Source organism: Phyllobates terribilis, unplaced genomic scaffold, assembly GCF_046119375.1.
Source record: "Phyllobates terribilis strain yellow unplaced genomic scaffold, ASM4611937v1 Scaffold_86__1_contigs__length_6382490, whole genome shotgun sequence".
Lineage (NCBI taxonomy): Eukaryota > Metazoa > Chordata > Amphibia > Anura > Dendrobatidae > Phyllobates > Phyllobates terribilis.
In genome coordinates this window covers 250,122-322,210 of record NW_027362846.1, presented here as the reverse complement: position 1 = coordinate 322,210, position 72,089 = coordinate 250,122, and the positions used below count along the sequence as shown (strand labels likewise).

Below are 72,089 nucleotides of genomic sequence, written 5' to 3'. Positions count from 1 at the left end.
TAATTCAGATGAAACCCCTGCGGGATCCATTCACTGTAATGAGGCAGCAGAGTTACTCTGGACTCCGTCTGGCCTCTGTTTAGCGGTGTCCTTTGTTTCAGAAGTGCACAAAACTGTGGCCAACCGCACTTTTATGCACGCCTAAAACAAATGACACCGTGGGATCCCAGGCCAGACGGCATCCACAGTGGCCTATATCTGCTCCATTACAGGTAATCTTCAGTCATGGGTTCCGGCTGAATCACATATATCAGAGATTTACACGGAAACTCTGGGGTAAGTGCTCAGCGCAGAATAAATGTAAGGCTCTGCGCCTTACTGCGATCTTTGGGAGACATAATAAACTAATCAGTAGCAGGTGAAGAATTGGTTTTATTTATTTTTTACGCCGTTCCTACAGTGATATAACTGATTAGATTACTTTATTCTTCGGGTCGGTGCGATTACAGAGATACCAGATTTATATCGGGTTTTTATGACTGACAGCTGTCACACACTAAGACGCTTTTTTTTGCAAAATCTAGTTTTTGCATCGCCATATTTTGAGAGCTATAATTTTTTCAGATTTTGGCCGACAGAGTCATGTGATGGCTTGTTTTTTGCGGGACGAGTTGACCTTTTTATTGGTACCATTTTTGGGTACATGACATTTTTTGATCACTTTCTATTTCGTTTTTTGGGAGGTAAAATTAACAAAAACCAACAATTCAGAAATTGTTTTTTGAGGTTTTTTTTATGCCGTTCTGCGTGTGGTAAAAGTGATCAGGCAGCGTTATTCTTCGGGTCAGTACGTTTACAGCGATACTACACTTACTGTATATTTTTTTATGTTTTGGCACTTTTACACAATAAAACCATTTTATAGAAAAAATATTTTTTTGCATTGCTTTATTCTGAGAGGTATAACTTTTTTATTTTTCGGCTGATGGAGCTGTATGGCAGCTTGTTTTTTGCGGAACAAGATGACGTTTTCAGCGGTACCATTTTTATTTCCATTTTGCTTTTTGTTCGCATTTTTTTCACTTTTTGTTTGGCAATATGATGAAAAAGCATATTTTTTGCTCCGTTTTTTATTTATTTTTATTACGGTGTGCACAGAAGGAGTTAATTAGTGTGACAGTTTTATAGATCGGGTTGTTTCGGACGCGGCGATACCAAATATGTGTACTTTTTTTGGTTTTGCATAAATATAAGGATTTATTGGTTTAATATTTTATTTATTTATTTTTATTTATTTTGTGATTTTTTTTTTTTAACAGTTTAAAAACATTTTTTTTTACATTTTTACTTAGTCCGTGTATGGGACATTCATTTTTATTTTTCTGATCACTGATCTCATGTAATGTAATAGACATGTATTACATTACATGAGATCTTCGCTGACGGTTTCACAGTCAGAGTCTCCTGCCAGGCTTCAGCTGCAGGCTGAGCCAGGCAGGACACCATATATGGCAGATCTGGAGGCGGTCATGTGACCTCCAGCTGCCATAGCAACGTCAGGTCTTGGGAGGTATAAGGGGGCCGTCGGAGAGGTAAGTGGACGACCCCCTCTCCTCCTGCTGTCTTCTATATGCCGCGATCACTATAGATCGCAGCATATAGAAGACAGCAAAGGGTTAACATCATTTGGACCTAATCCAATTAGGTCCCGATGATGTCCCCTGTCAGAGCTAACGCTCTGCACCGGAATGGCAGCGCTTGCAGGACCCTGGGGGTCCTGAGCGCTGCGAGACCACCCACCGTTTTTAAACGTCGGCACTGCACAGAGCCCAGCAAGCGCCGACGTTTATCTACAGTGGGCGGTCGGGAACCGGTTAATAAATAACATTTCCCTCATGTCTGCCTTACATCAGCACCATTTGTAAAGCATTGTTTTATTTTGTTAGCGTTTTAGAAGGTTTAAAAATGTAGCAGTAATTTTTCATTTTTTTCAAGGAAATTCAAAAAAAATTTTGTTTATAGGAACCTGTCCAGTTTTGAAGTGACTTTGGGGGTCCTATATGTTGGAAACCACCCAAAAGTGATACCATTTTAAAAACTGCACCCCTCAACATATTTAAAATTGCTTTCAGGTAGTTCATTAACCCTTCTGGTTCTTTTCAGGAAGTAATAGAAAGTGGCATGACAAGAATGAAAAAGTTTATTTTTACCACCTATATTTTGATAACTTCTGAACAGGCTGCTATAGCTGGCTGACTCTAAGGCCGTTATTTGACCGTTACCTGCCATGGCAAACATCAGGACCACACAATCAAGATCTCAGGGTGTTGATGAGGTTAAAGAGGGAGCCCAACCACTCTGTTAACTATTTAGATTCTGTAGTCACTATTGACAGCAGAATCTAAGGAGTTAAACGTCCATGGTCGGTGCTAACACTGATCTAGGCTGATGCAGCAAGTTGTCAGCTATAGTGTACAGGTGACCGTTACAGGATTGTCACCTGTCAGGGAACGCTAGTCTCTTACATCGCAGGTCAGTAAAAAGATGTCTTATGGTCACTAAGGGGTTGTAGCGTCGTCGTCTCTGTCTCCTGCTCGGCAGAGACGCCGATCCCCTTACCGCAGAAGCCCCAGAACGGCTTCCACTGCTCCTCCTCCTGGCTCCCATGCTGTGATGGCCCAGGTTGCGCGCACCACACGCAGATTCCCGGACACTGTGCTTAGGGCGTGCACTCCCTGCTTCTTAAAGGGGCTGCGCGCACCGTCTTAAAATGTCCCCGGCCAATGGCCGGAGGACATCTGTTGTTTAAGGCACCTCCTCCAAAATGGAGGTGCCTGTGCAATGCTGAAGTTTGTTTGCTAAAACACTCTCTCCAGCCCTCAGGTCCTTGTGCTGTTCACCAGCCTGTCTATCAGCCATGTCCACCAGCCGAACTACCAGCTGTGTCCGCCTGTCCGCCTACCAGCCGTGCCCGCCTTCCATCCGTGCTTAGCTACCGTGCCAGTTGGCGACCTGTCATCAGTCCTGTGGAACCCTGGGTCTTTTGAGAGGAGGACACGGGCTGCTTGGAATGGTGGAGGCCCTCATCCCCTCTTTTAGTCTCCCCTGATGAATCTTTTTTAGGAGGAAACGCGTTGGGAGCAGGATACCTCCAATATGTTTTGGTCATGAATAATAGGATGACATTACACCAGGATGAATCAAGCCATGATGCACTTTAGGATTGGGTGAGATTGTTTCATTTTGCTTGGTATAACCCGAAGGATTCTTTCAGTGAGGCTTTGTTGATTTTCCCTGACATAGTCCACCGTACCTTTTTGAATAGAGGTCAAGTGGGATTTTACTGTATAGTCCATGGTACCCCTTTTTTTTTGCTTAAGGGCATGTGGGATTTCATTGTATACCTTATTATCTGAGCGCATGCATGGTATCTCTATATGATTGTTATTAAGAAATGTCAACCAATACTAGTAAGGGTAATATTTAATTGTATGATCCTCAATGCTCTGGATGAATTGAGGTTATCTTTTCTAAACCCTACATACTTGGTATTTGGCATTTTGAGGTGTGGTTTGCATGTATACACAATTCTAAATTATCTATGGTAATTCAGAAGACCCAGGATTCATAATTTGGCCCATCAGGGTTTTTTTTTTTTAAATCAAATATTTTTTATTGTTAAAACTTTTTTTGTAACACAACAGTAAAACAAATAAAACAACCCAACCAAAGAAGGGACCCAGTCCCTATTCTGTCCCTCCCCCCACAACACATCGCCCTTTCAAACAAAACATTTTGAGTTAAATGTTCCACAGTTCTGTCCACAGCAAATTAACAATCTTACAGTATGAATAGTCACAATTGTATTAAGGGGTATCTAACTCTTGCTTTGGATCAGTTATATACGTGCCTAAAGCAGTCCAATGTAGGATTTTGCACCTGTCAAGTAATCTATACACCAATCATAGCAGACCAAGTCGAAATCTATGCAGTTCTCTGGATGCAAGGCCGGAGCCGTCAATCCATGGAGCCCATATTTTTTCAAATTTAGAGATGGCCTTCCTTTTCAGATATATACTTTTTTCCAGATTTAATAACCAATTAATCTTATTTATAAATTCCGTCACCGTGGGCGCCTGCTCTGATAACCAATGTTGGGCTATTAGTTTCCTAGCTACAGTGCCTACAAGTAGTATTCAACCCCCTGCAGATTTATCTGGTTTGATAAGATGCAAATAAGTTAGAGCCTTCAAACTGCAAACGAGAGTAGGATTTATGAACAGAAGCATAAATCTTACAAACCAAAAAGTTATGTTGCTCAGTTGAATTTTATTAAATTTTAAACATAAAAGTGTGGGTCAATTATTATACAACCCCTATGTTTAATATTTTGTGGAATAACCCTTGTTTGCAATTACAGCTAATAATCGTCTTTTATAAGACCTGATCAGGCCGGCACAGGTCTGTGGAGTTATCTTGGCCCACTCCTCCATGCAGATCTTCTCCAAGTTATCTAGGTTCTTTGGGTGTCTCATGTGGACTTTATTCTTGAGCTCCTTCCACAAGTTTTCAATTGGGTTAAGGTCAGGAGACTGACTAGGCCACTCCAACACCTTGACTTTTTCCCTCTTGAACCAGGCCTTGGTTTTCTTGGCTGTGTGCTTTGGGTCGTTGTCTTGTTGGAAGATGAAATTACGACCCATCTTAAGATCCTTGATGGAGGAGCGGAGGTTCTTGGCCAAAATCTCCAGGTAGGCCGTGCTATCCATCTTCCCATGGATGCGGACCAGATGGCCAGGCCCCTTGGCAGAGAAACAGCCCCACAGCATGATGCTGCCACCACCATGCTTGACTGTAGGGATGGTATTCTTGGGGTCGTATGCAGTGCCATCCAGTCTCCAAACGTCACGTGTGTGGTTGGCACCAAAGATCTCGATCTTGGTCTCATCAGACCATAGAACCTTGAACCAGTCTGTCTCAGAGTCCTCCAAGTGATCATGAGCAAACTGTAGACGAGCCTTGACATGACGCTTTGAAAGTAAAGGTACCTTACGGGCTCGTCTGGAACGGAGACCATTGCGGTGGAGTACGTTACTTATGGTATTGACTGAAACCAATGTCCCCACTGCCATGAGATCTTCCCGGAGCTCCTTCCTTGTTGTCCTTGGGTTAGCCTTGACTCTTCGGACAAGCCTGGCCTCGGCACGGGAGGACACTTTCAAAGGCTGTCCTGGACTTTCAAAGGCTAACAGTAGTTCCATAAGCCTTCCACTTACGGATGATGCTCCCAACAGTGGAGACAGGTAGGCCCAACTCCTTGGAAAGGGTTTTGTACCCCTTGCCAGCCTTGTGACCCTCCACGATCTTGTCTCTGATGGCCTTGGAATGCTCCTTTGTCTTTCCCATGTTGACCATGTCTGAGTGCTGTTCACAAGTTTGGGGAGGGTCTTAAATAGTCAGAAAAGGCTGGCAAAAGAGATCTTTAATCCACACATGTGAAGCTCATTATTCTTGGTGCCTGAACTACTTCTTAATACTTTTGGGGTACCAAACAGAATTCTTGTGGTTTGAGGGGTTGAATAATAAATGATACTCTGAATTAACTTTTAACGTTTTAAAAAAAAAAAAAAAAAAAAAATATTTGCTGCAGTGCATTTCCCACTTCCAGGCTGATCTACAGTACAAATGTCACAATGCCAAGTTAATTCCGCATGTGTCAACCAGCTAAATCTGCAGGGGGTTGAATACTACTTGTAGGCACTGTATGTATAACATATGTGCCACCGCTATTTTGCCATGTTCGTCAGTGCTCAGATCTTCTATATATCCCAGTATACATACTAATGGTGAGGGATCTGAATCAACTGAGTATGTTCTATCAATGATCGCTATTACATCCCTCCAGAAGTTTTCCAGAGCAGGGCAGGTCCACATCATATGAAGCATGTTAGCCGGGGATGTTTTACATCTAGCACATAGGGAGTCTGGTCGAAGCCCTATATCGTGGAGAAATTGGGGTGTTCTATATGACTGGTGCAGCACCTATAAGTGGGAGAATCTATGGGACTCACTCAGAGATAACTGGGGAACTCTTTCCAGTATTTCAGACCACAGCCCCTCTTCAATAGGGCCTATCAAGTCCTCCCATTTTTCTTTTGATCTTATGGGGTGTTTTGCTAATACCAGGTCCAGCAGACCCCTATAAAGCAATGAGAATTATGTGAGCTAGCCATTCTCTGTATTATAGCATTTTGAGGAACTCCGTTACTTAGGACAAGACTCTCTGCCTGATATGCATGTCGTAACTGAAGGTACTTATAAACTTCGGTGTTGGGCAGTCCATATTCATTTTGTATCTGTGAAAACTCCTCGAGTGAATCTCTCGCTAAAACATGAGTGAATATTTCTAGTCCTTTTAGACTCCAATTTTTAAACCCTTCCAATTTATATAGGTTAGGGAGCCATGGCGTTTCCCACAGTGATGTAAATTGTGAGATCCCTTGTATCCCCTGTAATTTCCTCACTGCCCACCAAAGTTTGTGTATTAACAGCGTAGTTGGGGTTCTACAAGAGGGTGTCTTAAATTTGTGAGCCTCCAATGCTTCATAGAGTCTGAGTGATTTAAAATGTGATTGGAGTAGAAGACATTGAGCCCCCCCTCCCCCTCCAGGGTCGTCCCACCCACGAATATGCTGGAGCTGAGCTGCCATATAATAAACCCACGGATTTGGGACAGGAAGGCCACCCATTGTTTTATCTCTTTGCAAAGTTTCCAGTTTAATTTTTGGAGCTTGTTTTCCCCAGATTAAGTCCCTAAACATGCTGTTTGCTTTAAGGAAATATCTCTGGGGAATCCATATTGGAGAATTATGCAATACATATAGCAATTGTGGCATCCAGATCATCTTGACCAAGTTAGTGTGGCCCACCACTGACAGTGGCAATTTAGACCACGTGTCAAGTTTACACTTGAATCTGGCCAGTATTGGGTTGAGGTTTAGTTTCTCATAGTCAGTGACTTTAGATGTTACATTAATACCCAAATATTTAAATTCATTGACCACTTGTAAGCCCGAGTCAGTATAGCGAGGTGCATTAATGTTCCCATTATCTATTGGAAGCAGTACTGACTTAGTCCAATTAATCGCCAAACCCGAAAATTTCCCAAACTTCTCGATTGTCTCCATAGCTACAGCTAATGTTTTGGAGGCTTCCGTTAAAAATAGTAGTGCATCGTCAGCATAAAGCGCAATTTTCTCCTCTATATTCCCTCTGCGAAATCCCATTATGCCAAGGTGCATCCTGATAGCCGCAGCTAGTGGTTCAATGGCCAGTGCGAACAGTAAAGGGGACAATGGGCAGCCCTGCCGGGTACCCCTCCCCAGTTCAAAGGCTGAAGTAAGACGCCCATTTACCCTTAATCGTGCCAATGGCCTCTCATATAGTAGCTTGATCCATGAAATAAATCCAGCAACCATACCAAATTTCTCCAAAACTACCCATAGATATTCCCATTCAGCAGAGTCAAATGCTTTAGCAGCGTCTAGCGAGCAAATAACCCTGTCTCCTGCATTGTCCACTGGCAGCTGAAGATTAAGAAATAGTCTACGGATATTAACGGCTGTAGACCTAGCTGGCATAAAGCCCGATTGATCACTATGTATAACATTAGATATTATGTTATTTAACCTGGAGGCCAGAACTTTTGCTATAATTTTAATGTCCGTAGGTAGCAGGGATATAGACCTATAGGATTCGGGAAGCAATGGATCCTAACCCGGTTTGGGTATCACTACGATAACTGCTTCTCTCACTGAGAGGGGCAGAATGCCTTCCATTGCTGCCTCCTGGAAGGTGCACAGCAATTGAGGTAGTAATATATCCCCAAATTTTTTGTATATTTCCATAGGGAACCCGTCCAACCCTGGTGATTTATTATTGGCCATTGAAGCTGTGGCCATTTGTAACTCCTCTAATTGCAGGGGACTATTTAAGTATTTTTTATCTGCTTCAGAGATAGCTGGAAGATCAATCCCCTCCAAATAAGTCAGGATTTGTTCTCTGCTAAATCGTGTTTTGGTTCTGTATAAGTCCTGATAAAATTCTCTGAAAGTATTTGACATTTGATCTGGCTGATTAACCATTGCACCTTCCTTATTTTTTAAAGCGCCTATAAAGGATGTCCCTATTTGAGCCCTTGCAATCATAGCCAGTAAATGCCATGCCTTTTTTCCTTCTTCATAAAAATGTGTTTGGGAAAATAGTCGCTTATTCTTGGCCTTCTCCCTAATGTGTGTGGAGTATGCCTCCGGATATTATTATAGGGAGGGGGAATGTAGACTGCCACTAGTAATAATTCTTTGGTGAATATTCTACAATGAATCCAATGAATCTGCCCTCCTCATCCACCTTAGTGGATATCAATTCAAAAGTGATAGATCTATGTACTAAAATACTGACACCCCTCGAGTAACTTGAAAAGGTAGAATGAAAACTATGGCTAATCCATGAACGCTTCAAGGTCGCTATATTACTTTTTTCTAGATGTGTTTCCTGCAGACATACCACTGCTGGTGAATTTCCCCATATATATTCAATGACAGCCGTCCTCTTTAAGGGGTCTCCCAACCCTCTCACGTTCCAAGAAAGGAATTTTACTTGGTTAGCCATTAGGATATAACGCATAGGGGATGGACAGGATATACATGACAAGCGTTAACATAACTCCGGTTCCCAAATACAAGGCTATGATAATACCCTCTTTTCCATACAAGATCACTGTAATCCATATGGGTGGCAGAACTGCGCAGCACAATCTATAAACATACAACTTACAAAAACATACAAACAGAAAAATACCGATCCATCCAGAAAAAACAGATGGATGGGGGTACCAGTCCAACTTGCACCCGCACATGAAGCAAGCGAGCAACCTACAAAAAGAGAAAAATAAACGTTTCTTGGGAGCCTGCCATTTTAGGATAATAGACAAAATATCCATTTTCCACTGGGCCATGGGTTACTTGGTAAGAATTATGACTCCAACAGTCAATCAGATATCTTCTGATGGCACATGACTTAAGTTATACGTCTTCATTCAACGTTGTGGGTTCTGGCGAAGTTGCTGTTCATTTAGATCAAGCCAGCGGAGTGCTTCCTTAGGATTTTCAAAAAAGGAGGTCCCTCCCAGGGCGGCCACTCTGAGTTTTGCTGGGTAAAGCATGGAGTATGGTATTTGTAGCTGGCTTAGCCGGCGTTTCACATCCACAAATTGTGCCCTGCGTTTTGACACTTCAATGGAGTAGTCAGGGAAAAAGGACACCTTTTGGCCATTGACGGAGATGTCCCCTTTATCACGAGCTGCCTTAAGGATGTTGTCACGGTCCTTATAGTGAAGCAGCTTCATTAGGACTGGCCGCGGCGGGGCGCCGGGTATCAGCCGAGTAGGAACTCTGTGCGCCCTTTCCACAGCAAATAGAGGGGTCAGGTGTTCTACCCCAAACAGGGAGAGCAGCCATTTCTCAAAATACTCAGTAGGGTTATTGCTCTCGTTTTTTTCAGGGATGCCAATTACCCTTATATTATTCCGCCTGAGTCTGTTCTCCAGATCGTCAATTTTAGCCAGCAATGCCAGGATCTGTTGGTCATGTCTGCGATTGTCACTGATAATTTGGGGCTGTTTATCCTCCAAATCACTAATTCTCCCCTCAGCTACTGTGGTCCGATCTGTTACTTTCTGCAGCCCCTGTCTCATATAGGAAAGTTCTTCCTTAATCTCACCCATTTGATTATTAAGTGAGGACAGGACAGATCCATACTGTGTAACAGCCATGAAAATATCCTTAATTGTAGGGTCTTCTGTCTGCTGGGTTGAGAGAGTGCTGAAGGGGTTAACCTCTGGCTGTCATTGTTATCTGCATTGTTACATTCTCCTGGGAGAGCAGAGAAGCAATTAGCCATCTCCCTCATCTGTGCTTGCACTGTATTACTCAAGGGGGCTGCTCTGTTTGTCCTAGCATAACTATCTAGTTTAACTGCAGCGTTCATGGGAGTAGACTTGCCTGGTGCATCTAGAGATGTGGAAAGCTTCGGTTTCTCGGCGCCATCTAGAGATTGTCTGTCTGCTCCTGCAGTCACCTCATGGAGCCTTCTGCCTGCTTTCCCAGCCATAAAAAACTCCTCTGTTGTGCAACGATGGTTACAGGAGCTCAGAGGGAGATATTATCTCTGGTTTTATTACTATTTAGGGCCCAGGCTGTTGCTCCCAGAGCTGATCTGTCCTGCGACCGCTCACATGTCCAGCCAAGCCACGCCCCAAGTGCCCAATATTTACATTGGCTCGAGGTACGGATTCGGGATTGCCCACGACTTTGGCTTCATATGGGCCCTGAGGCGCTACAAGACAGCCAGTGGAGCTCCAATCCGGAATGCAGCAGTAGTGAGAAGTCTGCTAGAAGCTCTGAAGTTACCTAGGCAAGTGGCTATGATCAAAATTAAGGCTCATGGGAAGCTGAATTCAGAGGAAGCCAAGGGCTGACATTACAGCAAAAGCAGCAGCTATGGAACCAATATTTCCAGAGGAAGCAGAGCTGTCGGGGGGTACAGAGGTGTTTGTGCTCACCAGATTCGGAGACAACGAGGAGATGAGGAAGAAACGGGAATGAGAAATTTGGGGTTGGAAGATGAAGAGGAGCAAAGACTGGAAGAGAATCCGACACACAGGACTTAAGTGGACCGTCAGAATGCGGTAACGGAAGGAAAACAAGGATTGAAAACAAGAAGTGATTGAAAGTGATCAAGGACCCGTCTTCACTGCAGAAGTTACCAAATCAATCTGGGAGATGATTGGGGCGGATGTGGGCCTGCATACTCCTTATCATCCTCAAAGTAATGGCAAAGTTGAAAGGATGAATGGCACTTTAAAAAACAAAATTCTTAAAGCCAGTAAAGAATTGTCACTTCCTCGGCCGGAAGTGCTGCCTATTGCCCTATACTCAATCCGAAATACCCTGAGACAACCCACAGGGCTCACACCATATGAGATCTTGTTTGGGGGGGCCACCTAGAATGGGTCGATATTACCCAGAGCAGCTTAGTTCAGGGAATGATAAGCTTGTGAATTTTGTTGTCGGACTTGCTAAAGAGTTAAAACTAACACATGCTACAGTGTACTCTTCTATTCCAGACTCAGATCTAGAACCAGGTACTCACAGCATCCAACCTGGAGATTTTGTCTGGATAAAGAACCCACAACCCTGATGTTCCTTTGTCTGATGACAGTAGCTGAGGGGAGTCTTTGTTACGGTAACACGTGCATTCCAAGCAATTATTACTAAAGAGAATGATATTCCAGTTTTCTGGTACAACACTTCCTTGAATGTGGTGACATGAAGATTAGGATTAGATTGGAGGGCAAATAGACTGGGGAATGTGCCTTAACTAAAGCAATAATGTCTGTTTACCTTATATCTGAGTCCCATGAATCCAAAGAGGAAATAAAGGCTGCGTTTACAGGCACATACAGGGCCAAGAGAGAAGTTAACCCCAAAGGCAGTTTTGACCCACATATATATATTGATGTTCTCGGAGTGCTTAGGGGGGCGCCAGACGAATTCAAGGCCTGAGACCAAGTGAAGGCGGGATTTCAGTCCATAATACCCATAATAACCGTTAACAAGAACGTAGATTGGATAAATTACATATATTATAACCAACAAAGATTTGTCAATTACACCAAAGATGCCTTACAAAGGATAGCTGACCAACTAGCACCCACATCTACCTTGGCTTTCCAAAACAGAATAGCTCTGGATATGTTACTAGCAGAGAAAGGAGGGGTATGCAAAATGATAGGTGAGCATTGTTGTACGTATATCCCAGACAATACCGGTCCCACAGGGAAAGTTACTAAGGCTCTCAAAATCTATGAACAAACAGTTCCCCTTAGAACAAAAGTGTTGTACCAGAGAGATTCCCGGAAGTAAATGAGTTTGTAAAGTTAATATCCATATTTCTGTGTTAGGGGTGGCCCTCGATTACTCAGTCACTAGATCTTTTAGGGTCTCCACCCCTTTCCTGTAGGTCTTCGTACGAGTTATATTTAGGAACGTCGGTGGGTCCGTCTAAAAGGGACGGGGCGCCCGTCACATCGTAGGGTTCCAGATTAGCTTTAACATAGGGTCAATCTCTTCTCCCCCTCTGATTTTTAGCATATAGATATTAAAAGCAAATAATTGATTTTAGGGGGAGTTTGTCAAGGTAAAATATATATTATAGAAAATCAATTAGTGTCTTTTAATAGATTACCTATTCAGTGTGAATCAATATAGCGATGATGGAATAATCTATGTGTATGTATGCAAATGTGTATATGCACATGGATTATGTTAATAGTTAATGAATATATAACTAACAGCTTCTGTTCTAATTTATAGACACGAACAACTAAGTGATTTCCTGGGAATGAAGTATGCATGTGCACGGCTGATAACAGAGAGATTCATGTCGAGTTGGCAAAGATGGCGCTGAGGGGCGAACTCACCCCCTCCATCGGAATTCCTAAGGCGTTACTCAAACGAAGAGATACATAGATGGACAAATTATAGCGTGCCGAGTTATCAGAAAAGAGCAATAAATTTTACTAATCCCACCTAGAAGGAGAATGCCCCACGTCTACGTAATAAAGTATGCCATTGTGCCATTTTGGGTGGTTCAGTTTCTGAGTGAGGTTTATCAATCAGATTAGCAGATTTGGTTAATTAGCTTCTCTGCATGCACTCAGACATCTTTAATTTGGAGGAGAGCAGTTACCTAGTGTATCTTATATTGTGTGCAATATAATATGCACACAAGTATATGTAGATGGACATATATACCCACACGTGTAGTGTGCATTTACTTATATGAGACATATGTACAGTGAGATCTCTCTATATCACATATCTATACTAATCTATATATACTATGAAATATATCATAAAGAGCAAAAGATAAAAGCTTTATTACCATGGCTGTACCGTCCTTGGTGCTGGAGCTTGTGACACTAATGTGATGTCTCCTCAGCCATAGGTGCTTGTGTCACAATAAGATGCTACAGATTGAAGATAGAGGAGGGTGGGTGTGCTAGGTACTGGCTTACAGGCCAGTGCAATGCATGATGGAACTTGTAGTATTAAAACACAGGAAGTCAGGAGACAGGAAGTTGTTGATTAACCCCATTAGAGCTGGAGCCAGCACTTCTTTAAAATCAGAAGGAATCTCCAGTTCTCGAGGAGGCACATCTTCTGGTATCCCTCGCAATTTTACAATGTTTCCTCGAAATCCACTAGTTTAGTTTATATTGCTTACAATTCATCTGGGAGTTCATAATGTGCAGCTATCAGCTTGTTGTGTGATTTTGCAAAGGCTCCCATTTTATTTTCCATGTGAGATACTCTTATCTAGTCCCTTAGTTACTGTTAGAACCCTCCTGTTTGTTTTTTCTATCTTGTGTTTTGCGGTCACGTGACCATCTGCCTTTATATTCCAGCTCCGCCCTTGTGGTTGTGCTGGACTTCAGTGTTTTACTGTTTCTCTAGCCTGGTGCTTCTGTGCCTTTCCCTGTCAAGTTCGCTTGGTCCTCTGGGACCTCTAGTACTTCTTGTCAGTTTGTCTTTTTGTGTTCTGCAACAACTTCTGTTTAGGAGGTGTCCCATTTTTGTCCCAGTCCTTAGTTCTTTTAGGGACCTCTCCCTTAATTCTATAGGTCTTCATTCAGACTAGCCTAGGACTAAGGCGGGTCTGTTCACTAGGAACAGGCAGCCCGCTACATTGTAGGGATTCAGCTTAGTCTTACTGTAGGGACAGCCTTCCCCTATCTTTCCTTAGTACTTGTTGCAGATCATAACAGTTACAGTTTGTATAGTCAATAATAAAGTGGCAAAGTCCTTCTACATAGAACTGCTGCCACCAGCATATCTCTAAGTAAGTTGCCTGATGCTGGTTCATCTTATGTGGTGAACTGTGCCAGTGCTATTGAAGAACTAGATATAGCAGAGCTGGATGTCTCCCCTGCTGACACTTGCAGCTCCTCCTCCAGCCTCTGTCTGTGTGAAGCTGGATTAACTGTGGGAGAGAAAATATCCCTACATCAAACTGTTTGACAGCTTTAATACATGTGAGGAATGCTTGTTTCTTTCGCATTCCTCACATGTATTAAAGCTGTCAAACAGTCGCAAATCATGTTCACGGGAGTGATTCAAACATATCACCGAGTACGCTGAAGATACTCAGTACTCGCCTGAGAATACTCGCCGAAAGGGTTAACCGAACATGCTTGCTCATCACTATGTGCGACATATCTCTCTGATTTAAGGACATGATAATTCAAAGTTTGAAAATTGCTATATTTTCTAAATTTTCGCCAAATTTCCGATTTTTTAACAAAGTAACGCAACTGATATTGAAGAAATTTTTACCACTATCATGAAGCACAATATGTCACGAAAAAACAGTCCCAGAATCAGTGGGATCCGTTGAAGCGTTCCAGAATTATTACCTCAAAGTGACAGTGGTCAGAATTTTAAAAACTGGCCTGGTCTTTAACGTGCAAACCACCTTTGGGGGTAAAGGGGTTAAGGCAAATAAGTGGAATGTTCTGTAATGGCCACGTCATTCACCAGATCTCAACCCGATCGAGATGCATTTCACAGGCCGTAGACTAAACTTAAGGCAGAAAGACTCACAAACTAGCATGAACTGAAGTTAATTGCAGTGAAGGCGGCAAAGCCTCACAAAGGAGTAAACCCAGCCTTTGGTGATGTCCATGGCTTCCAGACTTCAGGCCATCATTGCTGCAAAGGATTTTATTCCTGCCATTTCTTTGAGCTGGACAATATATTCATGTAGTTTCCCATGGCTGGGTGTCCATTAGCCGGGTCTCAGTACTTCTTAGCCCTTATCCACATGGACTCTACTTGACAAATGGTAAGGTTTTAGGACGTTAGGACCGTCCCGAATAGGGTCACCGAGGCGTGTTGGGATGGCTTTTACTATTTTTTGATCAAAATTATGTTAACTAAGCACCTTATATTATTTTCATGCACTCACTGTTGTTGTTCATTTACTGCAAGAGTATTTACTTACTATGTTTTTATCTTGGGTCTTTTAAAGTATTAAACATGAACATTGTATTTATGGTAAAGTTAATTTGTCCGATTACTTTTGAGCCGCTGAAATGAGGAGGGTTTGTGGAAAAATGATTGCAATTCCTAAACGTTTCACAGGATATTTTTGTTCAACTCTTTTAATTAAACCTGAAAGTCTCCACTTCTATTGTATCTCAGTTGTTTCATTTAAAATCAAAATTCATGGCCTGCAGAGCTGAAATCACGAAGATTCAATCACTGTCCAAATATTTCTGGACCTAACTGTATTCATATATTTACACTATTTGGACAAATATTGCATCTCTTGCCCCCAAAACAAAACTCAAAATGTTCTCCTGTCCCTTTTTCTAACTCCCAATCCCAAAATCGAAAAAGACATTCGGAGTTGCCAATCCTCCCTCTTTTGTAGACTTCTGGAAATAAAGCATTTTCTGCCTCGGCTCTTTACTTCCTACAAAACAACATGGTGGGAAAACTAACCACTCAGTTATACTCAATAACTAATCAGTTATTTTTTATTACAGGTTTTGTTTTTTTTAAAGGGAAATTACAATAAAATGTCACCAATCCCTTTTTCTCCGTCTCCCAATCCATAATGCTGGGGTAAGATTATCTCTACAGAGACCCCTGTACAGGAATATTAGGGCTCCAGCGACATCACATCTATTATACAGAGAATAGCGCTATCTCCATAGCTCTGTACACAAGGACATAGAGATCAGACAAGGTCCTCATATTCAGGCAGCTTCTATTTTACTCCAACCCTCTTTATAAGAACAAGATCAGAGTCTCATTATACCGAGTAGAGAAGCTCCAGGGACAAAGACCCCGTCTGGTCCTAACACGCTGGGGGCCCGGATTATCCAGCCACGGGGCCCGGATTCTCTCATTTGTGGCCCCAGCGTCTCTTGTAGAATAAATCCCTTTCTCATCCAGCCCTGTAGTAATGACTTTGTTATCAGGTTTTGTAGGAGGGTTCGTCTGACTCCATCTTATGTTATCAATATCTGTGCGAGAAACAAGAGACGTCCCAGCACAGTTTTACCGAGTGTCCAGTGTCAGTTCTTTTACAGTCTGATACACCTGATACACCTCGTACATACGCGGCTCCGCTCCGTACACCTCGTACACACGCGGCTCCGCTCCGTACACCTCGTACACACGCGGCTCCGCTCCGTACGCCTCGTACACAAGCGGCTCCGCTCCGTACGCCTCGTACACGCGCGGCTCCGCTCCGTACACCTCGTACACACGCGGCTCCGCTCCGTACACCTCGTACACACGCGGCTCCGCTCCGTACACCTCGTACACATGCGGCTCCGCTCCGTACACCTCGTACACACGCGGCTCCGCTCCGTACACCTCGTACACTCGCGGCTCCGCTCCGTACACCTCGTACACTCGCGGCTCCGCTCCGTACACCTCGTACACACGCGGCTCTGCTCCGTACGCCTCGTACACACGTGGCTCCGCTCCGTACACCTCGTACACGCGCGGCTCTGCTCCGTACACCTCGTACACACACGGCTCTGCTACATCCACACTGTAAACCCCTCCTGACCCCACACATAAACTTCAGCTCATCCAGCACCATGACAACCAGCACAGCAGAGTCCTGCATCCACTGAGGCCCCTGATCATGTGACCCCTGACTCCTCCCCTCCTGTGACCTCATCACAGGTCCTGTGCGCACAGAACAGTCATATATGTGGTGGCGGCCCTGCAGGTGGAGGTATGTGGAGACCCCCATTACTGGGCGCAGGGGGCATTAACCCCTTCAGCACCGAGACTCTTTTGGGGTCTTGTGTTGCCCCTTTATAAGAATCATAAGGTTTTTGTTCTGTTTCCTGTAATAGATACATACGATCCAACTATGGAGACAGGAAGGGAGGAAACGTATTGTTCTCAGTACAGGACCCCTTTACTGCCCCCACAGTGTAATGCCCCCATTATGCCCCTTATGCAGTATGTATGATGCCCCCACACAGTGTAATGCCCCCATTATGCCCCTTATGCAGGATGTATAATGCCCCCACACAGTGTAATGCCCCCATTATGCCACTTATGCAGTATGTATGATGCCCCCCACAGTGTAATGCCCCCATTATGCCCCTTATGCAGTATGTATGATGCCCCCACACAGTGTAATGCCCCCATTATGCCCCTTATGCAGGATGTATGATGCCCCCACACAGTGTAATGCCCCCATTATGCCCCTTATGCAGTATGTATGATGCCCCCACACAGTGTAATGCCCCCATTTTGCCCCTTATGCAGGATGTATAATGCCCCCACACAGTGTAATGCCCCCATTATGCCACTTATGCAGGATGTATGATGCCCCCCACAGTGTAATGCCCCCATTATGCCCCTTATGCAGGATGTATGATGCCCCCACACAGTATAATGCCCCCATTATGCCCCTTATGCAGTACCTCTTGAAGCTCATCAAGAGAATGCCAAGAGTGTGCAAAGCAGTCATCAAAGCAAAAGGTGGCTACTTTGAAGAACCTAGAATATAAGAGATATTTTCAGTAGTTTCACACTTTTTTGTTAAGTATATAATTCCACATGTGTTAATACATAGTTTTGATGCCTTCAGTGTGAATGTACAATTTTCATAGTCATGAAAATACAGAAAAATCTTTAAATGAGAAGGTGTGTCCAAACTTTTGGTCTGTACTGTACATATATAGTTATGATATTTTTTGCCCTTTTGAGGTTGGGGGCCCAAGTACAGCTATTCCTGTGGGACCTGTGATTTCTATCTACGTCGATATATGTATGTATATATATATATATAGGATAATGGCGTATAATAAAGTTGTTATGGATGTGACTTAACTAACATTGTGCAGTCAGGTCATTGACAACATTATGACAGCTGACACCCTGTAGTATCGGCCCCGGACGTTTTTGCGACCGATTGGGACCAATGAACCCCTTAAATACCGCTGTCAATCGCGACAGCAGTATTTAAATTGTTACAAGGGAGTCACAAGACCCCCTTTGTAGCCATCGGACCCCCGCGATGAGAATTGCTGGTCCCGATGGTTACCATGGTACCCTGACTTCATGTGATGACCCCAGGGTACAGTGGCCTGTGAGATCTAGCTATAAGCTGACTATTCTCATACACTGCAGTACACAAGTACTGCAGTGTATGAGACCAGTGATAAAAATAAAAATTATACATGTCCCACAGTGAAAAAAGGTGAAATTAAGTATGTAAAAAACACAAAAACACATCACGAAAAGCCGTTTCGCCATTTAAAACGCAGCGATTGTGATGCAACACCGTTTCGCGGACACCGTAAAAATAAAAAAAAAGGACCACAAAAACATCGCTTATTGATCATACTGACTAGCGATCAAAAAGTTATGTAAAAAGAAAAATGGTAAAAATGAAAACACCAAACTGCAAAAAACAAGCCCTAATATAACTAATAGCCCTAATATAGCTCATTCGGCTAAAAAAATAAAAAAGTTTCAACTCTCAGAAAATGGCAATGCCAAAACAAATTCATTTTTGTAAAATATTTTTAGTCTGTAAAAATAGCAAAACACAAAAAATATAAATCTGGTATTGCTGTAATCGCACCGACCCGACAAACAAATCGGTCTGATCACTTTTACTGCACAGCGAATGGCACAAAAAATATAGAAAAAATTACTGTATTGCTGGTTTGTGTTCATTTTAGGTCTGAAAAATCAGCATAAAAAGCGATCTAAAAATATGTGCAAAATGGTACCAAAAAAAATCTGCCACTCGACCTGCAAACAATAATCGATCTTACAGCTCTGTTTGCCAAAAAATAAAAAAGTTACGTGTGTTTTAGTCTAATGTGTTTGGAGGCGTTAAAAGGTAACTTATTGGACGCTGCCTCTGGCCCGGCCTAGTAGACTTTTGTACATTGCAGGCCCAGACACCATTATTAGGCATTTAAGTATCGGAATAACTAGGCAGCCACATAATATCGAGTACTTGGGGAGGGCGGCATTGACCGAACTCTGTCAAACCTTCTTAGATGCCATGTTTGCATTTGACAGCAGTAAATGGTTAGACTGCCAGGGTTGGTGTAGCAGCCGTACCTGTGCCATCCCTGCGGTGTACATCTGTTCTGGTGCTCAAAAGACTTAATTTCTTTTAAAACAAATGTTTAACTTGTTAAAAAGTAACAAAATGTGTCTTGTGCTTTTTGCAGTTTTTTTTTTTCTTATTACAAGAATTGTTGGTGCCAATTTTCTTTTGAAACATTTTAATATCTGAGAAAAAAAAAGGTCAGTAAAGTCCGCTCAGTCTCAGCCTCGCTCAGATCCAGCCAGAGCAGCCTGGTTCATGAATAATAAAATAGGAGGAATGACCCATCGTATCAGGCTTTGAACTTGAATAAAACATAGCTTTTATTGAGCCATTAAAAAAATGCTGCTACCACCATAATAAGTCTTAGTGCACACAAGGATCACAGCTGTCTCGACCTACATTTCGACGTGCAGTCTTAATCATGGTCTGTCTGAACTGTGGACTAGTGAGCATATAAAGGTAGGTTGTAATTAAAGATAATAGTTATCATGTGCTCACTAGTCTCTGTGGTCAGTATGATTACCATAGACAAAAGGGAAATAAAAACGTTAGTGACACATTATTATTATCCTCTAAAATGAATATCATTGACATGTAGAAAAAATAAAAATATTTGTGATACAAATATAGAATAAATATAGAAACTAGCGATATACCATGTCCAAGGTGTAAAGAAAACTGTCATTAATATTGTAGTATTAGATCCTGCCTGAGATTTAAAAATCTCAAGAATTAATAATCTGCTGGGATTTTACAACTCTGGAAATGTATGTGAAAAAGGAGATGATACCAAGGGGATTAAGGCTAAAATAAGTGGCCACAGCCCTGTATGATGAGACATTACAGAGTGGAACTGCATCCTTAGCGATTGTTCATTGAAGTTGATGGGTTAATCCTGAAATATGAGGAGCTGGAACTTTTTATTTCTGTTTTAGTTTTTGTATCCAATTCTCATTGGACAAATTTGTGCACAACAAGGATTTCACTAGCCATAATGACAAACTGAAAGCTAATTTAGCAAAGATAGAAGATTTTATTATGAACATTTAAAAAAACGAAATTCAAACATGATAGTGAGGATTACTCACAGAACAAAGTGTATGATTGGAATAAAGGTCCATTTTCTATTCTAAAAAAACGTCCCTACTAACGTACAACAAAACCTGCCAAAGTAAGTTTGAAGGGTATGGAGGTTTCTACAGATTTTTCTTCTACCTTTCCTACATCAAATCAGATGAACATTCAGATTCCTCAGTAAGCTCGGCAAGTGAAAATCAGCAATTTATGACCAGCAGAAGTATCCAGCAAAATACATCTACTAGCATGCCAAAAAACGGAGGAAAGGGGGGCCGCAAACACAAGCGGAAACAGATATACCACCCGGAACAGAAACCACCGCTATTAGAGCTACCGATTTGGAATTTGTCCAATTTTGTGTTATCAGAGGAACAATTATCACTTTTAAGTTTTGCCCCTACCAACGAGTTTGCTGTATTAGAACAATTTTGAATGTTAATAGACTGGCGCGGACCCTTACTGTGAAATGTCATTTTGATAGCTCTGATATTGATGTTGAAAATATTACTGATGTTGCAACAGTTAATTCTGATATTACTCCTAACAAATCTTTTTCAGAACAAAAGGTGTTATTACAATTGAAATCATTGGAGAGGGAATCTATGAAGTCTGATTCCTCTCTGAATAGTCTGTTTCATAGGGGAAATCCATCCTTTAATCCACTTCAATCACGTCCCATGGTTTTAGACCAGTTCAGGATCTTATTGAAAAGGATTTGGTTTCTCTAAACAAATGAAATCACTCATAAAGGAAATAAAAATAACAATCTAACTAGAAAAGAAAAAATTGCCCTGAGGGAACTCAAAACTAATATGGATTTGACAGTGCGACAAGCAGACAAGTGGGGCACAATAGTGGTATTACATTCGATTTAGCTCAAGCTCAATTTGATTAATTTAAGAAACAAGAAATACTGATGTGTATTTGGAACTAATCAGAGACCTCACCAATGATTTCAATATGGAATTATATATATTGCTACAAGAAGGTTTGAGTACAGGAGCCTTGGATAAAAAAAACTGGCGGAACAGCTCTATGTGGAACAACCTTTCATACCTATATATCATTAATTTCCTAAGGACCACAAAAACATATTTCCACCACCACTCAGACCAATAGTAGCGGGCTTAGGTTCTATGGGAGATAGACTGGGTGTGTGGATAGATTTCTATCTTCAACCACTAGTGCAAGAAATTCCCAGCTACATTAGGGACTCTAAATTTGTGGCTACTGTATTTGAAGATTTTTCTATAGCAAGAGAATTATCACTGGCTATTATGCGATGTTATACACACGTGGTCAAAATTGTTGGTACCCCTCGTTTAATGAAAGAAAAACTCACAATGTCACAGAAATAACTTGAATTTGACAAAAGTAATGATAAATTAAAAACCCATGAAAATGAACAAATGAAAATCAGACATTACTTTTTAACCCTGCTTCCACAGATTTTTGAAAAAAAATAAACTCATGAAATAGGCCTGGACAGAAAATATGGTACCCCTGAAAATAATGTGACAAAAGGGACATGTTAAATCAAGTTGTGTCCACTAATTAGCATCACAGGTGTCTACAATCTTGTAATCAGTCAGTGGGCCTGTATATAGGGCTACAGATACTCACTGTGCTGTTTGGTGACATGGTGTGTACCACACTCAACATGGACCAGAGGAAGCAAAGGAAAGAGTAGTCTCAGGAGATTAGAAAGAGAAAATTATAGACAAGCATGTTAAAGGTAAAGGTTATAAGACCATCTCCAAGCAGCTTGATGTTTCTGTGACTACAGTTGCACATATTATTCAGAAATTTAAGATCCATGGGACTGTAGCCAACCTCCCTGGACGTGGCCGCAGGAGGAAAATTGATGACAAATCAAAGAGACGGATAATACGAATGGTAACAAAAGAGCCCAGGATAACTTCTAAAGAGATTAAAGGTGAACTTCAATCTCAAGGAACATCAGTGTCAGATCGCACCATCCGTCGTTGTTTGATCCAAAGTGGACTTCATGGGAGACAACCAAGGAGAACACCATTGTTGGAAAAAAAATCATAAAAAATCCAGACTGGAATTTGCCAAACTACATGTTGACAAGCCACAACGCTTCTAGGAGAATGTCCTATGGACAGATGAGACAAAAATGGAAGTTTTTGGCAAGGCACATCAGCTCTATGTTGACAGACGGAAAAATGAAGCATATAAAGAAAAGAACACTGTCCCTACTGTGAAACATGGTTGAGGCTCTGTTATGTTCTAGGGCTCCTTTGCTGCATCTGGCACAGGGTGTCTTGAATCTGTGCAGGGTACAATGAAATTTCAAGACTATCAAGGGATTTTAGAGAGAAATGTGCTGCCCAGTGTCAAAAAGCTTGGTCTCAGTCGCAGGTCATGGGTCTTGCAACAAGATAATGACCCAAAACACACAGCTAAAAACACCCAAGAATGGCTAAGAGGAAACATTGGACTATTCTGAAGTGGCCTTCTATGAGCCCTGACCTAAATCCTGTTGAGCATCTTTGTAAAGAGCTGAAACATGCCGTCTGGAAAAGGCAACCTTCAAACGCGAGACAACTGGAGCAGTTTGCTCATGAGGAGTCGGCCAGAATACCTGTCGAGAGGTGCAGGAGTCTCATTTACAGTTACAGAAATTGTTTGATTGCAGTGATTGCCTCAAAAGGTTGTTCAACAAAATATTAAGTTAAGAGTACCATCATTTCTGTCCAGGCCTATTTTATGAGTTTTCATTTTTTAAAAAATTCTGTGGAAGCTGAAAAGCAATGTCTGACTTTCATTTGTTCATTTTCAAAGGTTTTTAATTTATTACTTTTGTCAGATTCAAGTTATTTCTGTGACCATTGTGGGGTTTTCTTTCATTAAACGAGGGGTACCAACAATTTTGATCACATGTGTAGGTCTATATCCATCCATACCACAGAGTGTAGCATTAACTAGCCTGAACTATCACTTGGATACCTATAGCACATATACAGTAGAAATAAAATAATTCATTATCATGTCGAATTTCTTCTAGATCATAATTATTTCTGCTTTGACAATCATTTTTTTTTTTTTACGAAGAAGAGGAGTAAGTATGGTTAGCAAATTTTCACTGTCATTGGATTAATGTCCAAATGGGAGGAGCAAGACATTTACAATGAGAGCAATATTTACAGCCCAAAAATCACATGGTACGGTCGATTTATCGACGACCTCCTCCTGATGTGGGGAGGCACACAGGAGGAGGCGTTGAAATTTGCAGAAAATCTCAACAACAATGATTTCAATTTGAGATTCACACATTGTTTTGATTCTAGAGAAATGCATTTTTTGGATCTTAAATTGAACGGTGACAAATATCTCAATACAGTAAAAATAGCACCCTATAGAAAAGAGACTGCCAGTAACAGTATTCTGCAGGCCAATTCTTACCACCCGCTGCATATCACGCGCAATATTCCATATGGGGAATTAATTAGGGCGAAACAAAATTGTACTGATAATACTGCGTTTGATATGGAAGCCAGAGAAGTTTGTGACAGATTGGCAAAAAAATGTTATCTTGATTGGAATCTTATAAAATCATACAAAATGGCATCGAGCCTAGAACGTAAGGATCTTCCCAAAAATAAGGAGCGAAAAAAAGATTTGGGATGTGAAACTTCTCTACAACTTATAGTCCGCAGTATAACAAAGTGGTGTCCATTATAAAGAAATACATACAATGTTACACCAGGATCTGGGGCTTAATAATATTCTTACCAAGGATATTCGGTTTGTGGCTGTGGTACCACCCTGTCCCCCAGTCTTTTCCTGAGTGAAGAGCATAGGCTTTCTGAATCTACTACCTGGTTAAACCTTAGTGGTTTTTTCAAATGCGGAGCGAGCCGCTGTAAAGCGTGTTCACACACAGTGACAAAGGATATGTTTACCTCACTGCATAATAATCGTATATACAAAATACATGACCTTATTAATTGCTGCACACTCTGGCTTATATACCTTGTTGAATATATTACATGTAAGATCCAATACATTGATTGTACTACCGGCCCTTTAAAACTACGGATTAGAGGACACATATCTGATGTGGTTAATCCTTTGGCCACAAATATTTCAGCAGCGTCAACACACTTCCGAACGTTCCATAAATGGGAAGTTTCAGCACTGAAATTTCAAGGCATAGAAAGAGTGTATAGACCTATCCGGGGGGAGACCATAGACGCAAACTGCTAAATAGGGAGCCATATTGGATTTTTATGTTAGAAACCCGAGTACCCTTTGGATTGAATCTCAGGCAGGATCTAATGCTACAATATTAATGACAGTTTTGTTTACACCTTGGACATGGTATATCGCTAGTTTTTATATTCATTCTATATTTGAATCACAAATATTTTTGTTTTTTCTACATGTCAATGATATTAATTTTAGAGGGTAATAATAATGTGTCACTAACCTTTTTATTTCCCTTTTGTCTATGGTAATCATACTGACCTCAGAGACTAGTGAGCACATAACTATTATCTTTAATTACAACCTACCTTTATATGCTCACTAGTCCACAGTTCAGACAGACCATGATTAAGACTGCACGTCGAAACGCATAGGTCGAGACAGCTGTGATCCTTGTGTGCACTAAGACTTATTATGGTGGTAGCAGCATTTTTTAATGGCTCAATAAAAGCTATGTTTTATTTAAGTTTATAGCCTGATACACTGGATCATTCCTCTTATTTTCTGATTTTAATATCTGCTTTTTTTATGGAGTTTTTCTTGTAATATAGGAAAGCCTAAGGCCAGAAATAAACCCCATAAACACTGTACATGGAAACTTTGGTATCAAATAACTCCTGTCTTTGTGGTCTTACAATCTTTTATAAATGCCTCAAACTTCTGAGTGTGAATCAGACCTGAGATCTAACGTGATAGAAAATGAAAGTCCGGTGAAGACGGGAAACATTCATATAGACGGCCTGTGGAGATGTAGTCAGTGACGGACTCTGGCCAAATACGTTTATAGAGCCATAGTTATTTCTCATGTCACGTGTAATGAATATCTCCTGCAGTATTGCTAATGCCGATTCCAGTGTCGGTAAATGAGACGAGAATTAGCAATAAGGAAGATGAGTCTATGAGAAAGGTATTCACTTGCTGACTCGAAGGAAGGAACTGCTTGTTGTCTGTGGCCTAAAACATATAGATTTTATTACTACAGTAGATGTAAAGAAGAAAGCTAAATACTGTAAAACTTAAATCTCCTCAAATGTTTCCCTTATTATCTCCAGTAATTGTATTATTACACAGGATTTTTATGACTTTACATCTGCTCAACTTCTCATTCAGGTCTCTACAATATCGGATCCTCTTAGTGAAGATCTTCTATATAAGAGAATTTTCCTTAATTACGCATCAAAGATGGATATGGACACAGACAAGATGGCGGAGATGATATTACACCTCACCCTAGAGATCCTCTTCCGGCTTACTGGAGAGGTGAGAGATTCTGATGACGTCACATTACATCATTCTTATGTATGGGAATAACAGATGGACAGAACTGGAGAGGTGAGGACTCTGGAAATGTCTCTAGTGAGATTTATTAATGTGTCTCTCCATAATCAGGATTACACAGTAGTAAAGAAGACCTCTAGTGAGTGCTGTCAGGACCCTGTGTCTGAGGGATGGGGAAGACCCCTGAGCCCAATCATGGAGCTTCCACCTCACCCCCTGATACATGAGGACATCAATGACCAGAAGATCCTAGAACTCACCTACAAGATGATTGAGCTGCTGACTGGAGAGGTGACACTGCTGGGAATGCTGGGACATTTTATAGTAAAGCTATGAAGGGATCAGGGGGATGACTGTATCATTGTATGTGTCAGGTTCCTAGAAGATGTCAGGATGTCGCTGTCTATTTCTCCATGGAGGAGTGGGAGTATTTAGAAGGACACAAAGATCTGTACAAGGACATCATGATGGCGGTTCCCCAGCCCCTCACATCACCAGGTAATAGACAGGACTGAATACACACTGCCTATAATTATCTGTATGTAAAGAATGAATTCAGTTCCTGTATGCGTTTCCTCCAGATCTATCCAGTAAGAAGACAACACCAGAGAGATGTCCACATCCTCTTCTTCCACAGGACTGTAAACAAGAAGATCCCAATGTTCCTCAGGATCATCAGGTAGATGGAGAGAAGGTGTCATGAGATCTCCCCTATGATGTGTATACGGCTGTGAAGGTCTTGTGTTCGGTCTTGATTTATCCACCAGAATTATATGGTTTATACTTGTATAATGAGAATGGTGAAGATGGCTGGATTAGAGCTGATCGTTAGTGATGAGCGAGTGTAGTCGTTACTATTCGCTATACCCACGGATAGTACGGTATTCGGGTTGCTAGTTATATTGCGAGTATTTGTGTACTCGCTTCGCTATATTCGGATGTCCCGCCCTGCAGTTTTGGTGCCTCCTTTGCAGCCACTAAACATGCTGGGCTTCATAACCAATCACAGTAATGCCGCAGACATCTTGGTTGTGGCATTACTGTGATTGGCTGGCCACCCAGCTTCATAGGGTCTATTTAAACCCTGCTTCCGCCGCCATTTTGTGCACATTGCGTCTGGAGCCTGCATTCTATAAGCATAGGGAGAGATTGCTGAGCTGTTAGGGAGAGTGTTTAGGCCTTTTGATAAAACAAAAGCCCTTTTAAGGGCTACCTGCAATGTATACTAGTTCTGTGTTTAAAGGAGCTGCTCACTAGCTCCATAATACCACCAAAAAATAGCTCTTTTCAGAGCTGAAGGCACACAGCAAAGTCAGAGTACAAGGAGGGAGAGATTATGTGTTCTTCCAGTGTCAATTTTAAAACAGCTCTTGTCAGAGGCAAAGCAATATTTTCCAGCACACACAGAAGTAGCATTTTGTGCTGCCTTTTTTTTTTAGCACCGGTCTATTTTCCCTGCTGTTTTAGGGGTCAGAGCCTACCTTCTGTCCATATTAGTCCACTTAAAAAAGCGTTCCCTACACAAAGCAGTAGTCCAAACATTTCCTACTGCCTGCAGTACCAGGCCATTTTACCCACTATTTTGGCTGTGACAGCTAGCTTGGCTTGTGCCATCAACATCTGAAAATCTGTCAACAAAACCCAAAATGCCAAAAAAGCCTGTTATGGGACGTGGACGTGGTGTTTTCAGTGGTGCGCGAGAAGGCACTCTGTCTGTGTCAGGTTAGAAGAAGCTTGATGCATCCACTATGTTCTTGGAAAAATTTCCCGGTTTGGAACGTAAACGTGTGTGGAAGCCAGAAGAGCAAGAGCAGATTCTGTCATGGATAGCAGACAAGGCCTCTACACATTTGTCAAGTAGCAACAAATCTTCCACGACCACACAGTCTACTGTGGATACACAGAAGACAGGCCCATCCAGTCCTGAAGCTGGTTCTCCTTCCTCCAACCATTATCAGTCACAGGATACATATGACCCCAAACTTGGCCACTCCGAGGATCTGTTTGGTACGTATCCTTTGGTTGGCTCTGGACTATCACCGTGCAGCATTGAAGAGGGACAAGAGAAGGTGGCGTGCGTTGATGCTCAAATATTTGAGGACCTATGGCCAGAAGAAAGCCACTTGGCGGAACGTCATTTTTAGTCTCCAGAGGTGGAGGCTAATGATGAGACACAGTTGCTATGAAGTCAGCCTACAATGTCAACTGGGAAGGAGGATTAGATGGAAGACGAGGTAGTCGATGATGAGTCCACTGATCCGACCTGGACCGTTGGCATGCATAGCCTTGACAGCAGCACAGAGGAAGATGGATAAGTAGCACCAACACAGGCACCAAGGGGTCGTGATTTGCCCAGAGTGAGAACTGGGTCAACTGTTCCCAAGAGCACCCTTGCTGTGCGCCAAGTCAGGGCAAGGGGGCGTTCAGCTGCTGTGTGGAATTTTTTTTTCTGAAAGTCCTTCAGAGAAAAACATTGTAGTCTGTAGCATCTGCCATACCAAGTTGAGCAGAGGCCAGGGCAAAGGCAACCTACATACTCACTCACCATCCAAGGCTCAGGTTCGATGCTTGAAAACCTTCTATTCAGGAGACATAAATACAAAACAAAAATCTAGGGTGAGAAGACATCAGCCCACCACCAGGATATAGCAGTACTACCGGACTAAGGCACCCTGAAGGAAAAGCCCCTCCAGAGACGGGCCGCCCTCCGGGCACCCAGTCTTTCATACTCCAGAAAACGTACCTTCACCAGGTCACCTAGGATGTTCCTCCAAACTTCATCTACACTGAGGATTTTACTCTGCATCGAAACTAAGACTTGTGTGTTCCACGTGAAATACCTGGCCACTACACTTTCTATGAATGAAATGGTTCGGAGAGGAGAACGAGGAGGTGGAGGAGAAGGCAAGTCAGCGTGAGGAGAGGATGGGTACTTTTGGGGACACAGAACATTTGCCTTTTTGCATCTTGGCCCACATGGCACAGTTCATGTGTAAGTGTCTGTGGCAAGACCCTCGCGTGATTCACATTTTATCCAACAACCTATACTGCTTGGCCACCTTTCTCGATCCACGGTACAAGGAGAAATTTCCTTCTTTCCTTTTGGAGTCACCAAAGAGTTTTACAATGGAATCGTTCAAGAGGGCCGTTGTAGATCAGTTGCTGAAAACGTCACCCTCAGACAATGCTGGTGGCAGAGGTACCAGCTCTTTTCTACACTAAGGGATAATGGGGAGAGACACGAACATCAGCTCCAATGGAGGTGGAGGAAAATGTGCACAAATTGGGCTATTTTCAGTAAACCAGCACAACAGCAAGGGCTATCTGTGCCTGTAATAATGCCAAGGAGGGATAAGTTGCAGAACATGGTCAAGGGTTACTTAAGTGACCATACGTGCGTCCTTTCTGACGCTTCAGTTCCCTTTAATTATTGGGTGTCTAAACTGAACACTTGGCCCAACCTCTCCTTATATGCCTTGGAGGTGCTGGCCTGCCTGGCTGCTAGTGTGGTGTCTGAGCGTGATTTCAGTTCCACTGGGGCAATCATCACTGGTAGGCGCACACGCCTCTCCACGGAAAATGCAGAGTGGATTTACTCTTGCTTAGGACAACCTCTCCTCCGAGCGGTCCTAGATGCTGGAGTTTCCTGGCTTCACCGGACAGGAACGGATCAGATGCTCCTTACTACCACAGTAAAAATAGCTCCCCTCGGCTCTGCGTGTTTCTTGGCGAGACTTGACCATCTTGGTCTGGTCGATCTGCATGGGTTCGGGCGAGCGTGCCCGGGGAGTTGCTGGTTGGGAGGCAGGTTTCTGGAAAACAGAAGCAAGATGAGGAAATCTTCTCTCCCGGGTAGTCTCCTTAGCTCATTCCAAGAAACTGATGTCAATCCGGGTAGCTTGTGACACCAGGTCATCCAGGGTGGTAGGAATGTCCTGGCCGGCTAGCTCGTCCTTGCTCCGTCCAGAAAGACCCTCCCAGAAGGTGGACACCAGGGCCTCGTTGTTCTAGGCAAGCTCAGATGTGAGGGTACGGAACTGTATGGCATACTGGCCCACGGTGAGACTCCCTTGGCGGAGACTGAGCAATGAGGAGGCAGTAGAAGTCCTTCGTCCAGGCTCATCGAAGACCTTCCGGAAGGCAGTGAGGAAAGCCGGAAGATCTGACACCAGGGGATCCCCTCTCTCCCATAAAGGGTTTAGCCATGCCAATGCTTCCCCGGTGAGGTGAGACATGATGAATGCCACCTTGGCCCGGTCAGAGGGAAACTGATGTGCCAGGAGTTCAAAGTGCAGCGTGCACTGGTTCAGAAAACCCCGACATAAGGCGGGGTCACCCCCAAAACGAGGAGGCGCAGAGAGCCGGGGTCCAGAGCTGGATGCCATGGCACCAGTAGGCTGAGGCGCCGCCAGAGCGGGTGCCGCTCAGCTTGAGGCGGACACAGGTGAGACAGACAGCGTGTCCAGGCGGGAGTTGACAGACCACAGGTAGGTCAGGATGGTTTCCTGTTGGGATCTCTGACGAGAAACCTCCTGGTACAAGTCAGCAAGCGAAGGAGCCTGGGGGCCACCGGGTTCCATGGCCCGTGCAAACTGTTACGGATCCGAGTAGTGGAACCTCTGTGCTGCGGTGCAAGGAGGGGCGTGAGTAAGTATCAACTCTCACGGCGAGGTCGCACGGCGGCTCAGTGGAGGGAGGAACCGAGCAGAGGGACCAGGTGCCACTCTGGGACCGACCATGTATGAGCAGGTGACTCCCACGGGTCAGAAGGCAGGAACTAACCGGTACAGCGGATAAGCTTCGGCTGGCAGGCTGACGGGTGGTCCGGGTAGACAAGCAGGCTGATTAGGCAGATAGTCAGGCGAGTGTTCTGGGTAGGCAAGCTGGCGGCACAACAGGTAGCTGGCTGGTTCTTCCAGGTAAGCGGGCAGGCAGGCACGGCAGGTGCTTCCAGGTAAGCGTGCTGGCAGGTAACAGGCAGGTGCTTCCAGGTAAGCGGGCAGGCAGGCACGGCAGGTAACAGGCAGGTGCTTCCAGGTAAGCAGGCGGGCAGAGCCCATAGACAGACTGGCGGACTGGACTGTAGACAGACTGTCAGGCAGAAGAGAAGTCAGGCTAGCGGACTGAGCAGAAGATCAGACTGGCAAACAGGACTGACTTGCAGAGGACCTGGGGGCTGAAGCAAAGTAAGAATCACAAAGCAACAACCTTGCACGGGCACCTCCATATTGGAGGAGGTGCCTCTTATAGGGAAAGCCCTCCGGTGATTGGCCGGGGACTTTTTAGGACGGTGCGCGCGGCCCCTTTAAGAGGGAGGGAGCGCGCGCGCGCGCCCTAAGCACAGAGCCAGGGAAGCTGCGTGCACCAGCAGCAGCTGCAGGGAGGCCGGAAGACGCTGGAGCAGGATCGAGGCGGTAAGGGGGACGGCGTCTCTGCCTGGCAGAGGGGAGAGACGCCGATGCTACATGAGGGCGCTACAATATATGGGGGAACTACACTGTATGGGGGCACAATGTGTGGGCATTAAACTGACAGATTTGCAATTCTCCAGAAAAAGCCTGACGTGGATGTTACAAAATAGTCACTGCAGCCGTCTACAATGGGGTTACTTTTGGGGGTTTTCTGCTGTTCTGACACATTCAGGGCTCCGCAAATGTCGCCCGCAAACTATTCTAGCAAAATCTGTGCTCCAAAAGCCAAATAGCGCTCCTTCCTTCTCAGCCCTGACATGTGGCCTAAAAGACATATGGAGCTCACCGTGTTCGGAAGAAATTGTGCGATAAATTATGGGGTCCATTTTCACCTATTAACCCTTGTGTACCTGAAAATTTGCAGCAAATACTATAATTATATTTTTACCACTAAAATGTCATTTCCATGTTTCAGTGTTCTAAAATTCTGTGAGGCACCTATGACTTCAAAACACTCACTACACCCCTAGATTAATTCCTTAGGCAGTAAATTTTCAAATATGTGGTCACCTCAGGGGGTTTCTGCTGTTTTCGCATGTCAGGGGCTCTCCAAATGCGACGTGGCATTCACAATTTATTCCAGATAAATAGCACTCTTTCCTTTCCTAGCCCTGCCATGTCCCCAAACAGAAGTTTTTGACCACATATGCGGTATCATCGCGTTCGGAATAAATTATGTAACAAATTATGGGATCCATTTTCAACTATATTATCCATCGTGAAAATTACAGATTTGGGGCTAAAACAATATTTTCGTGAAAAAAAATAAAATTTTCCATATGACGACCTAATGTTATCAAATTATGTGTAGTATCTGTGTGTTCAAAATGCTCACTGTACCCATGGATAAAATCCTTGAGGGGTGTAGTTTCCAAAATGGGGTCACTTGTTGGGCTTTTCCACTGTTTAGGCACATCAGGGGCTCTCCAAACGCAAAATGACACCCGCAGACTATTCCATCAAAGTCTGCGTTCCAAAACGTCACTCCTTCCTTTCTGAGCCCTGCCATGCACCCAAACAATAGTTTTCCTCTATATAGGTAGTATCCGCGTACTCGAGAGATTGAACAACAAATTTTGGGCTTCAATTTCTTCTGTTACCCTTGTGAAAACAAAGAAATTTGGGGCTAAAATTACATTTTTGTTGAAATAGTTGAATTTTTTATCATCACTGCTCTACGCTCTGAACTTGGGGGTTCAATGTGATCATGTGATCACCACATATCTAGATACATTCCATGAGGGGTGTAGTTTCCAAAATGGGGGGACTTATAGGGGGGTTTCCACTATTTTTAGTCACATCAAGGGCTCTCCAAACCCAACATGGTGTCCGGTCTTATTTATAGCCATTTTTGCTTTCAAAAAGTCAAACAATGCTCCTTCCCTTCTGAACCCTGCCGTGCGCCTAAACAGTGGTTTTCCCCCACACATGGGATATCGGCATGCTCAGCAGAAATTGCACAACACATTTTGTGGTCCATTTTTTATTATTAGCCTTGTGAAAATAAAAAAAAAAATTGGGTCTGAAGTAAAATTTATGTGAAAAAAGTTAAATGTTTATTTTTTCCTTCCAAGTTGCTTCAGTTCCTGTGAAGCATGTGACATAACTCTGATTTAAGGGCATAAGAATTCAAAGTTTGAAAATTGCAAAATTTTCACCAAATTTCCATTTTTTTTACAAATAAATGTAAGTCATATCGAATAAATTTTACCACTATCGTGAAGTACAATATGTCACTAAAAACAATCTTTGAATTAGTAGGATCCGTTGAAGCGTTCCAGAGATATTGCCTCATAAAGTGACACTGGTCAGAATTGTAAAATTTGGCTTGGTCAATAAGGTCAAAATTGGCTCTAAGGGGTTAAACAACTCTCTTTAGTGCGATCATACAACATACAAGCCTCTGCTTGCTCAGATAGTACACAGCACTACAGTAGTACAGTGCATTATCACTGCTTGTCATGTAATACTAACGGCCCCATACACATGAGTTAAGTGTTGGCTGAACGGTCATTGGCAGACGGCTATCTCTCCTGACTCCCCCATACACACAAATATTCCAGCTTTCCTGTGATCTGTATGAGGGTCGCCTCCAGACTTCTCTAGCGGAGGATTATCTACAGGAAGAACAAACTGATTAGCCTCTGAAATTCAAGATGCCAGATCCTACTCTGCCCTGACATTATCTGTCGGGAGGCCTCCAAATTCATTATATAGTCAACCAAACCCCCGAAATCAGTGTTTTCATTCAACCTCAGTCTAATGTGCTTATATTTGACCACATACATTAAATGGGTACTGCCAAATTACATAGACATCCAAAAAAGACAGAGCGTATACAGTGCTGGCCAAAAGTATTAGCACCCCTGCAATTCTGTCAGATAATACTCCGTTTCTTCCTGAAAGTGATTGCAATCACAAATTCTTTGGTATTATTCTCTTCATTTAATTTGCTTGCAAGGAAAAAACACAAAAGAGAATGAAGCAAAAATCAAATCATTGATCATTTCACACAAAACTCCAAAAAAGGGCCGGACAAAAGCATTGGCACCCTCAGCCTAATACTTGGTTGCACAACCTTTAGCCAAAATAACTGCGAACAACCGCTTCCGGTAACCATCAATGAGTTTCTTACAATGCTTTGCTGGAATTGTAGACCATTCTTCTTTGGCAAACTGCTCCAGGTCCCTGATATTTGAAGGGTGCCTTCTCCAAACTGCCATTTTGAGATCTCTCCATAGTTGTTCTATGGGTTTTAGGTCTGGACTCATTGCTAGCCACCTTAGAAGTCTCCAGTGCTTTCTCTCAAACCATTTTATAGTGCTTTTGGAAGTGTGTTTTGGGTCATTGTCCTGCTGGAAGACCCATGACCTCTGAGGGAGACCCAGCTTTCTCACACTGGGCCCTACATTATGCTGCAAAATTTGTTGGTAGTCTTCAGACTTCATAATGCCATGCACACGGTCAAGCAGTCCAGTGCCAGAGGCAGCAAAGCAACCCCAAAACATCAGGGAACCTCCGCCATGTTTGACTGTAGGGACCGTGTTCTTTTCTTTGAATGCCTCTTTTTTTTTTTCCTGTATACTCTATGTTGATGCTTTTTCCCAAAAAGCTCTACTTTTGTCTCATCTGACCAGAGAACATTCTTCCAAAACGTTTTAGGCTTTCTCAGGTAAGTTTTGGCAAACTCCAGCCTGGCTTTTTTATGTCTCGGGGTAAGAAATGGGGTCTTCCTGGGTATCCTACCATACAGTCCCTTTTCATTCAGATTTCGACGGATAGTACGGGTTGACACTGTTGTACCCTCGGACTGCAGGGCAGCTTGAACTTGTTTGGATGTTAGTCGAGGTTCTTTATCCACCATCCGCACAATCTTGCGTTGAAATCTCTCGTCAATTTTTCTTTTCCGTCCACATCTAGGGAGGTTAGCCACAGCGCCATGGGCTTTAAACTTCTTGATGACACTGCGCACGGAAGACACAGGAACATTCAGGTCTTTGGAGATGGACTTGTAGCCTTGACATTGTTCATGCTTCCTCACAATTTAGTTTCTCAAGTCCTCAGACAGTCCTTTGGTCTTCTTTCTTTTCTCCATGCTCAATGTGGTACACACAAGGACACAGGACAGAGGTTGAGTCAACTTTAATCCATGTTAACTGGCTGCAAGTGTGATTTAGTTATTACCAACACCTGTTAAGTGCCACAGGTAAGTTACAGATGCTGTTAATTACACGAATTAGAGAAGCATCACATGATTTTTCAAAGGGTGCCAATACTTTTGTCCACCCCCTTTTTTAGGTTTGGTGTGGAATTATATCCAATTTGGCTTTAGGACAATTCTTTTTGTTTTTTTTTTCATTGAAGACAAATTAAATGAAGAGAATAATACCAAAAAATTTGTGATTGCAATCATTTTCAGGAAGAAACTGAGTATTATCTGACCGAATTGCAGGGCTGCCAATACTTTTGGCCAGCACTGTATAAACCCAATAGAGTAAAACGTAAATTTTTATTAATAGAATTTTACAAAGACAAAAATATATTAAAATTCAAGAGGAGGGGATACAAGACAGAGTGACACCTCACCCAGTATAAATTAGAAATGGTACCCCTGTGTATGTCACAATTACAAAAATTTATGTGATATAAAAATAATAAAAAATTATATTGTAGCCACCAAGTGGATAGTATATAACATGTGGTTCTATTACAACATACTCCTAGTGCAATGAAATATATAAAAATTAATCAGACCCACAATGGTACCAGTTCAATAGATCATGCACTACTAGAGTAGTTTAAGTAACAAAAAATCAGAATTAAATCTATAAGGAATATGTATATATTAATAAGTAAATGCTTATAATACAGCGTATAAATAAATGCATAAACTGCCTTGCGTGCAATAGACATACCAGCTAAAAAGCTGAAGGGGTTAAAAGAACTACCATATAAAAATATAAGAGCATAGATACATGTATAGGATTAGTACCTAGGATAGTTGCAGCCACTGGCTAGGCGGAAGCCCCCACGCGCGTTTTGCACCTGCTTCTTCCTGTGGGCGTGTGTTTTAGTCTAATGTGTTTGGAGTCGTGTTAATAGACTTTTGTATATTGCAGGCCCAGACACCATTATTAGGCATTTAAGTATCGTAGTAACTAGGCAGCCCCATACTATTGAGTACTTTGGGAGGAGGAGCGGCATTGAGCTGAACTCTGTCAAACATTCTTAGATGCCATGTTTGCATTTGACAGCAGCAAGTGGTAAACTGCCAGGGTTGGTGTAGCAGCCGTACCTGTGCCATCCCTGCGGTGTACATCTGTTCTGGTGCTCAAAAGACTTAATTTCTTTTAAAACAAATGTTTAACATGTGTCTTGTGCTTTTTGCATGTTTTTTTCTTATTACAAGAATTGGAAATGTATGTGAAAACGAGATGATACCAAGGGGATTAAGGCTAAAAAAATGGCCACAGCCCTGTATGATGAGACAGATTGTTCATTGAAGTTGATGGGTTAATCCTGAAACATGAGGAGCTGGAACTTACTTTTTATTTCTGTTTTTGTATCCAATCCTCATTGGAAAAATTTGTGCACAACGAGGATTTGACTAGCAATAATGACAAACTGAAAGCTAATTTAGCGAAGATGGAAGATTTTATTATGAACATCCACAAAATACATCTACTAGCATGGCAAAAAACGGAGGAAGGGGGGCCACAAACACAAGCGGAAACATATATACCACCCGGAACAGAAACCACCTTTATTAGAGCTACTGATTTGGAATTTGTCCAGTTTTGTGTTATCAGAGGAACAATTATCACTTTTAGCGAAAGGCCTAAGTTTTGCCCCTACCAATGATTTTGATGTATTTAGAGCAATTTTGGATGTTAATAGACTGGCACGGAAATGTCATTGTGATAGCTCTGATAATGATGATGAAAATATTAGGCTATGTGCCCACGATGCAGAAATGCTCAGGATTTTTTCCTGAGCGTTTCTGCATCTCCCTGGCAGAAAAAAACGCATGCAGATTGCAAAAGTGGATTGTACATGCGGATTGTTCATGCGTTTTTCCTGCCAGGGACATGCGGAAATGAAGCGTACTTCACATGCATTTCCGCATGCGGATTGACAAGCTCTTTCCTGGCGATTTTAGCATCACTTGGAAAGTGCTTGACAACTAGGTCACACTATATAAATCCTTGCAAACAGCATGGATTTATATAGTGTGACCTTTAGAATGGTTAAAAATAAAAAAATAAACCTATACTTGCCTTCCGATGGCACGGGGTGTGTAGCTGCGCTCGTTCCTGGCTGCCGGCACATCGCGATTCCCTGTACTGAAAGACCTGCCGTCACATGACTGTGATGTCAGCGCAGGTCCTACAGTCCAACACGATCTGTCGGCAAAGGGGAAGGAGCGTAGCGCGGGCCGCCATAAGGTAAATATAATTTTTATTTTTTATTTTATTCTTTTTTTTTTACAGTTTCTATGGTAGCTGGGTGTGGAGGAGACTCTCCTCTCCTCTACACCCGGGTACCATACGCACATTAGAACGTGCCAATTACGCAAATACAGATGCAGTCTTGTGGAATTGGCGCGTTCTAATGCAAGTCAATGGCGGCGAAAACGCAGCGCTTCCGCAAAATAATTGGTAGGGCTGCGTTTTTTTCCACACTGATAATCCGCAGCGGAAATTTCCGCAGCATGTGCACAGCACATGCGGATTATCATTGGGGAACATTGATGCCCTTCTACCATGCGTTTTTAATGCGTTTCCGCAGCTGCAAAAACGCTGCGGAAATGCATTAAAAACGCATCGTGGGCACACAGCCTTACTGATGTTGCAACAGTTAATTCTGATATTACTCCTAACAAATCTTTTTCAGAACAAAAGGTGTTATTACAATTGAAATCATTGGAGAGGGAATCTATGAAGTCTGATTCCTCTCTGAATAGTCTGTTTCATAGGGGAAATCCATCCTTTAATCCACTTCAATCATGTTCCATGGTTTTAGACCAGTTCAGGATCTTATTGAAAAGGATTTGGTTTCTCTAAACAAATGAAATCACTCATAAGGGAAATAAAAATAACAATCTAGCTAGAAAAGAAAAAATTGCCCTGAGGGAACTCAAAACTAATATGAATTTGACAGTGCGACAAGCAGACAAGTGGGGCACAATAGTGGTATTACATTCTATTTAGCTCAAGCTCAATTTGATTGATTGAAGAAACAAGAATCACTGATGTGTATTTGGAACTAACCAGAGACCCCACCAATGATTTCAATATGGAATTATATAGATTACTACAAGAAGGTTTGAGTACAGGAGCCTTGGATAAAAAAACTGGCGGAACAGCTTTATGTGGAACAACCTTTCATACCTATATATCATTAATTTCCTAAGATCCACAAAAACATATTTCCACCACCACTCAGACCAATAGTAGCGGGCTTAGATTCTATGGGAGAGAGACTGAGTGTGTAGATAGATTTCTATCTTCAACCACTAGTGCAAGAAATTCCCAGCTACATTAGGGACTCTAAATTTGTGGTTACTGTATTTGAACATTTTTTTATAGCAAGAAAATTGGCTATCATGCGATGTTATACACACGTGGTCAAAATTGTTGGTACCCCTCGTTTAATGAAAGAAAACCCACAATGGTCACAGAAATAACTTGAATTTGACAAAAGTAATAATAAATTGAAAATCTATGAAAATGAAGCCTGGAGGCCTGGACAGAAATGATGGTACCTCTGAAAATATTGTGACAAAAGAGACATGTTAAATTAAGTTGTGTCCACTAATTAGCATCACAGGTGTCTACAATCTTGTAATCAGTCAGTGGGCCTGTATATAGGGCTACAGATACTCACTGTGCTGTTTGGTGACATGCTGTGCACCACACTCAACATGGACTAGAGGAAGCAAAGGAAAGAGTTGACAAGCAAAGGAAAATTGATGACAAATCAAAGAGACGGATTATACAAATGGTAACAAAAGAGCCCAGGATAACTTTTAAAAAGAGATTAAAGGTGAACTTCAAACTCAAAGAACATCAGTGTCAGATCGGACCATCCGTCGTTGTTTTATCCAAAGTGGACTTCATGGGAGACGACCAAGGAGAACACCATTGTTGAAAAAAAAATCATAAAAAAGCCAGACTGGAATTTGCCAAACTACATGTTGACAAGTCACAAAGCTTCTGGGAGAATGTCCTATGGACAGATGAGACAAAAATGGAAGTTTTTGGCAAGGCACATCAGCTCTATGTTCACAGATGTAAAAATGAAGCATATCAAGAAAAGAACACTGTCCCTACTGTGAAACATGTAGGAGGCTCTGTTATGTTCTGGGGCTGCTTTGCTGCATCTGGCACAGGGTGTCTTGAATCTGTGCAGGGTACAATGAAATCTCAAGACTATGAAAAATATTTAGATTTGAGAGTACTCAGTGGTTGATACCATCTTTTCAGTTAGCCATTAAAAGGTAACAAATTGCAAGCTTTCGAGACTACTCCGGTCTCTTCATCAGGCATATTATACCACAAAATCTGAAAAGTCACATATTTATACACAATAAGACATACAAAAAATGCAATAGGTAAGACAGGTGATGAAAAGCAGAGTTATTATGGAAGATATAAACAGTTCTGGCTATAAATATTTTAGCAGTTAATAGATAAGGAGTGTGAAGGTTTTATTGTCCTGTGACTAGGTCCAGTGTAGTGATGGCCTCACTTTCAGATCAGCAATGAATGTGTCGCATGGATTTATGTCTTTCTACATCAACTAAGGAATTTGCTCCTCAGACTTGTGAGGTCATCGCTACACTGGACCTAGTCACAGGACAATAAAACCTTCACACTCCTTATCTATTAACTGCTAACATATTTATAGCCAGAACTGTTTATCTCTTCCATAATAACTATGCTTTTCATCACCTGCCTTACCTATTGCATTTTTTGTATGTCTTATTGTGTATAAATATGTGACTTTTCAGATTTTGTGGTATACTATGCCTGATGAAGAGACCCGAGTAGTCTCAAAAGCTTGCAATTTGTTACCATCTTTTCAGTTAGCCATTAAAAGGTATCAACCATTGAGGACTCTCAATTCTAAATATTTTTCTATCTACTGGCCAACACGGTACAAGAATATATATTTTCCCTATATCAAGACTATGAAGGGATTTTAGAGAGAAATGTGCTGCCCAGTGTCAGAAAGCTTGTTCTCAGTTGCAAGTCATCGGTCTTGCAACAGGATAATGACCCATATCACACAGCTAAAAACACCCAGGAATGGCTAAGAGGAAAACAGTGGACTATTCTGAAGTGGCCTTCTATGAGCCCTGACCTTAATCCTATTGCGCATCTTTGGAAAGAACTGAAACATGCTGCCTGGAAAAGGCAACCTTCAAACATGAGACAACTGGAGCAGTTTGCTCATAAGGAGTGGCCAAAATACCTGTCGAGAGGTGCAGGAGTCTCATTGACAGTTACAGGAATCGTTTGATTGCAGTGATTGCCTCAAAAGGTTGTTCAACAAAATATTAAGTTAAGAAGAACCATCATTTCTGTCCAGGCCTATTTCATCAGTTTATTTTTTTTTAAATTCTGTGGAAACAGTGTTGAAAAGAAAATCCTGACTTTAATTTGTTCATTTTCAGAGAGTTTTAATTTATTACTTTTGTCAGATTCAAGGTATTTCTGTGACAATTGTGGGTTTTTCTTTCATTAACCCCTTCATGACCAGTCCATAAGGTCATGTGAGTGCTTATTTTTTGGGGGACGAGTTTTACTTTTAAACGTCATTACTAGTTTGACCCTATCGTGTACTGGAAAACGGGGAAAAAAATTCCAAGTGCGGTGAAATTGCAAAAAAATGCAATTCCACTGTTGTTTTTTTTCTTTCCACGTTCATTGAGTGCTAAAACTGACCTGCCATTATTATTCCCCAGGTCATTATGAGTTCGTAGACACCAAACATGTACAGGTTCTTTTTTATTTAAGTGGTGAAAAAAAATTCCAGAAAAAAATGGCGCAATTTTCCGAGACCCTCAGCGTCTCCATTTTTTGGGGATCTGGGGCCGGGCGAGGGCTTATTTTTTGCCTGATGTTTTTATTGATACCATTTTGGGGTAAATCCGATGTTTTGATCGCCCATAATTGCATTTTATTGCAATGTTGCGGCGACCAAAAAAATGTAATTCTGGCATTTGGAATTTTTTTCTTGTTACGCCATTTACTGATCGGATTAATTATTTTTTTGGTAACTTCTGAACGGGCGATACCAAATATGTGTGTGGGGGGGGTTATTTTTTATTTTATTTTGTATGGGGCAAAAGGGGGGTGATTTAAAGTTTTATATTTTTTACATTTTTTAATATTTTTAAAAACATTTTTTTCACACTTTTTGCTTGCTTCTATAGTCTCCATAGGAGACTAGAAGCAGCCACTGTCTGATTGCCTTTGCTACATAGAGGCGATGAGCAGATCACCTCTATGTAGCAGAAATGCTCCTGTGCTATTAGCGCTGACCACTAGGTGGCGCCCATAGCAATCTTTTCATGACAACCACTGGGGTCTGCTGCAGATCCCGGATTGCCATGCCCACCCATCAGTGACCCGCGATCACATGACGAGGTCACCTATGGGCGGGGTAAGTGGCACACTTCCGGTGCGGCCCTCTTCAATGCTGCTGTCAGAGATTGACAGCGGCATTTAAGTGGTTAACAGCCGTGGGTGGATCGCGATTCCACCCGAGGCTGTTGCGGGCACATGTCAGCTGTAAGAATCAGCTGAAATGTGCCCGGTTCAGTGCGAGCTCAGCGCCGAAGCCTGTGCTGAACCGGGGGTGATGGCCTGGGGCGTACTAATATGCTCCAGGCCAGTAAAGGGTTAAACGAGGGGTATTAACAATTTTGACCACATGTGTACCTCTATATTCAACCACACAGTGTAGCATTAACTAGCCTGAGCTATCACTTGGATACCTATAGCACGTATACAGTAGAAATAAAAGATTTCATTATCATGTCAGATAAATTTCTTCTGGATCATAATTATTTCCGCTTTGACAATATATATATATATTTTTTTTTTACAAAGGAGGGGAGTAAGTATGGGCAGCAAATTTTCATAGTCATTGGATTAATGTCCAAATGGGAGGAGCAATACATTTACCATGAGAGCAATATTTACAGACCAAAAAATCATATGGTACGGTCGATTTATCGACGACCTCCTCCTGATGTTGGGTGGCACACAGGAGGAGGCGTTGAAATTTGCAGAAAATCTCAACAACAATGATTTCAATTTGAGATTCACACTTTGTTTTGAAACCCCATAAAACACTGTACATGGAAATTGTGGTATCAAATAACTCCTGTCTTTGTGGTCTTACAAACAAGCTTTTATAAATGCCTCAAACTTCTAAGTGTGAATCAGACCTGAGATCTAACGTGATAGAGGATGACAGTCCGGTGAAGACGGGAAACATATAGACGGCCGGTGGTGATGTAGTCAGTGACGGACTCTAGCCAAATACGTTTATAGAGCCGTAGTGGAAGATGAAGATTTCGTCTTCATCATAAAGTAGTTATTTCTCATGTCACGTGTAATGAATATCTCCTGCAGTATTGCTAATGCCGATTCCAGTGTCTGTAAATGAGACGAGAATTAGCTTTATGGAAGATGAGTCTATGAGAAAGGTATTCACTGGCAGATTCTGAGGAAGAAACTGCTTGTTGTCTGTGGCCTAAAATATATAGGTTTTATTACTAGATGTAAAGAAGAAAACTAAATACTGTAAAACCTAAATCTCCTCAAATGTTTCCCTTATTATCTCCAGTAATTGTATTATTACACAAGATTTTTATGATGTTACATCGGCTCATCATCTTCTCATTCAGGTCTCTATAATATCAGATCCTCTCAGTGAAGATCTTCTATATAAGAGAATTTTCCTGAATTACGCATCAAAGATGGATATGGACACAGACAAGATGGTGGAGAGGATATTACACCTCACCCTAGAGATCCTCTTCCGGCTTACTGGAGAGGTGAGAGATTCTGATGATGTCACATTACATCATTCTTATCTATGGGAATAACAGATGGACAGAACTGGAGAGGTGAGGACTCTGGAAATGTCTGGAGTGAGATGTATTAATGTGTCTCTCCATAACCAGGATTACACAGTAGTGAAGAAGACCTCTAGTGAGCGCTGTCAGGACCCTGTGTCTGAGGGATGTGGAAGACCCCTGAGCCTAATCACGGGGCCTCCACCTCACCCCCTGATACATGAGGACATCAATGACCAGAAGATCCTAGATCTCACCTACAAGATGATTGAGCTGCTGACTGGAGAGGTGACACTGCTAGGAATGAGGAATGCTGGGACATTTTAAAGTAAAGCTATGAAGGGATTGGAGGGATAACTCTATCATTGTATGTGTCAGGTTCCTATAAGGTGTCAGGATGTCGCTGTCTATTTCTCCATGGAGGAGTGGGAGTATTTAGAAGGACACAAAGATCTGTATAAGGACGTTATGATGGAGGTTCCCCAGCCCCTCACATCACCAGGTAACAGACAGGACTGAATACACACGACCTATAATTATCTGTATGTAAAGAATTAATTCAGTCCCTGTATGTGCTTCCTTTAGATCTATCCAGTAAGAGGACAACACCAGAGAGATGTCCCCGTCCTCTTCTTCCACAGGACTGTAAACAAGAAGCCCCCAATATTCCTCAGGATCATCAGGTAGATGGAGAGAAGGTGTCATGAGATCTCTCCTGTGATGTGTAGACGACTGTGAAGGTCTTGTGTTCGGTCTTATTTTATCCACTAGAATTATATGGTTTATACTTGTATAATGAGAATGGTGGCGATGGCAGGATTAGAGCTGATCATTAGTGATGAGTGAGTGTATCGTTGCCATTCGCTATTCGCACGGATAGTACGGTATTCGGGTTTCTCATTATATTGCTAGTATTTGTGTACTCGCTTCGCTATATTCGAATGTCCCGCCCTGCAGTTTTGGCGCCTCCTTTGCAGCCACTAAACATGATGGGCTTCATAAACAATCACAGTAATGCCGCAGACATCTTGATTGTGGCATTACTGTGATTGGCTGGCCGCCCAGCAACATAGGGTCTATTTAAGCCCTGCTGCCGCCGCCCTTTTGTGCACATTGCGTCTGGAGCCTGCATTCTATAAGCATAGGAAGAGATCGCTGAGCTGCTAGGGAGAGTGTTTAGGCCTCTTGATAAAACAAAAGCCCTTTTAAGGGCTACCTGCAATGTAAACTAGTTCTGTGTTTAAAGGAGCCGCTCACTAGCTCCATAATACCACCAAAAATAGCTCTTTTCAGAGCTGAAGGCACACAACGAAGTCAGAGTACAAGGAGGGAGAGATTGTGTATTAGGTAGGGAGTGTATTAGGTAGTGTTCTTCCAGCGTCCATATTAAAACAGCTCTTGTCAGAGGAAAGCAATATTTTTCCAGTACACACAGAAGTAGCTTTTTGTGCTGCCTTTCTTTTTTTTTTTTTTTTTTTTTTTTTTTTTTTTTTTTTTTACCACCGGTCTATTTTCCCTGCTGTTTTAGGGGTCAGAGCCTGCCTTCTGTCCATATTGGTCCACTTAAAAAAGTGTTTTGTGCCCTACACTAAGCAGTAGTCCAAACATTTCCTACTGCCTGCTACAAAGCACGCACCAGGCCATTTTAACCACTATTTTGGCTGTGACAGCTAGCTTGACTTGTGCCATCAACATCTGAAAATCTGTCAACAAAGCCCAAAATGCCAAAAAAGACTGTTGTTAAGGGACGTGTCAGTGGTGCGCAAGAAGGCACTCAGTCTGTGTCAGGTCAGAAGAATCTTGATGCATCCACTATGTTCCTGGAAAAATTTCCCGGTCTGGAACGTAAACGTGTGTGGAAGCCAGAAGAGCGAGAGCAGATTCTGTCTTGGATAGAAGACAAGGCCTCTACGCATTTGTCAAGCAGCATCAAATCTTCCACGACCACACAGTCTACTGTGGATACACAGAAGGCTGGCCCATCCAATCCTGAAGCTGGTTCTCCTTCCTCCAACAATTTTCAGTCACAGGAGACATATGACCCCAAGCTTGGCCACTCTGAGGATCTGTTTAGTACGTATCCTTTGGTTGGCTCTGGACTATCACTGTGCAGCATTGAAGAGGGACAAGAGGAGGTGGCGTGCGTTTATGCTTATGTATTTGAGGACCTATGGCCAGAAGAAAGACTCTTGGCGGAACATCATTTTTTTTCTCCAGAGGTGGAGGCTGATGATGATGAGACAGAGTTGCTGTCAGGTCAGCCTACAATGTCAACTGGGAAGGAGGATGAGATGGAAGACGAGGTAGTCGATTATGAGTCCACTGATCCGACCTGGACCGTTGGCATGCATAGCCATGACAGCAACACAGAGGAAGATGGATATGTAGCACCAAAACAGGCACCAAGGAGTTGTGGTTTGCACAGAGTGAGAACTGGGTCAACTGTTCCCAAGAGCACCGCCGCTGTGCGCCAAGTCAGGGCGAGGGGGCGTTCAGCTGCTGTGTGGAATTTTTTTTTCTGAAAGTCCTTCAGAGAAAAACATTGTAGTCTGTAGCATCTGCCATGCCAAGTTAAGCAGAGGCCAGGGCAAAGGCAACCTACATGCTCACCGTCCAAGGCTCAAGTTCGATGCTTGCAAACCTATTCAGGAGACATAAATACAAAACAAAAGACATCAGCCCACCACCTGGATATAGGAGTACTACCAGACTAAGGCACCCTGAAGGAAAAGCCCCTCCAGAGACGGGCCACCCTCCCGTCAGCCAGTCTTTCATACTCCAGAGAACGTGCCTTCACCAGGTCACCTAGGATGTTCCTACAAACTTCATTTGCACTTAGGATTTTACTCTGCGTCAAAACTAAAACTCGTGCTTTCCACGTGAAATACCTGACCACTACACTTAGTATGAATAAAGTGGTTCGGTCCCTTCTCCCAAGGTCTCCGAACGCTCCATAGGCCCACCTGGCATAGGATAGAGTAGCCAGCCATGGCCAACCAATGGAAGCTCCCACCCTGTTGTACACCTCTGTATTAAAGGGACAATGAAGAAGGAAGTGCTCCATGCTTTCAGCATGTTAGCACAAGCTGCACGGGGGCAATTCCTGTCCTCTGAGCTCCTGTACTTCAAATTGCCCCTTACACACAGCTTACCTTGGAAGCAGCGCCAAGTCAAGTCCCAGTACTTCTTGGGGATCCTGCTAGAATTTAACAAACTCAACCCAACCTCCAGATCCCAACGGTGGGAAATGAGAAAGCAAGACCCTCCTATCGAGGAGTTTCCTCGGGAGGGACCTCACCTCCCACATTCCCAGATCCCACCGGTGGATCATTTTCAGAACCGGGGTAACATAAGCTGGGAGATGCCCATGCAGTGTGTGAAGATCTTTCAATCTTCCCCCTGAAGATTGATGGCTGAAACCATCCCTTGCAGGATAATACCCATGGAGGAGCCCTCTCTTTCCAGAGGTTTGCCACGTTAACTTTCAAGAAGGTGTTCACTAGGAACACGACGGGTTCACCATATCCAACCACCCTAGTCTCCTCGTGCGGTAAGTGACCTCCCGCTTGACTAGGTTCAGTCTATTCCCCTATATCATCTGGAAGAACAGACTGTAGACCCGTGTCCAGAGAGGCTCTGGCAAGACACAGACGCTGCCCAGGTAGATTAGCAAGGGGAGCAGGAAAGCTTTGCACAGGCCAACCCTTTCCCTCAGGCTCAAAGACCAACCCTTCCATTGGTCCACTCTTTGGGCGACACTTTTGATTCTGCCTTCCCAGTTTTTCATGGGGTAATCACCCTGGCCGAATTCAGTGCCCAGGACTTTGGCATGTTCTTGGGGTTCGGGGAGGGTGTCCGGAAGATCAAACCTGGGATCTCCGCCTCCCAGCCATAGACTTTCACACTTATCCTGGTTAACCTTGGACCCGGATGCCTCCGAGTAGCGCTCCTCTTCTGACATCACCACCATTGCCTCATCTTGCGAAGAAACAAAGACGGTGACATCGTCTGCTTAGGCCACTACCCTCAAGATGGGAAGGGATCAATTGCAAAGGCATAAAGCAAAGGGCTAAGAGGACAGCCCTGACGGACACCAGATCCTACCCTGAAAGGTTGTCCAATCCACCCATTTGTTTCAATTGACATCTCTCATGTTGGAGCCATGATTCATGTCAGTTCACTTGGTGCAACAGCTCTCCAAGGTGTGATCACTCCTTTTTAGATGCAGACTAACGAGCAGATCTAATTTGATGCAGTTGTTAGTTTTGGAAATTTTAATTTACAGGGTGATTCCATATTTTTTTCCTCAGAATTGAGTGATTTCATAATTTTTTCCCTCTGCTTGGTCTGAAAAAAATTACTCTTACTGGGTACCACATTTTTAATCTTGATTTCTTTTAGTGTTTCTTAAAGCCCTAAAGTTGCCATTTGAAATTACTTTAGTTTTGTGCCATGTCTGTGATCTCCTTTTTTTCAACAACATTAAACAACTGAATGAACATCCTCCGAGCCCGGTGATTCCATAATTTTTGCCAGGGCTTGTACAATGGAATCGTTTAAGAGGGCCGTTGTAGATCAGTTGCTGAAAACATCACCCTCAGATAATGCTGGTAGCAGAGGTACCAGCTCTTTTCAACACCAAAGGATAATGGGGAGAGACACGAACACCAGCTCCAACGGAGGAAGGGGGAAAATGTGCCCAAATTGGGCAATTTTCAATATACCAGCAAAACAGCAAGGGCTATCTGCCTATAAAAATGCCTAGGAGGGATAAGTTGCAGAACATGGTCAAGGGTTACTTTAAGTGACCATACGTGTGTCCTTTCTGACGCTTCAGTTCCCTTTAATTATTGGGTGTCTAAGCTGAACACTTGGCCCGACCTCTCTTTATATGCCTTGGAGGTGCTGGCCTGCCCGGCTGCTAGTGTGGTGTCTCAGCATGTTTTCAGTTCCACTGGGGCAATCATCACTGATAGGCGCACACGCCTCTCCACGGAAAATGCAGACAGACTTGCTCTGATTAAATTCAGTAAGGACTGGATATATCCACAGTTTGTAATCCCTCCAGATGACAGCAAGCCAACCTAAATTCACCAAACATGCAGATTCATGCTACTGCTGTTAACGTCACCCCCTTCCCATAAAACAAGATTCCTTCCATCGTCAATCATGACTCAGCCCATAGGGCTAATTTTTACATACTATGCACATTGTACAGTGGACAAACCAGGACAGTATTCCTACTCCAGCCTAACTACTATTTGTGATTGGAGACCCTTGGGATGGTGGCTTCTTGTGTCAACCATGACTCAGCCCATTGGGCTAATTTTTACAAACCCTATGCACATTGTGCAGTGGACAAATCTGTAATGTACAGTGGTCCTACCAAACTAATATTTGTCATTGGAGGATGGAGGCCCTTGTCACAGGTTGTGCCACATTGTGACTGAGATTTGGAATACATATTCAATACCAAATACCAGAAAATAACCAACATACGTTGGAAGGAGGGTAAGTAAAGATTATCTACCAAAAAAGACCATTACCCATTAAAAATTAACTTTTAATTTAAACACACTAAAATAATGTACTCAATAGTACAGTTGGGACAAACTAACATATAAGAAAGGAGACATAGAGGGATATAAAGGTGAAAAAGGAATAGAAATAGTGTCAGCTAGGCCGTAAATAATACGCTATAAGGGATAATAGACTAATCCCTTTCTGGCAGTGGAGTATATCAGCCCCCAATATTCAAATAGTGCCCCCACTGTACCCACGGCTATCCTTCACCTAGTCCCCAAGGAACCTTACTAATGCAATTCAACGAGTACACATATGAATTTGACAAACAGCGTCCTCAGTAGCGTATTCAGCAAATATCCAATAATGACATCAATGGCATATAGAAAGCTAAATGTCCACAGTAATACTGTGACTGCATTCCGGTTTGGTAGCATCTATTATCGATGCACCCTATCCCTCATTTAAACTTTCTTTTTTTCCCCTGATGAGCCCCACATTCAAGGAGGGGGGGCGAAACGCGTAGAGATTATGGGAACATTTGATCCATTGGTATATTTTCATATTGAAGTGAAGCCTGATGTCTTTTTGGATATATGTTAACTCTTTCCTCTGGTGATCGCATCGTTGAATTTGATCTCTACAAACTGAATATTTTTGGATCAACAAGTGGAACTTGACTTTACACCAGCCTAAACACTTCTTGGATGCAACAAGATAAGTCATTGATTTTTATTACATGTATACGTGTTTTTTTCTGACTAGCAGCGTTTTTTTCTCATTGGATTTTCTTTATTTGGGACATTGTCATCTTTGTATCCATCAGCACCTCTAATATCGTTTAGATTTCCTGTAATTGTTTTGGTGATTACTGGACTATTATTTTGCTTTACACTGGTCATCTGATATGGCTTTTTGAAAAATCTCTGGACTTTATATTTTTTTTCAAGATTTAATTGGCCTTTTTTTTTTTTTTTTTTTTTTTTGGGTCTTGCATGACTCTGCATGCTGGTGGACTACATTTCCATACGCCTCAATTTTTTTTTGACTTTTTGGGGTGTTAGTATTACTGTGGACATTTAGCTTTCTATATGCCATTGATGTCATTATTGAATATTTGCTGAATACGCTACTGAGGACGCTGTTTGCAAAATTCATATGTGTACTCGTTGAATAGCATTATTAAGGTTCCTTGGGGACTAGGTGAAGGATAGCCGTGGTACAGTGGGGGCACTATTTGAATATTGGGGGCTGATATACTCCACTGCCAGAAAGGGATTAGTTTATTATCCCTTATAGCGTATTATTTACGGCCTAGCTGACACTATTTCTATTCCTTTTTCACCTTTATATCCCTCTATGTCTCCTTTCTTATATGTTAGTTTGTCCCAACTGTACTATTGAGTACATTATTTTAGTGTGTTTAAATTAAAAGTAAATTTTTAATGGGTAATTGTCTTTTTTCGTAGATAATACATATTCAATAGAAATGTACTGTCAGTCAACCTATTTGGCAAAAAACATGCCTGGCTTGTGCCACATTGTGACTGAGACAGGGGATACATATTCAATAGAAATTTACACTGACTGTTGATGACCGACTGATGGCCCTCTGAAAATTTGAATTGAGGGCCACAACTACTACAGTACTCCATCATAGATAATGTTTGACAAGGGAGGCCCTTGTCAAGGAATCTCCCTGCACTTATGACACAGCCCCCAGGAGTAATTTTTGGAAATACAATGCACATTCTGCACTGGACCAAGTAGTACAATATCAAGAAGTCTTCTCTGCCTATATAATCTGGGAAATATTGACCATCAAAATCTCGGAGCCATTTGGAGAAGCTTCTCCAACCCATCCTGGAGTTGGGGCACTATATATCCTTTGTCCATTGACTTGCACAAGTGATATATTTGAGCTCGTCATCCAGTTGACTAGTGCAGCTTTATTTTTCCAGTTCACTGAGTTCAGCCATACCTGAGGATCGCAGGCCGTACTCACTGCTACCTTCTAGTACTCCATGTCTCTTGACTTTTTCTCTGTAGTTTCTGCCCCTAAATGAGTTAAATAATACAGTGAGGGCCTTACAATATGAGTAAGTGAGGGCACTCTCAGATGTACACGAGGGACCTCCAAAATCTCTACAGGAGGGCACTTCAAAATGTATGTTACAGGGCCACACGAGGGCTCTCACAAAATTCCTGCCTCCTGCAGGGCCTCTGAACATTTGAATTTAGGGCCACAGTATCACATGCTGGTGGTGGAGGAGGAGGAGGGTCAAGCCCAACGCTACAATGGGCACATTGTAAACTGCTATTGAATATGTATTCCACTATCTGAGTGTCAATGATGGAGGGACCGCCCAAATGTCTAAGGAACAGCTGTCCCTCCAAAACGCATGTTACAGAGCCACCTGAGGCCTCTCAGGTCAAAGATCAACATACCTACTAGTACGTTCTTGCTGTGCTTGTAAAGTGCTGGGGAATAGTGAACTAAAAACGATGTATGACAGAGGGACCTACAAAATGTATCAGGACCCTCTCAATTGTAAAAGGTGAAAAAAAGCCGCAACAGTATGTGTGAACAAAGGCTAAAAGGGATATTTTTTGGTTTCTCTGGTTTATTTAGCCTTATATACAAGTGATTGTGCAGGAAAACTGTTTCTTAACCTTTTTGGCCTGTTAAATGCAATTTAGGTTAGGTTTGCTAGTTGTTCTTGTGTGTCTGTAAAAGTGGCGTAACACTGCAACAAACTTATTCCCAGAAACCATATGTGAGTCAGAAATGCATGCAGGCACATTCTCCAGGCTCTTCTCATTCTGTTTCATCACTTTCCCATCCATCAGCCTTTTCCTCAGGCCCCCAGACCACTTTTTAGGGTCTATCAGAAAATTACTCACATTTCCCATTGACTTACCTTGTACTCGCTATTCGGAGCGATTATTACAAAGTGCTCGTTACGATTATAGCGATTACGAATATTACGGTACTCGCTCTTCACTACTGATCATAGATGTGACTTCTCCATCTGTCTGTGACTTTTACAACATTTGTTTCAGGGTGAAGATCTGACCCATATTAATACTACAGAGACATATGTGAGGGGCGATGAGCGGTGTAAAGAGGAGATTCCTACATATGACTACCCAGGTGAGTAGTAACTACTAAATGCAGAGAAGTCACTGATTCTTCTCCGTCACCGGCTGTGGCTGGTTTACCGGTCAAAGAGTCCAGCTGGATCACAATTGTGTAATCACCATTTTGCATCTAGACCAAAACATTGTCCTCCACCTAAAACTGTTCAAATGACTTTGGACATTGAAACTCCTCAAATGACTTTGGACATTGAAACTCCTCAAATGACTTTGGACATTGAAACTCCTCAAATGACTTTGGATATTGAATCTCCTTTTCTATAGAGCTTACAACCTGGAAGATCCACCTACCAACTGAAATTGGAAGATCCTGACTCTTACCTGCCCAGATTTGTAAGCTACCAATCCAAATAACAGTGTACGTAGAATGTGCTGACAAGTTACAAAAATCACTTGAAGAAAAATATTATGATGGGCCTGTAAGAGAAAGCGGAGGGTAATGATGCTGTTGGCTTCCTAGATTCCTGTTATCTTATTGGATGAATCTACCCTCTCTCCCTTCTGTGCTGCTGAATGTGCTCATATGGTCCCTACAAGACCAGGTCCAGTCTTTATGACCAAACCTCACTTTTATGATCGACAACATTAAATGTGCAGTGAGGCCAAGTGTGAATTTCTGTATAATAACAGAGTTTCCCGTTACCCTTACTTTTCTATTTCTTTTTAAACCAAATTACTTCCAATAGATAAAGTATACAAAAACATTACACCTGTGCCATGATATATCTCTAAGCTGTGCGTGGCTGATGGCTGTAATATAGATATATTCACGCCTGCAGGAGATGTGTTGGCATGACTCGAGCCCTGGTTTCATGGATTCACTCCACGTCATAAATAATATTATCAATCCTAAAGAATTTAGATACAATTTATCCTAAAATGGGGGCACTAATACTTTCTCTACTCTTCTGGTCAGGACTCATAGTAGCTCCAACGGTCTACCATAAATAAGTGCAACTCCGGTTTAGTGTTGGAGTCCCCCCCTCCCCCACAAACATGCATTCCTGTTGGGGATGTAATGTGTTTTTTTTTATTCTGTCTTTTTTTTTACAGGTTCATTCTGTATGATAGTTTGATTGTGGTGGGATCGGCCTGCCTCACTTAACTCTGTAATTCCCTGATAGTCTTTCAAAAAAGGTCTCTATTGTCTCTTCCAAATGCCTGAGATCTAAATTTAAGACACCTCAGCTCTGCACTATTATAAAAAGTTCTCATTAAATGTATATTTCTTTTTGAGACTCATTTGACATAAAATATTGGCCCTTACTATAGTTTAAATTGCCAGGAGCTATCAAGAAGCATACTCTAATTATCCCGGAGAGGTTTCACCACTAGTTACTCTTTTTTTTGATCTTCTCATTAGATGTGTTATTGTCTATAGTCAAAGTTTTGCCCATCACCCTTTAACCCCTCTACACCGTGTGCAGAATTATTAAGCAAATGCGTATTTTGATCACATGATACTTTTTATACATGTTGTCCTACTACAAGCTGCATAGGCTTGAGAGCCAACTACTAATTAAGTAAATCTGGTGATGTGCATCTCTGTAATGAAGAGGGGTGTTGTCTAATGACATCAACACCCTATATAAGGTGTGCTTAATTATTAGGCAACTTCCTTTCCTTTGGCAAAATGGATCAGAAGAGAGATTTGACGGGCTCTAAAAAGTCCAAAATTGTGAGATGTCTTGCAGAGGGATGCAGCAGTCTTGAAATTTCAAAACTTTTGAAGCGTGATCACCGAACAATCAAGCGTTTCATGGCAAATAGCCAACAGGGTCGCAAGAAGTGTGTTGGCCAAAAAAGGCGCAAAATAACTGCCCATGAATTGAGGAAAATCAAGCGTGAAGCTGCCAAGATGCCATTCTCCACCAGTTTTGCCATATATCAGAGCTGCAATGTTACTGGAGTATCAAAAAGCACAAGGTTTGCGATACTCGGGGACATGGCCAAGATAAGGAAGGCTGAAAAATGACCACCTTTGAACAAGAAACATAAGATAAAATGTCAAGAATGGGCCAAGAAATATCTTAAGACTGATTTTTCAAAGGTTTTATGGACTGATGAAATGAGGGTGACTCTTGATGGGCCAGATGGATGGGCCAGAGGGTTGACCAATAAAGGGCAGAGAGCTCCACTCCGACTCAGATGCCAGCAAGGTGGAGGTGGGGTACTGGTATGGGCTAGTATTAAAGATGAACTTGTGGGACCTTTTCGGGTTGAGGATGGAGTGAAGCTCACCTCCCAGACCTACTGCCAGCTTCTGGAAGACAACTTCTTCAAGCAGTGGTACAGGAAGAAGTCGGTATTGTTCAAGAAAAACATGATTTTCATGCAGGACAATGCTCCATCACATGCATCCAACTACTCCACAGCGTGGCTGGCCAGTAAAGGTCTAAAAGAAGAAAAAATAATGACATGGCCCCCTTGTTCACCTGATCTGAACCCCATAGAGAACCTGTGGTCCATCATAAAATGTGAGATCTACAGGGAGGGAAAACAGTACATCTCTCAGTACAGTGTCTGGGAGGCTGTGGTGGCTGCTGCACGCAATGTTGATCGAAAACAGATCAAGCAACTGACAGAATCTGTGGATGGAAGGCTGTTGAGTGTCATCATAAAGAAAAGTGGCTATACTGATCACTAATTTTTTTGGTTTTTGTTTTTGCATGTCAGAAATGTTTATTTCTAAATTTTGTGCACTGATATTGGTTTACCTGGTGAAAATAAACAAGTGAGATGGGATTAGATTTGGTTTTTATTAAGTTGCCTAATAATTCTGCACAGTAATGGTTACCTGCACAAACAGATATTCTCCTAAGATAGCCAAATCTAAAAAAAAAAACCACTCCAACTTCCAAAAATATTAAGCTTGGATATTTGAGTCTTTTGGGTTGATTGAGAACATAGTTGTTGATCAATAATAAAAATAATCCTCTAAAATACAACTTGCCTAATAATTCTGCACACAGTGTACATGGATCTGTACTTACACAAAGACCCCTAGGCTTGGACTTGGTGTTGCCTGCTGTTCTGTGGTGTGAGATGACAAGAAGAATAGTCAGGTGGCCTGATCAGAACCAGGAGGGCAGAGAAAATACAAAATCAGAAGACACAATAGTAGTCAGTAAATGGGCTGGGATCACAAGAAGAAACGAAGAAGAAAATACACAACACGGGAGCTGAACACAGAAGACTTAACCAGCGGAGAACAAGGCTGTATCAGGCAGCTTCCGGCATTATGCATGAGCTTTAGTAGGGTGTGGTGCTTTCCATTTGAGTTAAGTAGGAAGCATACTTGACTTTGGAAGAGCGGATTTTGCTGGATTGGTTTATGGAAGCCATGTTGCTTTTCAAGAGTTTTTGAGCCACTAATGATGTGGAAACCTCTGTTTTTCCGTTGATAGATGATGGACCTGAGTGGAGGCTTGTTTTTTGTGATATGAGTAGAAATTTTTATTGGTATAATTTTCGCATATTTGATATTTGGGAGGCAGAATGAACAAACAGTTGAACACCAAACTCTACTGGATCATGCTATGAGGTTTTCTATTAGACTGTGAACTATCATTGTCTTGGTGAATAATTCAATATTTTTACATAACTTGCCATTTGTACCAACAGTTTAGAAATGTTCAAAAATATAAATTTCAAGAATATTTTATTCAAATATATTTTTTTTACTTGGCAGATGACTGTACTAGGAGATCAGAGGGACAGCTGACATCTTCAATTTTCAAATCAGATGAGCTGGAGATCTCACAGGATACAATTGAAGGGAATGCTATTACTCCAAATATACCATCATCCCTTTACAGCAAAGATGTGTCATCTGATCCTTTGAAACAGGTCCTATCTTCTGATTCATTACCGACTACTAAGGAAAATCAAAGTCACAAACTAAGCATTAAAAAACGAACTGCTCCTAAAGCTAAGAAGCCATTTGCATGGTCAGAATATGGAAATAGTTTTCCCCTCAAAAAGCTTTTTCTTAAACATCAAAAAATTCACACAGCAAAGAATAGATTTTCTTGTTTCAAGTGTATGAAATGTTTTAACATGAAAGCAAGTCTTCTTAGTCACCAGAGAACTCACACAGGGAAGATGCGTTTTTCATGTTCAGAATGTGGGAAATGTTTTAACAAGAAATCACATCTTGTTACACATCAAAGAACTCACACAGGGGAAAAACCTTTTTCATGTTCAGAATGTGGGAAATGTTTTACAGTGAAATCAAGTCTTGTTAATCACCGGAGAACTCACACAGGAGAGAAGCCTTTTTCATGTTCAGAATGTGGGAAATGTTTTACAGTGAAATCAAATCTCGTTAAGCACTGGAGAATTCACACAGGGGAGAAGGCTTTTTCCTGTTCAGAATGTGGGAAATGTTTTTTCCAGAAAGCGACACTTGATATACATCAGAGAACTCACACAGGGAAGATGCCTTTTTCATGTTCAGAATGTGGGAAATCTTTTATCAAGAAATCAGATCTTGTTACACATCAGAGAACTCACACAGGGGAGAAGCCTTTTTTCTGTTCAGAATGTGGGAAATGTTTTACAGTGAAATCAAGTCTTGTTAAGCACAAGAGAACTCACACAGGAGAGAAGCCTTTTTCATGTTCAGATTGTGGGAAATATTTTACAGAGAAATCAAGTCTTGTTAAGCACAAGAGAATTCACACAGGGGAGAAGCCTTTTTCATGTTCAGAATGTGGGAAATGTTTTAACCAGAAATTAGGTCTTGTTACACATCAAAGAACTCACACAGGGGAAAAACCTTTTTCATGTTCAGAATGTGGGAAATGTTTTACGGGGAAATCAAGTCTTGTTACGCACCAGAGAACTCACACAGGAGAGAAGCCTTTTTCCTGTTCAGAATGTGGGAAATGTTTTAACCAGAAATCACATCTTGTTACACATCAGAGAACTCACACAGGGGAGAAGCCTTTTTCATGTTCAGAATGTGGGAAATGTTTTACAATGAAATCATATCTTGTTACACATCAGAGAACTCACACAGGGGAGAAGCCTTTTTCATGTTCAGAATGTGGGAAATGTTTTAACCAGAAATTAGATTTTGTTACACATCAAAGAACTCACAGAGGAGAAAATCCTTTTTCATGTTCAGAATGTGGGAAATATTTTACAAGGAAATCAAGTCTTGTTAAGCACCAGAGAATTCACACAGGGGAGAAGCCTTTTTCCTGTTCAGAATGTGGGAAATGTTTTCACCGGAAAGCTTATCTTGATAGACATCAGAGAAGTCACATCGGGGAGAAGTCTTTTTTATATCCTTAATGTGGAAAATGTTTTACTTGAAAAGACACACTTTTAGCAAGAAAAAATTGTGCTAATATGTGAGTGTGTCCTATAGACTGAAGGTAGCTTCCTGTGACTGAGAACAATGAGACAGTGTCCTTCCTGATCAGTGAGAGAACTGCTCTCTTCTCAAGCCCCACACTTATCTAACTGATTGGTGCAGAAGAGGAGAGGAAGGTACTGGGACCTGTACAGAGGCTGGACGTCCTGACTGAGCAGCTGAAGAACCTAGCTTATGGACCTTTCAGATCATGTAACACTGTTTTACATATTTTTAAAAGTTGTCAGGTTCCGTTATGAACTGTGCCATTTCTTAATGAGTTTGACCTCCTGAATTCAAATTGGACAACGAGTTTTCCTTTTACTGCTACATATAATTTAATGACTAAAGGTTCCAGTACTTTGAAACATTATTATTCTTGTAAATATACAGATGCAGAATATTTTGTTATGCCAATTTTCTGATATTTATTTAGAGAAAACTTAGAAACAATTCAAATAACTAAAACCTGTGTAAACCCTATTGCGAATTTTAAACAGTTACAGAAATTGCACTACAAAATTAGTCCTTATTCAGTGACAACTGTTTTTTGCTTGTTTCTTGTACTCCTGTATCAGATCATCTCTTAAAATTATGCAACAGTAATCTGCAAGCATTGATGGATTTAATTTCCCTTTATATCTTTTCTCCATAGCTGCAATATCTTGGTTACATTTCTCACCATCCTCGTCTCTCACTACTCCACAGTTTGGTAGAAGAAAAGTCTAGAATATAAGAAATGAATCATTAAGGACATGTTAAAGCCAAGATCCTTACATGTTTTGAGTAGAAATAACACCAACTCTTCATAGTTACTGTATCTACTCTTGAGTTTCTCAAAAAGTTAGTTACTGCAAATGTAAACCATACAGCCTTTTTCTTGCCCTGGAACAAATGAAGAAACTCCTCATCTTGAAGAAGCTTACGAATCTGAAGTCCAGTAAAGACTCCTTCTTTTATATTTGCTTCACTTAACCTTGGAAAGTTATCAATCAGATGCATTAATGCTTTTACATTTTTATCCATAGCCTTTACAAAGTTCTTCATTAGGCCCAACTTGATAAGATTTTGTTACCACCATTGCCTAGGTGGATCCTCAACTTCTGAATGCAGGACAGTTTACTCCCTTGCAGAAGTGAATGTTGGAGAGGCCAGTCCCTTTTTTTGTAGCAATATTTTCTTGCACGACTATCCCACTCACACAGAAAGTAGCAGTACTTTTGGGCAACAACCCTGACGACATATGTAAACAAGCAGATGTAGGAACTCCGGCCGAGCATCTAGCTATTTATCCAATATAATACTTGACGACCATCCTAAAAATCGGCATACATCTACTAGTTAACTGTCTGAGTGTGGAAGTACTTTGCTCCAAGGGAAAAAAATGACCAGGAAAAGCCACATAAAGACTTCGGGAGAAGCAGGCTCTCCACTCCAAGATGACACCATGGTTGTCACGCTAGAGACAGATTGAGCAGGGGAGACTAGGAGGAGGGAAGTGGTGGCTAGGCTGTAGCAATTTGCCTGCACAGAAACACAGGTGTCAGCAGGTGACAGTGGCCTTCTTATAACAGCTACCCCACACCTGTGCATGGGCTCCAAGTGAAGGAGTTGGGTGTGCAGGAGATGGGAGAGGCAGCTGCTTTGAAGGGGATGAAAAGACCACAAATTTGCATGTAGCACAATACTCACTGCCCCACGGCCTAATCTGCGCCAATGGGACATACAGGTACCTGAGGAACCTACTTTAAAAGATGTTTTCATTGCAGTGGTACATTGTAAATTCTCTCTCTGCTTTCAATGTACATTTTGGTGGTCTTAAAGATGAGATAGCAGGTATATGACAGAAACTTCAGAAAATAGAGCCGGGGCAGTGGAAGGCTAAGTCGGTGCCATTGAGGACCAGATAGCTGATGCAAGCAATGAGAACAGGCTTGCAGAACAGAAAATATCAGCACTGCTGGCAGAAACAGATGATCTTGAAAATAGGTCAAGGCTCAATGATATACCACTTATTGGTGTGACTGAAAAAAATAGAAGGCTCCTTTCCTACTGAATTCTTTGAAAACTGGCTGAAATTAATAATCAGGCTTGAAACCTTAACCCTCTATAAGCTGTAGAACGAGCTCATAGAGTGCTCATCTTCCTCCTGGGCTTCCACGAAGACCTGTGCTGGCTAAAGTTTTACACTACCGGGACAAAGATATTATCCTGCGACAGGCAAGGCATCACCCAGATGTAACAATCAGTGGGTCCAAAATCTAGATCTTTACAGATTATTCTATAGAAGTGCAGAAACATAGAGCCAGATTCATTGATATCAAAAACATCTGAGAGATCTGCACGTTCCATATTCAATAATTATATTTAATAAACCTTTCTGAATTGACGTCTTCAATAAACCAGCAGCACTAATTATCCACAAATTTCTCTATTATCAAGGGAACGGCTCATGTTACAAATTATTAGACAAACAGGAGGATCCATTATGGACATGGACAGTTCTACAAACATTTCCTAATGACAATAAGTTTACACTTGAATGGGACTCTAATTTAAATAATTGTCTGCACATTATGTTAACATGTTTACATAAAAAGAGAACACAATTGTATGAAACTGCAACTGAAAAAGTTTTATATCTTTAGCTAAGGACTGAAGACCTGGGGTCTTCCGTTGGCATAATACTACTCAGACAACACAGTGTGAGGGTAAATCAGCGTGGCAATATTTTATTGAACCACCAAACGGACATTAACCAGAACAGTCAAAGCAAATACCCAAGGTGGTACAACATTACACAGTCTTTCCTTCCGCTGACCCGTCGTGGATAGAACTGTAATTTTGGGACTTCCAGGGTCAACTACCTCAACCAGTGGCCACCACTTTTGGTGGGCGCCCACAGAAAGGAGGTAGCAGCAAGCCTAGGAAGCTGACAGTCCATTGAGGTACAAGTCCAGGAGACCCAAGAGTCCCACTCTGGCCTCTCCGAGAGTTTCCATGGGTTCCAGGCGACCAGAAGGTCCCACCTGGCAACCCCAAATAACATATCAATGGGGCCAGGTGACTTCATTGTCCCAACCTGGTCTCCCCAAATGTATTCATGGGTTCTCTGATGGTCAATGGAGCAGATCCGTATCCTTCCAGTCAGGGCTGTACATCCTTAGACCAGAATCGTGTAGAATCCAAATCTGTGTCTCTCTGGATTGAGCCGTGCTACCAAGCTGATGCCCAGAAGACTGTGACTGATTTTTGATTCTCTCTTTCAATTCTCACTGCTACAGAGGCATATGTCCCCTAAATAGTTACAGTTGTAACTATTCACGTACGCATCCACAGGTCAAGGATTAGGGAGGGTATTATTCCACAGGGCTCATGTCTCATTGTTTGAGCATTTAATCAATTTATATAGTTGGTATAGCAGGGGGCTCTTGTAAATCAACATCTAGATGGCTTTAGTACAATATGCAATTAGCATAGTAACAAACATCATTGTTTAAAAAAAAAAGAGACATTAACATTCAGCTTTATACTAATAATCGTATGTCCTTCTTGACCAGCCACAGAAATACACATACATTCACAAGTCAACACAAACAGAATAGAGGATTTCTCTTGGCTTAACAAATGTAGACTTATGTCTGATTAAGATAAAAAGCTGTTTTGTCAAAAGGACCTATTAAGGTTTGAATCTCATCCATAATATAAAAAAAAAATTCTAACACTATCACATCCATATTACAATTGGAACATGAGCCAATAATGAATAAATCTAAAAAAACTGCAACGAGACAGGGATGATTATCGTATTATAAAAAAAGAAAGAAACACAAAGTGTTCCCTGAGTGATCGAACAAAAATCTAAAATTTCTCTTCCTATACAACTAAAGGACAAGGCTAATGAATGTATTGATACAGATAAAAAAAAATGTTGAAAAAAATGAAAATAATAAGATTCAACCGAAGATAACAAATAACAAAATAATTGAGAAAGTCCTACCAAATAGAATTGGACCTTTATCAATTGCAACAGTTGAATCTACAAAAAGTACTGTGAACAGGAGAACAAATTTGACAAACACTCCTCCTATACAAAATTCAAATACACTGCTTCCATCTTCTGAATGGAAAACCTCTACCTTCATTTTGGTTCTTAATGTAAAAAAACATCTAGACAACATTAGACTACAAATAGAATAAATGAAGAAAGGGAAAGTGCTCGTGTAAGTAAAAATAAAACTGAGACAACTAGTAGCAATAAATTAAATGTCTAATTCCACCTAATGAAATTGAATCTCTTGCTCTAATCGAATTCTAAGATCCCATTTCTACTCCACTACTGGACCTCTCAATATATGACACTACATCAGACATTGTTTCCTCTACTAAAAAAACAAGCAATACTATTATAGTGGACAATACCACAACTGGTAATAAAGTTCTGGTACCTTTTTTACCCCGAGCTGTGTCTCCCAAGAAAGGGCAATTAACCAATACTTCTCCCCCAAACCAGAGGAAGAAAAAAACTACTAGAGGAACGCGAGGAGGAAGAAAAGAGGGAAAATAAACCTACCCCAAGCCCCAAACAATAATACCCACAAATATTTTTAATCTGTCGGACTACCTTTTATCAAATGATGTTATCAAAATAACTTTCCTTTTGTCGCACAAACAAACCCAAAGGCTTTGATCTTTTTTTAAATCTTCAGGTATTTACGAGGAAAATGACTGATTACAAAAACATTTTACAATAAATAAAGTGAGAGAACAGCCTGTTTTATCTTCATCACAAACTGATTTACAATTTCATATGAATGTATAAACAAAATCCCATTTTTATCCGATCGAGAGTAAGGGACATCACATTAGCACCTTCCATGATATAGTTCTTGATAAATTAAAAGAACTTACAATTAAAGGAGGCCCACCACAAAAAATAAAAATAATCATTCAATATCTGAGAAAAAAGCCCTACAATCCTTATGTAATAATGACAACTTAGTCATTAGAGCTGCTGACAAAGGGGGAGGGGGTATAGTAATACAAAACTGCACAGATTATTGCAGGGAAGCATACAGGATAATATCAGATGTGGAATACTATCAGACAATTCCGTCAGAACCTTTACCTAAAGTGATGCCAATAAACAATAGTTTGTTCAACAGAGCAATGGAGGAAAATATATTAAATCTAAAAGAAAAAAGGTTTCTCTTAATCAAAAATCCCTCTAGTCCCTTCTTTTATCACCTTCCAAAAATCCATAATAGTCTTACCAATCCCCCTGGAAGACCTATAATATCAGGCATTGGATCTCTGACGAGCAATCTATCAGAATATATTGACAAAATAATGCAGGATCATGTGTCAAAACTACCTAAATATCTAAAAGATTCTACACAACTAATTCAACTTCTACATGAGATACAATGGGAACCGAATTATGTTTTTCTCACATTAGATGTATCATCTTTATATTCAAATATATTAATTATTGGATTGACATGTTTCAAAAAATATTTGGCCTTTGTCAGATTGTACAGTAGACAAATCCTTCATCTACACAGGGCTATCCTTTATTTAAAAAAATTATTATTTTACATTTGAAGGTGAACATTACCATCAGACGCGAGGCAATGCGATGGGTTCAAAGGTCGCACCAACCTACGCAAATCTATTCATAGGGGTATATGAGGAGATTTTTATTCAAAATAATAAATGTAAAAAGTATATAACTTTATATAAAAGGTTCATTGATGACCCGTTCTTTATATGGGACAATTGTAACAATAACATGCAATCCTTTATTAGCTACATAAATTCTAATAATTGGGTATTTCCTTCTCACCCCTATATGATTTTGTAAATATTAATTTTTTGGATATAAATGTGTTTATTAAGGAATATTCCATATGTACGAAAACCTTTTTTTAAAAAGTTGACACAAACCGTTATATCCATTATAAAAGCGGACATTATGTGAAGTGGCTGTGAATTGTAGGGTTGATATTGATTTTATCCATACACTAGAAAAATCTGTTCAGAGGTCAGCTTAGGGTTTACTTCATACACACACAGATTGCCAAAGGCCAATAGAGATCCCGAATATAGACCTAAAAATAAAACAGAACTTTTATTTCACTTATTAGATATAACGGAAGGATACATACACTAAAAACACACAGTGCTGGATATTGTAATTCTTTCAGCGAAGGGTTACATAACCCATAACTACTAAAGTGCTTGTGCTTCTATATTGATGGTTGTGTATCAATTATTTATTATAATTCTTGGGGACCAGTCCTCAGTCCAATCTTATTCCGTGCGTTCTGATCATTCAGTATTGAGATTTTTATTTGTTCTAGACTAGGATGTAGGGAATTATGGAGTACATAACTAGGATATAGGGACTAGGATATAGGGAATAATGCTGTACATAACTGGGATATAGGGACTAGGATATAGGGAATTATGCTGTACATAACTAGGATATAGGGACTAGAATATAGGGAATAATGCTGTACATAACTAGGATATAGGGACTAGGATATAGGGAATTATGCTGTACATAACTGGGATATAGGAACTAGGATATAGGGAATTATGCTGTACATAACTGGGATATAGGGAATTATGCTGTACATAACTGGGATATAGGGACTAGGATATAGGGAATTATGCTGTACATAACTGGGATATAGGGACTAGGATATAGGGAATTATGCTGTACATGACTAGGATATAGGGAATTATGCTGTACATGACTAGGATATAGGGAATTATGCTGTACATAACTAGGATATAGGGAATTATGCTGTACATAACTGGGATATAGGGACTAGGATATAGGGAATTATGCAGTACATAACTGGGATATAGGGACTAGGATATAGGGAATTATGCTGTACATAACTGGGATATAGGGAATTATGCTGTACATAACTGGGATATAGGGACTAGGATATAGGGAATTATGCTGTACATGACTAGGATATAGGGAATTATGCTGTACATAACTAGGATATAGGGAATTATGCTGTACATAACTGGGATATAGGGACTAGGATATAGGGAATTATGCAGTACATAACTGGGATATAGGGACTAGGATATAGGGAATTATGCTGTACATAACTGGGATATAGGGAATTATGCTGTACATAACTGGGATATAGGGACTAGGATATAGGGAATTATGCAGTACATAACTGGGATATAGGGACTGGGATATAGGGAATTATGCTGTACATAACTAGGATATAGGGACTAGGATATAGGGAATTATGCCGTACATAACTAGGATATAGGGACTAGGATATAGGGAATTATGCTGTACATAACTAGGATATAGGGACTAGGATATAGGGAATTATGCTGTACATAACTGGGATATAGGGATTAGGATATAGGGAATTATGCAGTACATAACTGGGATATAGGGAATTCTGCTGTACATAACTAGGATACAGGGACTAGGATATAGGGAATTATGCTGTACATAACTAGGATATAGGGAATTATGCAGTACATAACTGGGATATAGGGACTAGGATATAGGGAATCATGCTGTACATAACTAGGATATAGGGAATTATGCTGTACATAACTGGGATATAGGGACTAGGATATAGGGAATTATGCTGTACATAACTAGGATATAGGGACTAGGATATAGGGAATTATGCTGTACATAACTGGGATGAAGGGACTAGGATATAGGAAATTATGCTGTACATAACTGGGATATAGGGATTAGGATATAGGGAATTATGCAGTACATAACTGGGATATAGGGAATTCTGCTGTACATAACTAGGATACAGGGACTAGGATATAGGGAATTATGCTGTACATAACTAGGATATAGGGAATTATGCAGTACATAACTGGGATATAGGGACTAGGATATAGGGAATCATGCTGTACATAACTAGGATATAGGGACTAGGATATAGGGAATTATGCTGTACATAACTGGGATATAGGGACTAGGATATAGGGAATTATGCTGTACATAACTAGGATATAGGGACTAGGATATAGGGAATTATGCTGTACATAACTGGGATGAAGGGACTAGGATATAGGAAATTATGCTGTACATAACTGGGATATAGGGACTAGGATATAGGGAATTATGCAGTACATAACTGGGATATAGGGACTGGGATATAGGGAATTATGCTGTACATAACTAGGATATAGGGACTAGGATATAGGGAATTATGCTGTACATAACTAGGATATAGGGACTAGGATATAGGGAATTATGCTGTACATAACTAGGATATAGGGACTAGGATATAGGGAATTATGCTGTACATAACTGGGATATAGGGATTAGGATATAGGGAATTATGCTGTACATAACTGGGATATAGAGACTTGGATATAGGGAATTATGCTGTACATAACTGGGATATAGGGAATTCTGCTGTACATAACTAGGATACAGGGACTAGGATATAGGGAATTATGCTGTACATAACTAGGATATAGGGAATTATGCAGTACATAACTGGGATATAGGGACTAGGATATAGGGAATCATGCTGTACATAACTAGGATATAGGGACTAGGATATAGGGAATTATGCTGTACATAACTGGGATATAGGGACTAGGATATAGGGAATTATGCTGTACATAACTAGGATATAGGGACTAGGATATAGGGAATTATGCTGTACGTAACTGGGATATAGGGACTAGGATATAGGGAATTGTGCTGTACATAACTAGGATATAGGGACTAGGATATAGGGAATTATGCTGTACATAACTAGGATATAGGGAATTATGCTGTACATAACTAGGATATAGGGAATTATGCAGTACATAACTTGGATATAGGGACCAGGATATAGGGAATTATGCTGTACATAACTGGTATATAGGGACTAGGATATAGGGAATTATGCAGTACATAGCTAGGATATATGGACTAGGATATAGGGAATTATGCTGTACATAACTAGGATATAAGGAATTATGCTGTACATAACTAGGATATGGGGACTAGGATATAGGGAATTATGCTGTACATAACTGGGATATAGGGACTAGGATATAGGGAATTATGCAGTACATAACTAGGATATAGAGAATTATGCAGTACATAACTAGGATATAGGGACTAGGATATAGAGAATTATGCAGTACTTAACTGGGATATAGGGACTAGGATATAGGGAATTATGCAGTACATAACTGGAATATAGGGACTAGGATATAGAGAATTATGCTGTACATAACTAGGATATAGGGACTAGGATATAGGGAATTATGCAGTACATAACTAGGATATAGGAACTAGGATATAGGGAATTATGCAGTACATAACTAGGATATAGGAACTAGGATATAGGGAATTATGCTGTACATAACTGGGATATAGGGACTAGGATATAGGGAATTATGCAGTACATAACTGGGATATAGGGTCTAGGATATAGGGAATTATGCTGTACATAACTGGGATATAGGGACTAGGATATAGGGAATTATGCAGTACATAACTAGGATAAAGGGAATTATGCTGTACATAACTGGGATATAGGGATTAGGATATAGGGAATTATGCTGTACATAACTGGGATAAAGGGACTAGGATATAGGGAATTATGCTGTACATAACTGGGATATAGGGACTAGGATATAGGGAATTATGCTGTACATAACTAGGATATAGGGACTAGGATATAGGGAATTATGCAGTACATAACTAGGATATAGGGACTAGGATATAGGGAATTATGCAGTACATAGCTAGGATATAGGGAATTATGCTGTACATAGCTAGGATATAGGGAATTATGCAGTACATAACTAGGATATAGGTACTAGGATATAGGGAATTATGCAGTACATAGCTAGGATATAGGGAATTATGCTGTACATAACTGTGATTTAGGGACTAGGATATAGGGAATTATGCAGTACTTAACTAGGACAAATGGAATTATGCTGTACATAACTGGGATATAGGGTCTAGGATATAGGGAATTATGCTGTACATAACTGGGATATAGGGACTAGGATATAGGGAATTATGCAGTACATAACTGGGATATAGGGACTAGGATATAGGGAATTATGCTGTACATAACTGGGATATAGGGACTAGGATATAGGGAATTATGCAGTACATAACTAGGATAAAGGGAATTATGCTGTACATAACTGGGATATAGGGACTAGGATATAGGGAAGTATGCAGTACATAACTAGGATATAGGGAATTATGCTGTACATAACTGGGATAAAGGGACTAGGATATAGGGAATTGTGCTGTACATAACTAGGATATAGGTAATTATGCAGTACATAACCAACAGGGACTGCTCAAATGGAGCAACACTGATCCTATAGTAAATCCGCAGTCTACAGTTTCCATATGTAGGAAACTATTTAGATCACAGTTGGTAATCGTTTATATCCTAGTTAGTCCTATAGGTCTTCCACCATATCCTTCCTTAATCAGCAGTTCGCATCGGCTTTTACTGTCACCACTAAATCAGATCTCTTAGACTTATGATCTGTAGCACTTATTAGTAGTGTTGAGCATTCCGATACTGAAATATCGGGTATCGGCCAATATTCGCGGTATCGGAATTCCGATACTTAATTCCGATACTTTTGCAATATCGTATACCGGAATCGGAAGTTCCCATAATGCAATGAGCCATTTTCATTTTATTCAGCCAATGAGGATCCTAAGAAGTGTGGGCACATCCTGTTAGGCATGTAGGCATCTAAACTAATGGCATGGCTGTGATTGGCTGCTAAAATGATGTCATGATGCACTATAAAAGCCGCCGCCGCCATTTTCAGCTCACTCTGCTGTGAATTCAGTTAGGGATAGGACGCTGTTGTTCTGAGGGACAGTTTTAGCTACCTATTTGGTCTATTCTGCTTTACCCAAGCTACTTTATAAATCGCTGTGCCTTGCAGTGCTAGTGCACAGTTCTCTGTGCTGTTCACCGCTTTCTGCAAGGTCTCTGTGTGTGTGAGTGCAGCTCACCCTGTAATGTGTGCTTCAGCCACGTCTGGTTATAGTGCACTCAGTGTGTGTCACTGCCTCATACATTGTCCTTTTTTGCCAATTCATAATTTTTCCTATTATCTCCTATTAGTGTGGTGGTTCCATCCGTATTCAGCTAAATTGGTTCCAAACACACTATATAGGAGTAGATAGAGAATTTTTTTTGGTCTTGCAGCGCTAGTGCACAGTGCTCTGCATCTGTACTGTTCACCGCTGTCTGCAAGGTCTGGTGTGTGAGTGCAGCTCACCCTGTAGTGTGTGCTTCAACCACGTCTGGTTGTAGTGCACTCAGTGTGTGTCACTGCCTCATACATTGTCCTTTTTTGCCAATTCATAATTTTTCCTGATATCTCCTATTAGTGTGGTGGTTCCATCCGTATTTAGCTAAATTGGTTCCAAACACACTATATAGGAGTAGTTAGAGGAGCCTTTCTGCAGCATTGGGCCCTGCAGCCCCAGCCAGATTAGTATTAGCCTATTTTTTGTAGCCTCATCTATTGCATTGTAGGTTACCTTCCTACATTGTAATAGCTACAAAAAGTTTGTGATACTATCGTTATTACATCTTTAGGCACATCCAGTGTCTTTTTGTGACAAAAAAAACCTAAATAAAGTTCACCAAACACTCCACTTTATAGTTGTGTAGGCCACATTAGCTCATATTAAAGTCTAGTCCACACTTTATAAAATTAATGTTTCTTATACCTGTTAGCAGCTGTTCAGGAATAAGCACACTAAGCCCTTAGTACTTTTCTGCCTATCTTTATCAGTCTACCAAGATGAAGAAGGCAGGGAGTAAGGCATGTGGTCGTGGGCGTGGGCGTGGAGTTTCTGCAGGGAGAGGACGTCAGGATTCTGTGCCTGCAGGGAGAGGACGTGGGGATTCTGTGCCTGCTGCGGGCACCAGTGACTCAGCATCCCCCAGTTTTACCAGGGAACAGTCCTTTATGCGCAGCTTTGTAGGAGCTAGCCGTACCCCACTGCTGCGGGAGGACCAAATTGAAGCCGTTGTCGGATGGATGGCAGCTAACGCATCGACTTCAATTAGTTCCAGATCCTCTCAGGTCCTGAGCGCTGAAGAGCACCCATCTGTCTCTTCCACCTGCCAAATTGCCCAGGCAGTCAGAGAGCCCTGGACAGGAGCCATCTCTACTTCTGTTCTCTGAATCTCTTGGCTTGGAAAGAGGGGGCCAGCCAAGCAGAATTCGAGAATTTGAAGAAGAGGTAGTATGCAGTGATGCGCAACCGTTTTGTCTCTCTGAATCTGAAGAGGCGGGTGGGCCAGTGCCTATGGTCAGCAGCACACCTCAGTACGCATCTGATGATGAGACTCAGGTGCCACTTTCTGGTGCGTACTGTGCTGTCGAGACTACCCAGGAGAAGCAGTTGTTTTAAGAGGGTGGTGTAGATGATGAGGTCCTTGACCCATCATGGCGTGAGGGACAGGAAGGTGGTGGGAGCAGCTCTGAGGAAGAGATTCCCCGAACAGCCCAAAAAGGAGGGAGAGGGAGGGGGCAGACTTGGTTGCCTGTAGCCTCCACTTCGGCACCCATTAGGAGCATGGCTCTTCCAAAATCCAAAGCGGGCGCTCCCAAGACTTGCAGTGCCTGGTCCTTTTTTGACACAGTTGCAGATGACATTTGCTTTGTCAAATGCAAGCTGTGTAATCAGAAGGTGAAAAGAGGAAAAAGTGTCAGCAACCTCAATACCACAAATATGTGGAAACATGTGTGGACCAAGCACGTGGTGGAGTTACAAAAACACATTGAAGACCTAGGCCAACCTACAGCGCCACCTACCACCTATTCAGCTCGTGTTGTAGCCTCTTCCTCCAGCTCACACACAGCTGGTTCGGCTTCCTCACAGGATCGCCATGGAAGAATCTCTGGCACTGTTGTACAGAGACACAGTGTAATTCCACCCACAGCACCACTTTCCCAGTCATCCTCACACTCCCATGCCAGTCTACAGCCATCGTTAGCACAGGCATGGGAGAAAAGGCGCCCATACTCGGCAAACCACCCCCGAGCACAGGCTCTGAATGCTGGCATTGCTAAACTACTGGCCCTTGAAATGCTATCATTCAGGCTGGTGGAGACTGACACATTCCGTAACTTTATGGCATTGGCAGTCCCACAATACAACGTGCCCAGCCGCTTTTATTTCAGCAGGCAAGCCGTCCCTGCCCTGCAACATCATGTGGAGGGAAAAATTAAACATGCGCTACAAAACGCCGTCAGTAGCAAGGTCCACCTGACCACCGATGCGTGGACCAGTAAGCATGGACAGGGACGATACCTTTCCCTCACTGCCCATTGGGTAAATGTTGTGGAGCCGGGTACAGATCTTGAGAGTGACGCTGTACGTGTTCTGCCAACTCCAAGGATTGCAGGAATCCAGTCTGTACACATTGACTCCTCCTCATACTCCAGTTCCTCTGAATCAGCGCTGCAGGAGCCGTCACGGTCTTCCTCCGCATCGACCCGTGAACGGTTACCTGTTATGGTGAGCAATATGAGCACAGCCGTGGCCAAACGTCAACAGGCCGTATTAAAATTAATTTCTTTGGGGAATCGAAGCCACACAGCGCAGGAGCTCTGGAATGCCATCAAGCAGCAGAGCGACGTGTGGTTTGTGCCAGCGAATCTCCAGCCAGGCATGGTAGTGTGTGACAATGGCCGAAATCTGGTGGCAGCTCTGGGCCTAGGCAACCTCACTCACATCCCATGTCTGGCACATGTGCTCAACTTGGTCGTGCAGAGTTTTTTGAGGGACTATCCGGATCTTGATGCACTGCTTCACAAGGTCCGAATAGAGTGCGCTCACTTGCGGCGTTCCAGCAATGCAAGATCACGCATTGCAGCTCTGCAGCGCCGATTACGTCTTCCGGAACATCGCATCATATGTGACCTACCCACCAGGTGGAATTCAACGTTACATATGTTGGAGAGGTTGTGTGAGCAGCAGGCAGCAGTAATGGAGTACCAGCTGCAGCAGGCGCAAACAAGTCGCAGTGCGCGCCGTTTACACTTCACCACCACTGAGTGGGCCTCCATGAAGGACATTAGCCACGTTTTGCGTGCCTTCGATTATTCCACGCTTATGGCGAGTGCAGATGATGCACTAGTCAGCATGACTATCCCCCTTATCTGCCTGCTTGAAAAAACACTGCAAGCACTAAGGGACGAGGTTTTGGAAGAGGTGGAGGATGAGGAGTCACAAATGCCATCTGCTTCTCTACAGTCTGCGCAACGTGGTTCCTCACAAAGGCCTAGGCAGGGGACACTTTGTGAGGAGGATGAGGAGGAGTCAATGGATGAGGAAGACATCTGTCCAGAGGAGGGAGGTACACAATGCTCTAGTAGTCAGTATCTAGAGCGAGGGTGGGGTGATGCAGAGCAGGCAGAGATCACGCCTCAAGCAGGGGACAGCGTTTCTTGGCCAGTTGGCAGTCTGCAGCACATGGTTGATTTCATGCTGCAGTGCCTGAGAAACGACCGCCGCATCGCCCACATTCTCAACACGGCTGATTATTTGGTGTCCACCCTCCTAGATCCTCGCTACCGGGACAACTTACAAAGCCTCATAACACCGTTGAACCGGGAGCGTAAAATGCAGGAGTACCAAGACGCACTGGTGCATTCCATCATGTTCTCCATTCCAACCGAGAGCAGTGCTGCTAGTGCTTTACAAAGCAGCTCAGTGCGTCGAGGCAGTGGAGGAAGCTCTGCACAAAGAGGGAGCAGAAGCAGCGCCTCAGCACAAGGCAAGACCAGTATGGCCGAAATGTGGCAAAGTTTTGTGTCCCCGCCGCCACAAATGTCTACACCATCACAGACGGCTCCAGTCAGCAGGAAGCAACGTTTCCGTCAGATGGTGACAGACTACATGTCTTGCCCTCTTAGTGTACTCCCAGACGGCTCTTCTCCCTTCAAGTTTTGGGTCTGTAAGCTGGATACATGGCCAGAGCTTAGTCAGTATGCATTGGAGGTGCTAGCTTGCCCTGCTGCTAGTGTATTATCGGAACGCGTCTTTAGTGCCGCAGGTGGTGTACTAACAGACCGTCGCATGCGACTATCCTCCGATAACGTTGACCGGCTTACTTTTCTCAAAATGAACAAGGCCTGGATCTCTCATGAATTTGCCAGTCCTCTTCCAGAATAAATAATTGGTTGGCAACAG

At 41.9% G+C, this 72,089-nt stretch overlaps 1 protein-coding gene across 2 annotated transcripts; it reads left to right on the top strand.

The window, feature by feature from the left end:
- The first annotated feature begins 19,286 nt into the window (after window positions 1-19,286).
- LOC141197729 (uncharacterized) lies at window positions 19,287-57,625 on the top strand. 2 transcript variants are annotated; one of them, XM_073662813.1, is made up of 7 exons: window positions 19,287-19,367; window positions 25,591-25,740; window positions 25,870-26,049; window positions 26,133-26,256; window positions 43,408-43,505; window positions 51,409-51,499; window positions 55,196-57,625. In XM_073662813.1, the coding sequence occupies exons 2-7, from the start codon at window positions 25,663-25,665 to the stop codon at window positions 56,803-56,805; spliced, it is 2,181 nt and encodes a 726-aa protein (XP_073518914.1). In that variant the 5' UTR covers window positions 19,287-19,367; window positions 25,591-25,662; the 3' UTR covers window positions 56,806-57,625. The 2 variants fall into 2 exon arrangements, with proteins under 2 accessions (XP_073518914.1, XP_073518915.1); XM_073662814.1 differs by lacking the exons at window positions 19,287-19,367; window positions 25,591-25,740; window positions 25,870-26,049; window positions 26,133-26,256 and adding exons at window positions 42,906-43,110; window positions 43,201-43,324 and having other exon boundaries at window positions 55,196-57,623.
- The last annotated feature ends 14,464 nt before the right edge of the window (window positions 57,626-72,089 follow it).

Bases quoted from the DNA above. Each gene is read 5' to 3' on its own strand.
- LOC141197729 (XM_073662813.1), top strand. From the start codon at position 25,663: ATGGATATGGACACAGACAAGATGGCGGAGATGATATTACACCTCACC. The intron at 26,050-26,132 runs GTGACACTGCTG...TGTATGTGTCAG, and splicing joins TTGAGCTGCTGACTGGAGAG to GTTCCTAGAAGATGTCAGGA. The intron at 26,257-43,407 runs GTAATAGACAGG...TGCTTCCTTTAG, and splicing joins CCAGCCCCTCACATCACCAG to ATCTATCCAGTAAGAGGACA.